General features: G+C 38.3%; 1 protein-coding gene across 1 annotated transcript; it reads left to right on the forward strand.

The window, feature by feature from the left end:
- The first annotated feature begins 3,513 nt into the window (after positions 1–3,513).
- Positions 3,514–32,405, forward strand: CUNH12orf50 (chromosome unknown C12orf50 homolog). Its single transcript, XM_040234469.1, has 13 exons — positions 3,514–3,567; positions 5,548–5,667; positions 6,014–6,134; positions 18,265–18,423; positions 19,608–19,685; positions 19,767–19,880; positions 22,056–22,166; positions 23,273–23,391; positions 24,925–25,033; positions 26,392–26,496; positions 26,745–26,948; positions 28,424–28,516; positions 32,123–32,405. The coding sequence occupies exons 1-13, from the start codon at positions 3,514–3,516 to the stop codon at positions 32,146–32,148; spliced, it is 1,413 nt and encodes a 470-aa protein (XP_040090403.1). The 3' UTR covers positions 32,149–32,405.
- Positions 32,406–72,089: the final 39,684 nt, after the last annotated feature.

Here is a 72,089-nt window from a genome sequence, read left to right on the forward strand (position 1 = left end):
TTTGCGTGTTCTCTTTAATATGTTCCTGGGGAAAGCACTGTAGAAGCTTAGAAATATCCGGAGACATCTCAGAACGAAATGAAAAGTAATTTCCCAGAAAAAATGTTAGAAAACGCTACAATTAAAATACCTGGGGCCAAAAAAAGAAAGAAAATTACATCAGTTCAGTTTAGTTCACTCGGCTCAGTCGTGTCTGACCCTGCGACCCCATGGACTGCAGCACCTCAGGCCTCCCTGTCCATCAGGGACAGGGACAGGGACTCCCAGAGTTTACTCAAATTCATTGTAAGGCATAACATGGTCGAAATTGGTTCTGGTGGTCTCCCCCCCCCCCCCCCCCAGAGTGAGTGCAACGTTTAGCATTAGACCAGTTCCAAACCACAGGAAAACCCAGCCAGATTTCAGTCTCAATTTTTTCATAGGAATCTCACTTACCTTAGTTAACTATGAGCTCCAACAGAGTCCGAATGGCTTGAGTACTTGTCAGCAATCAACTGCAGAGCTGAAAACAGCTCTGACTTACTCCTCAAAAGAATTTCGGAGGGTAAGTAATAACAATCAACGGCTGAAAAAATAAATAAATTTTTACTAATAGTAGCCTTTCTCACTGAAGCAAGTAGTCCGGAATAGGGACTTTTGATTACTGCCATCTTTTAGGTGCTTTGACAAAGCCCGAGTCTCATTTCTATAATTGTTTTATCTGCAGGCATCAGAGTGCCCAGCATTTTCCTGATTTAGCCCTCAGAAAATTAAACTACTGTATTTCACTTGGAAGTATCTATATATAAGGGAATTCCCAAAGAATAAAATATCCCTCAAAAAAAGTCACTGTTTTTTGATTGCTGGATTCAGAGGGGAGGGAGGGAAGAAGAGATCTGCCATACAAAATTATTCACTTTTTCTTTTACTATCTTTGACTTTCTCATAGGAAAATAAAAATAAAAAAGGGCCTTGGGGTTGGGGGAGGGCGGCCGGGGGTGCAGTGGCTGAAAACACCTAATGAGAGATCCTGAGACCAGAAAGGCCTTAACATTGCATAGTCAAAAAACAGTGACTTTTTGTTCCTCCACAGGAGTCCTAAACTAAGAGCTTGTTTCATGGGACTCAAGGAGAACACAATGAAATAACTTAAAACTTGCAACTGTCATTTCCCAAACTGCCAGAGAATCTTTTAGGTTCAACCTTCTATCGTTTCTGAAGATCACCTTCCAAAATATTCCACTTGCTGTTTGAAAGTAGCAGCAAAGCTAAACCATGTTTTAAGAAGCACTCTATTTCTAATGCTTTGATTTCATCAGTGCCTGGAGTAAAGCCTCCAGCAGAAACAAGGTAGTCCAACACTAAGGGGAGCCACTGGCCCAGTTCACACTCACAGTCTGGACTCCTACTCTGACAATGAGCAACCTGCCCCTTTGATTCTCATAAGTCTGAAGAGCCAGCAAGGACTGACTACCAGCCCCAGTACTTAAAAGTGGTGTTACAGGATTCCACAATCTGGAAGAAAGACTTATTTCTCTAATGTATTAGTGTTCTGACATGAACCAAAAATGAAATATACAGTGCAGAGTATACCTTGGCCAACACACTCAAAAAACAAAATTTGCAGGCCTACCCTGAGTTGTGCAGGCAAACTTCTCATAACTCTGCTTTACTCATTACAGAGAGAAAAGTCATCCTGGGTATGGTCATAGCTTTCCCTGAAAAACTAGAAGGAATTTCACAACAGGAAAGAAATGAAGAGAATAAGGAAAAGGTGGGGGAGAGGATAGAAAGAAAGAAAGGAAAGGAAAAGAGAGTTGGAAAAAAAGAAGACGAAATTAGGGCTCCAGGCATGCTAAAGACTACCAAAATTCACAGATCTAGTCACAATGACCAAAAAAAAAAAAAAAAATCCCCTTGTGGGTTTGTGGTTTTGCTGTTTCTAATGGAACATAGTTGTTCAAAACTAATTTGAAGAGATAAAACATTTTTTCAGCCTTTCTCCTATGTAGAACATGGATTCTCACAATGGCTTTAATCGTGATGTTAATGTAATCATGCAATAATGGTGTTTGGTAACAGTATTTGATAATAGTGCAATGCATCTAGCTGTAAGTTCCTATGTGGAGAGGAAATTTATCTGGAGGCAAAGACCACTTAAAGCTATTTCTTAGGGGTGTTTCTCCCAGTAAGCTATGTGCTTGAGATGGGTGCATTGTTATTCTAGAATTAGAAGGTAGGGCAAAACAAAAGTTGAGATATTAGATTTTTCTATATATCATTGCTAATATTTTCAAGGATTTAAGTTAAGTCTTTATTTTCTACTTCATTTACTTTCAGTGCTGCATGGCTCTTCTTATTTTTGACTTTATTATTTTCCCTTATTTACAATTATAATTCTTTTATAAATTTTAGCATACTTTCTAGATTTTTATTCTAAAGCACTGTACTCAAGTTCATATCAACTTAGTCTGTTTCACTTAACCAAAGTGAATATATGTCTTGATCTTGTAAATTTCCGATTAAAAGTACAAAGGTATTTAAAAATACATGTTGATCTATTGTAATTTCTCATCTCTATGGCATCTCCCAAATTACCTACTATGAATTTTTTTATTAATTTCTTCTAGGTTCTAGTTTTTAGTAAAGATACTAAGATGGAAGAAAGATCTGAATAACTGCTGATTGAAATGTCTCATTCTGGGAATCGGAGTACTTCACTTTGCTTTCAACAAATTCTAAAAATTTGCAAGCATCTGGAAACTTACTGCTATAGGAAGAAGCTATTTCCCTTTTAATGATGGATGAAGAATGAATGGACTCTAGCTACAAGATGAATAAGTAGTCCAACTTATTTTCAGGTACTATTAAATATCCCAATCTGAATGCTTTTTTCCCCAAATCAGTGGATAGTGGTGAGTACATAATTTTGTTTTCATCTTAAAGTAAATATAGCATATTTACTTATATAAAAATTTTAGTTTTGTTTTCAAATCATACATAGAAATGAGTCTAGAAAATAATTAACTTGTAAAATATTTAATACTTCTTAATTATGAAAGTATGAGCTAGTTTATATTCCATATTTAATCAGAACATTGAAGGATAAAATATACTGTTTTATTTGTATTAGCTTTTTCCGGTCAATAACTAAATTGAATAACAGAAATACTGTACAGTATTCTCTAAGGTAAACTAGCCTACAGTTAGATGTGAGGTCATTTATGATGAGCAAATAATGAATTAGGTAACAATGAGGAAAATTCTGGAAGTTTGAGTTTGTGTGCTTACTAGCAACCACTTTCAACATTTCTGCAAAGCTAGAGAAGGTATCTTCTAATTTAAATTTCTTTAAGAATTATCTATTGTGTAATATACTGTCAACAGGAGGTCAGTTTTAAAGGAATACTACTGATAGCCTGAAAGACTGTGGAAAAGAAATTCTTTTTCCCCTTACACACTGATAGTTCTTATATTTGCATTCCTGCAATTCTTATATTAAAAAACATTGGATTAGCAGCAAGAGAGTTGAAAATGGCAGAAGTTGGGAATGACTGCTATTTCTTTTTTAATTCCACATGCATAAAGGTAAATATTGTACAACTTATGGTACGTATTCCACATGCTTAAGCTTTTTAGTAGAATGAAGGAAAATATGGCAACAGTTTATTTGCATTGCTGAGTCAAAATTTACTATTTTCCCACAAAATATTGTACGTTAAAATATGAAGTAAAACCTTATCATGTATTTTTGATATGTTGAGTTTCTCTGAGGAAATCTGGTAATATTTAAAATTATCTGAAACTGTCCTTCTATATGCCAGTTACAAGCCTATCGCTTTTTAATCCTCATGTGGCACTTTTGCCTATATTATGGCTCCTTGAAACATCAAATTACTAATATTAAAGCATATGGTATTTTGGTTAATGTGATTCCAGTCATATATATTCAAATAGTTAGATTCAGGTTCACTATCAAACTCAGTTTAATAAATCTAATTGATTCCTTATTTTGGAATTTATTAATGAAATTATTGAATTTTCCTCTGTCAAAGTAATAGTAAATAATTAATATCCTGGAAAGGGCAAAAAATAATACAAATTGGCCAAATAAGAATTCAAGTTTATAAAGTTAAAATGGGAAAAAATGTCTAATTGATTTGGATTAGTGGATCTCAATGAAGCCAAATAAATGTAGAAATTCAATGTTTGGAGCTTCATGTTCATGTCAGAATGAACCCAGTGAAAGACATGCTGTATATGGTTTGAAGCATTTCATCTCTGCTAGGACAACTGAATAGAGTCAGCCTCTTAGACTGTAGGAATTAGATCCACTTCCATTACCTATTACCTTAAGATTAAACCCTGGGATAATGATAAATAATAGAATTATGTTCTGTGTGGGCAGAGAGTTTTGTCTGTTTCACTGCTATATCCTCAAATTCTAAGTTATCAATAAATAATTAAATGAAAAAAATAATAATAGCAATCACATTACCTTATCTCCCATAATTTTTACAACAGTATGTGAGAAGTCCATTTTACTCCATTTTTACAGATGAGGAAACTGAGGCACAGAGAGTGAGTAATGGATTGATTTTGTGACTATGGGCAAAATAGAGTCAGGCATTCAAATATTGGTTTATTTGGTTTCTGCCTGCTATCCAGGTCTATGAGATCTACAGACCCACCTTAAAAAGGAGAGAGAGTAAAGACAGACAGTAAGAAGGTGGGGGAAAAAAATAAGGAACAACCCTGAAGCCTGTCAAAAAAGGGATGAGCTTAATAGGATATGTTTACTTTTATTCTATGTCACCCACCCCTCTGCTGAGAAAGACAATTACCTGCAATTTTCCCAGCTGTTGATCTATGTGTAAAAGATATAAGATAAAAAATAGCAGCCCATTCAAATAACCCACATCTGCTTTTGTTGAGATATAATGATGTAAATGTATAAATATATACGTGTGTATAACTTAGTGTTAAATATTTAAAATTCCACAATAAAAAAGTGTAAACTCCGTTCACTTTCCCTCTATAAGCACACTGAACAGTATGTCCCTAATCTGAGTAAGAAAATAATTATCTAATAAAACTTATGATTAATAGAGATAATCTCCACAATTAGAATATGGATGATGATTCTTAAAAATAATTCTGGCTTTCATAAGGAAAATTAGATCCCTCTGTCATTAGATTGTGATCAAGAGTGTCACTGACCTTTTATATATTTATCCTTGTGAAGTTGCTCAGTCGTGTCTGACTCTTTGCAACCCCATGGACTGTAGCCTACCAGGTTCCACCATCCATGGGATTTTACAGGCAAGAATATGAGAATTTTATCAGTGACTTATGGAATATACTATTTAATCATTAGATTATTTTATCAGTCTCACTAAAATTAGATACTTTGCTAAAATTTAGACTTGATGGTCTTGGATTTGTAGTGTTTATAGTGTTTTTTTATTTTAATTTGATCTCATACTTTATTTAATTGATAAGTAATCTATTTTTAAACACTGACATTCATATATTGAGTTTTCTACACTGTTTACTTTTTTCTTTTAGGGTTCCCAGTGCCGATTCCGACACTGTGAAGAGGCCCTTGGCAGTGATACAGTGTGCTCGTTATGGAGAGAGGGAAAATGTTTAGATCCACTTTGCAGATTTAGACACATGGAAATGCAGGTAGAATTATTCAACATTATCATGTTTGTTATAAGCATCTCCTTCTGATAATATTGAACTCTGTAGTCTTACAACACAATAGAAAAGAAATTATTCTTTCCTCCAATGACTTAATTTTAGGCATTTTACACTTTGCTCAACTTAAATGCTTTAAAAAAAATGGGCAAATGTGTTTGAAGAGTACCCATTGCATCTTTAAATAACAGAGCTTAGAAATGAAGCCTAGAAACACACACAATCGTCAATCAGCAATTACAGTAGTTGTTGTCATGTTGTATTGCAGCACATTGTATTTACTGTGATTATGGCATCTCATCATTACATTTGCCTCACCTCCCTTATCTAGCAAAACTGCAGTATTTCATGCTTCTGGGAAACTCAGCCTCTTGGTTGTGTGAAGATCAGTTGTATCTTTTATCACAGCAAACCTCGAAATATCAATGGATTATTTTTGCCACCAAGTAGCAGTGAGTATATTCTTTGAATAACATGGTTATACCATATTATAATCTGATTTTGTAATAGCAGCATAGAATGACATGTTAAATAAAGTATGGCAAGGTGAGTAATACAGTGTAATCACCAGTAGATGATTTAGGATGGTTATATCAAGAATTATGAGAATGAGCCATCAAGTAGCTAACCAAATGGAATGGCCAGAGTTAAATTTTCTCTGACTGTGTTTCTAAAGTAGATTTTAGTCATGTGAAAAGTGAGATGACTGCTGCCCTCACTGGATAGAGGGGAGCTGTCTCAGCAACCCATCACACAACTGGAGCAAAGCTAGGAGGTTCTGGCCTCACCACTGCTCCCTGTAAATGTGCAGAAACCTCTCATACATGGGAAGAGCAAGGGCATGCTCTGGTTTGCACGCTTCTGCTTCTAGAAGAGCAGCTGTGGTTCTTCCTAAGACTTCATTTGTGGGGAAGATGCAATCCCATTGTTGCTAAATAAGTGGCTCCCTTCAAACCAACTAAATGCTTCTGAGACTACTGTGCGGTGAACCTTAAACTAAGTTATGGGAAAGGGGTACTGAAGACACCATGTCCTATAACAGTAAACGGCAAGAACTTGGAAAAGTGGGGAGAGTCAGGTTTCACTGATGCTATAGCCGCTTCACTCTCCTGCTATGGCCACCGTATTTCTTATAATGGAATTATTCTAGAAATGAGTTTACAGAATATCAGTCTTTTGTATTTGAAAATTTGGCTTCAGATAATCCTAGGCAAATGAATGATTAAAAACCATGTCTCTTTGTTATAGTCTTCTTAAAAATTGCTGCTCTCAGAGCATTCATCATACATATAATACCTGGATCAATGTTTTTCTTCACTAAACTGTAAACATCACAAAGATGGGGCTCATAGCTAGTTTCCCTACCAATGCTTACTTAGCACAATGTCGGGAGCCCAGTTGCTCAGTAAAATTGGATGCTTGGATAGATGGATAGGACACATGGGTAGAAGGTAGGAGAAGGTGATGACAGAGGATGAGATGGTTGGATGGTATCAGTGACTTAATGGACATGAGCTTGAGGAAGCTCCAGGAGTTGGTGATGGACAGGGAAGCCTGGTGTGCTGCAGTCCATGGGGTCACAAAGAGTTGGACATGACTGAGTAAACTGACCTGATAGATGTATAGATGACTACTGAAGGTAACCTACTGGGATGAAAGTTATTACACCTACTAAGTGGTTAACTTGGTCCCATTGGTTAACATCTAGCGTGATTTTATTTCATTAAGAACATTGTATTAAATTCTCTATATATAGTGTGCTAGCCTACTTCCTAGTGGTCTATGGGTAACGTTGCTGTCTTTCAAACTAATTATTTCAGTACTAGAAGAAAGACTGCATCTCTGAGGGCAAAGGAAAGGTAGAATGTCTCTGTAACAAATAGTGGGCACCCCACTGTAAGACATGTCCTCAGCTAAGTTCTCTAGGGATACATTTTATTATTCTCATATATTAGGCATAGAATCTTGGGGTCAAAAATAGATTCTGGCTCTTCTGGAAGTCTCAATTTCTTCAACACATGTCAAAACTGCTCCTGACTCTTGGAATAAGCTTTCCCCTCTCTTGATAGGGTCAAACCAGATCCATGCACTGGTTTTGGAAGGACCAGATCTTTCTCCTAGCCGTTCTATTCCCATCATGAGAGGAGATAAGCTCTGCTTTCTCTTTGCCACTTCCCTATCATTTTCTCAGATATATTTCTTTACTACATCCATTGTTTGTCTGACTCCTCCCTATAGAATGAAAATTCTGTAAGAACAGGAATCTTTGTTTACTGATAAATCCCAACCACCAAACATAGAAACAGAGTATTACCTTTCACATAGTGGCCAATTCTATTCCAGGAAGTCCTGAAAAGTATTTATTCAGGTTAAGTAAGGTAACTATTTTTTCTCTGCCCAGGCACATTTTTGTGCTTTAAGAAAAAGGATTCAATTTCCAGGCTGTAGGAAACTACTACCTTGGAGAAGGAAATGGCAGTATTCTTGCCTGGAGAATCCCATGGACAGAGGCCTGGCAAGCTACAGTCCATGGGGTTGCAAGGGTCAGACATGACTTAGTGACTATACCACCACCACCACAGAAAACTACTGAGCTCATTTGAATTATGTATTGAATTACTGCATCATCTATTCATTCTAAGAATATTTCAGTACCTCGGAAGTTATAATGTGATCTTTTGTAGACTTAATATTTCCTAAAATATTTCCAGGAACATCTACCTACCAAGGTTTATATTAACCAAAACCAGGAAAATAAATCATCTCACCTTAGATAAAAATTAAGTTATGAAGTTATAAGTTTATTAAAATCTACCTTTATGTTTCAGTGGGTACATGTGATTAACAAATTCAGGGTAGGATTATGACAGAGTTTTTTTTGGTAGCAAAATACATGGCATTGTGTAATTCATGTGTAAGTTTGTGTCCAGTTAAAATAAGATAAAATCTAGGTATTTAAATGCATAAACTATGTCCATCAGAGAAGACAATGGCACCCCATTCCAGTACTCTTGCCTGGAAAATCCCATGGATGGAGGAGCCTGGTGGGCTGCAGTCCATGGGGTCACGAAGAGTCGGACACGACTGAGTGACTTCACTTTCACTCTTCACTTTCATGAATTGGAGAAGGAAATGGCAACCCACTCCAGTGTTCTTGCCTGGAGAATCCCAGGGATGGGGGAGCCTGGTGGGCTGCTGTCTATGGGGCTGCACAGAGTTGGACACGACTGAAGCGACTTAGCAGCAGCAGCAGCAGCATGTGGTCCATATTAAGTAGGTGAGTTGCAGCCGCAGCAATGCTATCTAAGTTAGCAGCTGTGCTCTTCCAGAATGAAGTGTTTGCTGAAAGCAATTTCCCATTAGTTAATTTGCCATTGTCTGTTATCTTTAAGGACTAAGTTCAATTATCAGGAGTCTGACATTTTTTTGTCTGGACGTGTAAAACTGCCAGGTAGTCTTTTTGCAATTTAAACTTTAATCTGCTAACAAATTGAAAGAAAGGTCTTGGACTCTCTTGCAAAAGATTTCATTTAAATGTTGCTAAACCAGACATTTTCAAAGGTGGCCTAATCCCTCTGGTTATCATCTCTAGGTTTAGAAGCAAATAGCTATTAACACCAAATGATAGTGCTAAGAAAAACATAGCTCAATTAATATTTGCTCTACTTATAAAAATTTGCTAGGCATTTCTGAGTACATTTTGCATTTTCTTTGTGAGCTTGGTGGGTTCTTGTTCTTTCTCCCATGGTACACAGTAGATGTTAGTGTACCCAAACAAAGTGTTCCTCTTAAGAAACTCCTTAAATTTTGCTAAGGGACAATTTATTCAAAACAGAGTAGCTCAAACATTGAAGCAAATGCTCATCTCCTTGATTATTTGCCATGTTATTCTAAAATGAATACCTGAAAGGATAATTTGATTTTTGTTTATTCTGAGTCACTGTCTTGGAGATGCCTTGGACAACTGACTATTTGATCACATTAAATGAAGCTTGGGTCAGCTCACTTTACAAGGTCTTGCCTAAATGAATATGTGTACATGACCTTTTCATTATGTCTTAAAAAACCATGGTCTCATGTTTTTTTAAATAATTTAACAAACACCTTGACTTGAATATTTGAGTCAGTAAAACACAGACTAGTTTTGTGTGTGTGTGTGAACAAGACACACAGTGAGACAACTGTTAATAGTTATAAGAGGAATAGCTGTTCACATCAGTTCTTTCTTCTTTGGGGAAAGGGGAAAGGGGTTGGACAAGTGTCTTAAACCAAATGATGGTTACCCCTGTAACAATTTGGGCTTGGATGGGAGACTCCTCCTCCTAACTGGACACTGTCTGCTCTCATCGATGAGCATGGTACTTCTGGAGGTAAGGGTAGGTACTCCCTGCGGGCTCAGCTGGTAAAGAACCCGTCTGCCAGTGCAGGAGACACAGGAGACTGGGTCTGATCCCTGGGTCGGGAAGGTCCCCTGGAGGAGGAAACGGCAGCCCACTCCAGTATTCGTGCCTGGGAAATCCCATGGGCAGAGGAGCCTGGCAGGCTACAGTCCATGAGATCACAAAGTGTCAGACACGACTGAGCACACGCGTGCTTCATACTCAAGTATTAGTTCCCAGGCCTAACATTTGTTAGTCATGTCTGAGATGTCCACAGACTTTCTCTTTAAGACTTTATAAACTAAAAATGTAATTGATTTTTTTTAATGACGTAGGATTATGAGAAATGAGAAAATCTCATATCCACATTTTTCAAATAATATAAGAGTTTTCTGTGTGGCACCCCTATGCTGAGTACTCTGCATGCCTAATTTTATTTAATCCTCACAAAAATCTGAAAAATAGTATTCTTATTGTACAGATGAGGAATATGAAGTCCAGACAGGTAATATCTTAGGTGACATAATATATCTCATAACTAGAGGTACCTGACTTCAAACACAATTCTGACTCTAAAACTGCCTAACAACCCCAGCCTTGGCATTTCAAGTATAACCAGTCCTTTTGGTAATTTGAGTGGACCCACCCATGAGACCACCTAATCTGGCTTCCTCCTTCTAAGCAGCAAATGCTCTTCCACCCTACCCCACAGCCTTTCTTTCAGAGCTATTAAGATTGTTTACATATAATAAAAGATGCCCTTTCCCCTTTAATTTACATTAAACAGTAGAATACTTCTAACATTTCTGATTTATGTGTATTTCCATTAAATAAGTTTTCTTCTTTCTTTCTCTTTTTCTGTTTACTTCTGGCCACACATAGGTGGGGCTTGTTCCCTTTAACCATCTGAATCCAGGAAGACCCAGAATCATATTTCTCAAACCTGGCTCCCCTTTAGAATTATCTGGGGAGCTTGAAACAACAGCAGTAACTAAAAAAAAAAAAGAACAACCCAACCCATCCCCCCCAAACCATTCCTATCACAACTTAGTTCAGTTCAGTCGCTCAGTCCTGTCCAACTCTTTGCGACCCCATGAACTGCAGCAGGCCAGGCCTCCCTGTCCATCACCAACTCCCAGAGTCTACCCAAACTCGTGTCCATTGAGTCAGTGAGGCCATCCAACCATCTCATCCTCTGTCGTCCCCTTCTCCTCCTGCCTTCAATCTTTCCCAGCATCAGAGTCTTTTCAAATGAGTCAGCTCTTCACATCAGGTGGCCAAAATATTGGAGTTTCAGCTTCAACATCAGTCCTTCCAATGAACACCCAGGACTGATCCCATTTAGGATGGACTGGTTGGATCTCCTTGCAATCCAAGGGACTTTCAAGAGTCTTCTCTAACATCACAGTTCAAAAGCGTCAATTCTTCTGTGCTCAGCTTTCTTTATAGTCCAACTCGCACATCCATACATGACCACTGGAAAAGCCAGAGCCTTGACTAGACGGACCTTTGTTGACAAAGTAATGTCTCTGCTTTTTAATATGCTGTCTAGGTTGGTCAAAACTTTCAGTCCAAGGAGTAAGCCTCTTTTAATTTCATGCCTGCAGTCACCATCTGCAGTGATTTTGGAGCCCAAAAAAATAAAGTCTGACACTGTTACCACTGTTTCTCCATCTATTTGCCATGAAGTGACAGGACTGGATGCCATGATCTTAGTTTTCTGAATGTTGAGCTTTAAGCCAACTTTTTCACTCTCCTGTTTCACTTTCATCAAGAGGCTCTTTAGTTGTTCTTCACTTTCTGCCATAAGGGTGGTGTCATCTGCATATCTGAGGTGATTGATATTTCTCCTGGCAATCTTGATTCCAGCTTGTGCTTCATCCAGCCCAGCGTTTCTCATGATGCATTCTGCATATAAGTTAAATAAGCAGGGTGATGATATACAGCCTTGATGTACTCCTTTTCCTATTTCCTATCACCATTTAAGCCAACAGTTAAATTCATGAGTGTTAGAGCTGAGCCTTCAATGTGCTTTTCTAGCTTCAGCTTTTTATTTCAAAAATGTTCAACTGACAAAAATGTTGCAGAATAGTTCAGTGAACACCCAATCAGGTACTCTTCACTGGGATTCACCAATTTATCAATTTATTTTCTCTTCTCCATTGTACTTACATATACACAAATGTACAAACATATATTTCTGTCCTTGTTTTTGAACCATTTGAATGTTAGTTGCAAATATCATGACACTTTATCTCTAAATGCATTGACATAGATCTCCTATGTTTAACAACACTCTCAGATATAACCATGGGCTTCTGAAGTGGTGCTAGTCCCACCTACCAATGCAGAGAATCAGGTTCGATCCCCCTGGAGTAGGAAATGGCAAGCTGCTCCATTATTTTTGCTGGAAAATCCCATGGACAAAGGAGTCTGATGGGTGATAGTCCATGGGGCCACAAAGAGTTGGATGCAGCTAAGCACACATATACCTAACCATACTATACACAACCATCACATATAGAAAATTTATTTACATATCCCACTATTATTGAATAATAACTTAGTCTTTATCATCTATTTATGTTATTTTTAGTCTTTGGTAAGTACAGACCTTGCTCTTGTGAACATTAAATCAAAACAGACCACAAAGACCTAAATATGAGCTAAATTTATAAAATTCTTATAAGAAACTATAGACTACTCAAAAATTCTTAGTTATGACACCAAAAGAAAAATAAGCAGTAAAAAAATTAATTGGATTTCATCAAATTAGAAACTTTTGTGTTTCAAAGAATATCATCAATAAAGTAAAAATGCAACCCACAGAATGAGAGAAAATATTTGCATCTTTTATATAAGCATTTTATATCCAGAATATATGAAGAATTCTTGCAGCTCAGTAATATAAAGACAATTCCATTACAAAATGGGGAAAGAATCTGAATATACATTTCTCAAAGATATAAACATGGCTAAAAGATATATAACTCTGAATGCAGAGTTCCAAAGAATAGCGAGGAGAGATAAGAAAGCCTTCATCAGTGATCAATGCAAAGAAATAAAGAAAACAATAGATTTGGAAAGACTAGAGATCTCTTCAAGAAAATTAGAGACACCAAGTGAACATTTCATGCAAAGTTGGGCACAATAAAGGACATAAATGGTATGGATTTAACAGAAGCAGAAGATATTAAGAAGAGGTGGTAAAAATACACAGAAGAACTATATGAAAAAGATCTTAAACCCAGATAACCACAATAGTGTGATCACTCACCAAGAGCCAGACATCCTGGAATGCAAAGTCAAGTGGGCCTTAGGAAGCATCACTACAAACAAAGCTAGTGGAGGTGGTTGAATTCCAGTTGAGCTATTTCAAATCCTAAAAGATGATTCTGTGAAAGTGCTGCACTCAATATGCCAGCAAATTTGGAAAACTCAGCAGTGGCCACAGGACAGGAAAAGGTCAATTTTCATTCCAATCACAAAGGCAATGCCAAAGGATGTTCATACTACTGCACAATTGCACTCATCTCACATGCTAGCAAAGTAATATTCAAAATTTCCAAGTCAGGCTTCAACAGTATGTGAACCAAGAACTTCCAGATGTTCAAATGGTATTTAGAAAAGACAGAGGAACCAGAGATCAAATTGCCAACATCTGTTGAATCATAGAAAAAGCATGACAATTCCAGAAAAACACCTACTTCTACTTCATTGACTACACTAAAGCCTATGACTGTGTGGATCACAACAAACTGGAAAATTCTTCAAGAAGTGGGAATGCCAGAACACCTTACCTGCCTTCTGAGAAATCTGTATGCAGGTCAAGAAGCAACAGTTAGAACTGGACATGGGACAACAGACTGGTTCCAAATTGGTAAAGGAGTACCTCAAAGCTGTATATTGTCACCTTGCTTATTTAACTTATATGCAGAGTATATCATGCAAAATGCCAGGCTAGATGAAGCACAAGCTGGGATCAAGATTGCCAGGAGAAATTATCAATAACTTAAGATATGCCAATGACATCACCCTTATGTCAGAAAGGGAAGAATAAATAAAGAGCTTCTTGATGAAAGTGAAAGAGGAGAGTGAAAAAGCTGGCTTAAAGCTCAACATTCAAAAAACTTTAAGATCATGACATCTAGTCCCATCACTTCATGGCAAATAGATGGGGAAACAGTGACAGTTTTATTTTCTTTGACTGCAAAATCACTGCAGATGTTGACTGCAGCCATGAAATTAAGACACTTGCTCATTTGAAGAAATGCTGTGACCAACCTAGACAGCATACTAAAAAGCAGAGACATTACTTTATCGACAAAGATCAGTCTAGTCAAAGCTATGGTTTTTCCAGTAGTCATGTATGGATATAAGAGTTGGACCATAAAGAAAGCTGAGCGGTGAACTGATGCTTTTGAATGTGGTGTTGGAAAAGACTCTTGAGAGTCCCTTGGACAACAAGGAGATCAAACCAGACAATCCTAAAATAAATCAGTCCAGAATGTTCATTGGAAGGACCAATGCTGATGCTGAAACTCCAATACTTTGGCCACCTGATGTGAAGAAGTGATTCACTGGAAAAGACCCTGATGCTGGGAAAGTTTGAAGGCAGGAGGACAAGGGGACAACAGAAGATGAGATGGTTGGATGACATCACCAACTCGATGGACATGAGTTTGAGTAAGCTCTCAGAGTTGGTGATGGACTGGGAAGCCTGGCATGCTACAGTCCATTGGGTCACAAAGAGTCAGACACAACTGAGCAACTGAACTGAATAAGCTCATGCAAAGATGCTTATTGTAATTAACCATTAGATCAATGTAAGTCAAAACCATGAGGTATCACTCCTATCCATTCAGATGGTTTAATCAAATAGATAATAAGATTTGACAAGAATATGGAGAAATTGGAATCTTCACACATTTCAGATAGGAAGGTGAAAGTGAAGTCGCTCAGTCGTATCCGACTGTTTGCAACCCCATGGACTGTAGCCTACCAGGTTCCTCCATCCATGGGATTTTCGAGGCAAGAGTACTGGGTGGATTGCCATTTCCTTCTCCAAGATAGGAATGTAGAAGATGCAGTTTTGGAAAACAGTTTGGCAGTTCCTCAAAAGAGTAAACATAGAATCACTGTGTGTGCATATGCAGGTTGCTTCAGTCATTACAGCTCTTCCTGACGCTAAGTATTGTAGCCCACCACGTTCCTCTGTCCATGAGATTCTCCAGGCAAGAATACTGGAGTGGGTTTCCGTGCCCTCCTCCAGGGGATCTTCCCAACCCAGGGATCGAACCCATGTCTCTTATGTCACCTGAATTGGCAGGTGGGTTCTTTACTGCTAGAGCCACCTAGGAACCCCCCAGAATCACCATATGTCCTACTTACTCACTTCTAAGTATATATCCAAGAAATGTGAAAACATATGTCCTCATGAAACTTGTACAACAATAAATATTCATACTAACATTATTTAAAACAACTAAAAAAGTGGAAATAAACCAAGTGTCCATCATTTGATGAATGGAAAAATTGTGGTATATGCACACAGTGAAATATGTTTGACTATTAAAAAACACTGTGATAGGACTTCCCTGGTGGTCCAGTGGCTAAGACTCAGTGCTCTCAATCCAGGGGACCCAGGTTTAATCCATGGTCAGGGAACTAGATCCCATATGCTGCAACTAAAGATCCCTCATGCTGCAACAAAGAGCCAGTGTGGCCAAACAAATAAACATTTTAAAAGCACAACACTATGGTAAGTTGAAGAAGTCATGTACAAAAGACTACATGCTGTATAATTTCATTTATATGAAATATCCAGAATAGGCAAATCCATAGAAACAGAAAGTATACTAGTGCTTATATGGCTGGTGACATCGGGCAGACATGAACAGTAACTGCTAATAGGTATGGGTTTCTTTTTTGAGGGGATCAAATATCCTAAAATTGATCATGGCGATATTTGCACACCTCTATGAATATACTAAAAAAAATGTTTAAATGTGTGAATTGTATAGTATGTGAATCTCAAGAAAGCTTTTAAAAAATGGGACTAACATTTACTGTTTTGAGTGTCCAGTGAAGCTTTTCTTTGCAGCTACTGACAAGTCTTGGAAATAGGTATTTAGAATAGCTGAAAAGTTCTGTTTAAAGCCATCTTTTTCCTTCAGAATTTCTTACTAGTGCTCTCTTTTCATTGATGCCAGGAGACTTTTTTTCAAGGATGACATATTCTTTAACAAGAGTCTAGAAGTGGAGGCAAAAATTTTCAATAAAAATTCTTAACTGTTGACCTACTCTATCATGCATATGAATTCAGACCATTCCAATGTAAACCCCAGTAGCACTTTTACTAATACCATGTGTATTTGTTTCCTGTTACTGCTGTAACAAATTACCCCTAACCAAGTGGCTTCAACAACTCAATTTTATTAGCTTATAGTTTAGGAATTCGATGAAATCTCTCTGAATTAAAATTAAGGTGTCTCCAGGGCTGCATTCCTTCTGGAGATTCTGAGGGAGAACCTGTTTACTTACCTTTTCCAGTTTCCAGAGGTGTTCATTATTTCTTGGTTCATGTCCCCCTTCCTCCAAATTCAGAATTAGCAATGGGTAGTCAAGTCCTTCTGACACTGCATTACTCTGACCTAGCTTCCACTGTCACACCTGTTCCTCTGCAACTCTCCTCTGCTTCCAAAGGACCACCTGAATAATCAAGGATAATTTGCTAATATTGAGGTCAGCTGATTAGCTGTCTTAATTCCTCCTTCCTGTATAACCTAGTGTATACACAGGTTTCAGCAATTAAAACTTGGACATCTTTGGGAGGCCATTATTCTGCTTATTACAACATGATTTTCTAGGAATGTGTATAAATCAAGGTAATGGAAAAAGCCTTATGGGTTCTTGGTAGTTTGATTAATCAGTAAAAGAGGATTTCTGTTTTGGGCAGTGTGCTATATAGAAAATTTTAGCATGAGTAAAGGGTTGTTGTTCAGTTGCTAAGTCGTGTCCAACTCTTTGTGACCCCATGCACCCCATGCCAGGCTTTCCTGTCCACCTTTATTTAGTAAAATAGAGAAAAGGCTATTATGGACTGAGGCCTGTTCTCAGGAAATTTTAGGTGAAATAGATGTGGAAATTAAGAATTTGGAATACAGTTGGTTGTTTTCAGGGCTTCCCTGGTGGCTCAGATGGTAAGAATCTGCCTGCAGTGTGGGAGACCTGGGTCCGATCCCTGGGTCAAGAAGATCCCCTGGAGAAGGGAAAGGCTACCCACTCCAGTATCCTTGCCTGGAATATTCCCTGGACAGAGGAGCCTGGCAGGCTTTCAAATTATTGTGATGGCAAACCCGCTGAAAGGCTTCCTGTGACCCCGGACCCCAGATAGATGATCCTTGATTTGGGCGTGGTTTCCAGACTTGACTGATTTTGCAATTATCTGAGACATTTGAAAAATAGCATCAGATTTCCAGGCTTTAATCTCGACCTTCAGAATCAGAAGTTTGGAAAACAGAGACAGAAAAGATGATTTGAATAATTTCTTCAGTTGATTCTGATATTTAGCCACATTTGATAACTATTGGCTTGAAAAATTAAGGGACTCGAATAAGTAATGATTGAAGATACATGTATTCACTAGCTTTTTCTATCATTTGCTGGTTAGTTTTGAAGGTTACAGAACATTTAAATATGACCTAGAGCTTTGTTCAATCTGACCAATGTGGAGCCAATAGAGAAATCTGAAGGTATTATTCTCACTTCCAAGTCATCAACCCCCAACCACAGAAAACTGGAACCTCTGGATTTTTTTCCTCTCTTAAACGTGTATACTCTGACATTATAAGTTATGTCTTGTATGAGTTTACCTTTGTTAAACTGTCATAAGGTGATTAAGTTATGCTTATCCCATAGATGTAATGGAAGAATACAGTAATGCTTGTGATCACTTTGTGTTTATACCAAAGTATGATATATACCAAATTGGGGTTATAATTACTATCTAAAGTCTATGAATTAGCACATTTTCCAAATCTTACCAGCAAAATGCTGATTTTTATAAGTTAGTTTAATAACCTTTCTAGAAATGAGACATCTTTTAGCAAAATATGCAGTTAATCAAGAGGACAATAGTTAATCATTGAACATGTGCCAAAAGGTGTATCTTGAAGACTAAAATGTTGCCTTTTCTCTATAGATATCACACTACAGAAAGAAACTCAGGAAGGAATTCCACCCCCAACCCAAAGTCAGGAACCTCTAAAACCTCAGGAGAATATATCACGACCCATTCACAATCCCTTAGTTTTAAAAACTAACTTTGAGGAAGAGGAGGAGGAAGAAGGTGAACAAAATGGTGAGTAAACCTTTTCTCATATTTATAGCGCACATTCAAAAACCTCATGATATTTTCTGCATACTTGTTTAACTTTTAGAAGTTTATAACTAATATATAAGGCAGATTTTGGTGAGAAAATAGCTTTAATTTTATTAAATATATTAAATTCATTATGTTCTAATTTGTTCAACGTCTACACATATGTTTATGATTGTTTGGATTGAAAGTTTTTTGTTGTATGATGGCTAGGAGACAGATCTCATGTTTAAATATGCACAGTTGCTTGTAGGTATACTAATAGCATGTTTTATTTGTGTATAACTTAACGCTGATAATATGATTTATATAATCATATAAATTTATATATAACAACATTGTCTATTTATATGTAACAACATTGACATACATAAGTGTCAATCTATCTGTCACATTTAATCCTGGAAGCTCTAGAGATCAATAGAGTAGTTTGTAATGTGTAAAGCATTATCATCTGCATTATCCCAGTAATCCTTGCCAGCATAAAGAAGACTAGAATCCAGGTCTTACATTGTAGTCCATCTTATTCCTCCCATATCACCACAGCCCTGCAGTGCCAATAAGTATATACAAACAAGATAAACATCCAGAAAAACAAACTCTAAGTCTGTCTCTGCCTTGGAATTTGTCCTTGTATGGAGACTCAGAATGTGGGCACATTGAAAAGGCTGAAATGTTTCATTTTTTTCTGTAGCCATCTTACTACAGAAAGATAGTTAATAGGGAATTCCACCTCTTATCTAGAGTCAGAAACCCCTGAAACCTCAGGAAGATATATTACAACCCACTCATCATCCTTTAATTTTAAAACTAACTTTGAGGAAGAATAGGAAAAAGGAGATGTGGCACTTTCTGCTGTTTAGCTCTATGTCTCCCACGCCAACATCCTCCTTCTCCAGACAAACGTAATCTCAAATGTGAACCTATATGTCCAGCCTCTCATCTCAAGACACATAATGTATAGTCATTTTTCTCTTGACTGATTCTTTCTAAAACAAAATATAGCAATAAGAAACATTTGTTAGTACACAAATTATTGACTTTAAATGTTTTTAAAACAGTAATCCATTTATGAGGACAATGTGTGGGATTTTTCATTCTGGTTTGTAAATTTTCAGATTATTTGGCTTTGGGACAATTTAATTTTAAAAAAATATATCCTATAGATGCTTCTAGTTTATGGACAAAGACTCCTGAAGAAATTGAAGAAAAAAGAGCAATAAAGGAGATGTGTTATAAATCTGGTAAGAAATCAAACATTTGTATATTTTCTCATATTTGATGTGAGAAGTACACTAACCATTCATTTTCTTGTGGGAGATTAGGTGAATACTACAGAGTTCATACTCCTTCAGCTATTTCATCATCTAAAAGCCTAGCCTCTATAGTGGAAAAAGAGATAGAAAAGTCTTTGGAAAGTGGCAGTGAATTGCAAGAAGGTAAGGAATCAAAAAGAAGCTTTTCAAGGTGGTGAATACTTGGTGTGATAGGCTGTGAATTATTAAGTATGTACTGGAGTCAAATGATAAATAATACATCAGAATTGAGAGTGAGACGGAAATGATTTTATTGCATAACCTAAATATAATATGAAAAGCTGCTTTAATGTAATCCTATTTTCCCAGAGGAACCACAGAATGAATAGACTACATAAACCATGGTGACACTACATACCCCATGCAGTAATTCTGTAAATACCTCGGTTTTACTACTTCATTTGTCTATGAAAATAAATCTCCCTATAAAACAAGTGTATATATTTTTTTTATAAGTAGAATGGACAACTTAGCCCTAGAAGGACAAAAGGGAGATCACGGAATAATGTTAGTGGCAGGACAAGCGTATATTTGTTCATTGAATGAGTGCTTCCTGTGTACCAGCCAATTTCAAGGGCAACACAGGTGAATAAATATAAGACTGTGCCTTTTATGGATCTTATGTTCTGGTGAATCTGACTTTTCTGTTGGTGAATGTTTTGCTCTTGAAGGCAAGATAAAAAGAACATTATTTTCTGGATATAAAATGAACTCAGAGAAAAATCCATGGATGCCATGGGTTTAAGTAGTTTTCTTGGCTCTGAGATGAGCTTAAAAAAAACCTTATAGCAGTAAGCAAAATCAGAATTCTTTCCTCCTCTTAGATGCCAAAAAGATAGTTGGAAAAGATTCCCAGGATCAAGATGAATATAAGATAAAGAGTAGAATGTCTGTCTTGCAAGTATGTGTGGCAAACCATTTAAACATATATGGCAGTAGGTGGCAGCAACATACTGTCAAACGGTAGAACAGTCAAAAAACCCAAGCTGATAGGTGGGAGCCAGCTAGTGAAGGACAGATTGTCCGAATTACACAGACAAGGGCTTCCCAGGTGGTGCCAGTGGTAAGAACCTGCCTGCCAACGCAGGGTACACAAGAGACATGAGCTTGATCCCTGGGTAGTGAAGATCCCCTGGAGAAGGAAATGACACAGACAAGAAAAACAAAACAAGGACAAACATGTTAGCAATGAGTATTAAACATGTCAGATATAAAGACAGTTATATGCATTTTCACTTTATATTATGGTTTTAAAAAGCTTTCTATTTTTAAATAATTCCAGTTAATTCATGAACCCTCTTTACCCAGATTTCCCCAAATGTTAGCACTTTACACATTTGATTTTTTCATTCCCTTTCTCTCTCTCTCTCAATATACACATTGTTATTTTTTTCAAATTGTTTGAGAGTAAGTTGCAGGCTTGCATAACTCTCACACAAATGTGGTATAAATACCAATATCAGAAGATTACTAGTGATATAATATTATTTACAAACCTAAAAAAAAGTTTCACCAATTGTGCCATCAATGTTCTTTATATTAAAATGAAGTCTCCCTGATTTAGAATCCAGTTCAGAGTCACAAGTTATATCAGAGCACCATAGCTCCTTTATTCTCCTTTTAATATTTTATTTTAGGAGAAAATTATCTAAAAATGTATAAAGAAAATGGAGAGACTTTAATTATCAGTATAATTAGCATTTTTCAATCAGTGAAGTGAGTGAAGTGAAGTTGCTCAGTCGTGCCCGACTCTTTGCAACCCCATGGACAGTAGCCTGCACCAAGCTCCTCCGTCCATGGGATTTTCAAGGCAAGAGTACTGGAGTGGGTTGCCATTTCCTTCTCCAGGCAATCTTCCCAACCCAGGGAACGAACCCAGGTCTTTCGCATTGTAGACAGACGCTTTACTGTCTGAGCCACCAGGGAGTAGATCCTAACACATTTTACTCAGTTTATTCATGGTGAGTAGATAAAAACAAAAGAAATATTATAAAATTCATTATATGTCAAGCACAACTAAATTAAATATATATATACACTATAGCATTAGATTGCTCACATTTTTTAACTGCCACTTGTTACATTATCCACACAAGAAAATAAACTTCCCTTCTGCTTTCCTGATAATTATAAATTGGCTTAAAATGTATATTATTATAAATTTATTGCTCATCAAATCACTAGACAAACAATACTTCCATTAACTTTTAGATTCTTTACTATCATCATAGATTCTATCAGAAACTTAGATAAGCACCTAATGGTTTCTTGAATGATTTTTTTTTTTTTAATTTCTAGGGGATGGTCTGACAGTTACAACAAAATTCAGCCGATTTGAAAGACAAGGTGAAATAAAAGCATCATTGGACAAGAAACCAAGGACTGACATTGCTGCTTTTGAAAATGGAGGTTAGTTCATGTATTACTGATTGATTCTGAGTATATCACCATATAATACATAAATTCTGAGTTTTTTCTCTCATAAGCAACTTGTTTCATCAATGTCTCTTTGACATTTTATCACTGACTTTGGATAAGCTCCTTGAGGCCAGGAATTGTGTATAATCAGTTGCTCTCTGCAATAGAATTCCTGGCACATGCAGTACACTTTGTAAATATTTGTGGAACAAACGGCTTTATGTTTAAACAGTTGAACGATTACATGTATAGAGACATTGTTTATAAAATGCACAGGTGACCGGAAGCTAATATGCTGGGACAGTGAGTCGAATATAGCAAGGTAAAGGCAAACCTGGGATAAACATAACCTCTTGCAGTTAAGTCCAAGACATAACTGGTAAGTTTTCTTCAAGTTGGGAAAGACAATATGATACAGATTGTGAGGGAAAAATGAATGCTTTTGTTGGCCACAAAGTTTCAAAATGGTTAAGTAACTTGTGTCAGCTACCAGATAGCTAATGTAAACTTACATTGCATTATTAGGAGTACTATAGAAAAATAATTAAATGCAATAAGTCATTTAAAATATTCAGTAGACTATCTGACATATATAGAAAGATGCTGTATAAATGTCATCTATTATTGTACTAGTTCCACTGATCTCGATACAGGGTAATCCATACTTGAGAATTATTTTTAAACAAGGTTACTTGAAAACAAGTATTCTATGTTAAGAAACAGAAACTTGTATGGTGAAGATCTGAAATTAAGTATTTAAGTACATTTTAAAGCACCTGTGGATATTTATCCTGGAAAATAGATCTTTAGGGAACATGAAAACTGCTTTCATATACCTGAGGATATTATATGGAATGCAATTATATTTATTGAGTATCTCTAAAGTGTGGTAAAGATTGTTAGATCAAAAATTGTGTTGACTGTGAATTTTCTTACAATTACCTGTAAATGTACATACTGAATATTTATATACAGATGGCAATAGTATCACTGAGAAGTATTTAAACAGTGTTTTAGAGGAGGAGCATGCTGTATTGAAAGATAACTTTGTACAATTGCCTGCCATTGTTGCCACTGACAGTAAGTTATTGTCCTAGGAGGTGATTGCTACGTTCCACAGAGAATCATATTTCTTGGAGTAGATGAAAATGAAGCTTTAACTGAAGAGAAAGAAAGCACCATATCACAATGTTCAAATGCTAAAGGTAATGAGCCAGTCTATATTTTGATCCATTTGTGATTTGTATAGATAAGTTCAAAACGTAAAATTTGATTATATTATATAGTTGTAGAAACCAATACAAGAGGCAAGGTATTAAATAAAAATACACACCCAAATATACTGGATAGGAGTCAAGGTCCCTCAGTATCCAGTCCTGGCTCTATCACTAATTATTTGCCTGTGGAGCTTTATCTTTCTTACCTTCAGTTTCCTTATGGGAGAAACTGGCCTGTTGGACTACACAATTGCTGAGAGTCTTGCTAGCTCTAAAATTATTGGTTCTCTTCAATGGTTATATCCAGCCCTCTTTAATTTTTTTTTTCTCCAGCTTCTAATATTCAGTATGGTCGAATTTTCTTAGAAAGCTTTTGTGAAGATATATATACTGAGAAGAGCACTAATCTCATGCTGACTTCCCACTTTAGGATTATTACTAACTGTATCCTGAGAATAATCCAGAGATATGTTAATATTGTACATTCTCTATAGGTTTATGCTGCCTCTACCTTGCTAAGAATCCCCCAGCTGGGACCTTGGCTGGGCAGCTCTCTAAGCCACAGACAGGATAGCTGTCCTGTCATTAGAGGACTTCACGTATTCTCCATATAAGTGTTAACCAATTTTATCTACTGTCTTCTCCATCATTAAATAAATATTCTCAAAGACAGGGAAAGACACATGTGATCAAACTCTTCCTATGGAAAATGATATGTAAATCTCTTCTTCTCTCTTTTGTTCAGTCCATCAAAAAACACACCTCTAACTGCACAAATAACGGTAGCCATCATTCTCATGTGGCTGTTTACACTGAAGTTAATCAAAATTAAATACAATCTTAAAATTCAGTTTTTCAGTTGCACTAGCCATAATGCATGTGCTCAGTATTCACATGTGACCAGTGGCTATCGTTTCAGATGGCACAGATTTAGAATGTTCCATCACTGTAGCAAACTCTGTTGGATTGTTCTGCTCCAAAGCTTAGAACAAGTGAAGTGCTTTATAGATCTTCATCCTTGGTTTAAATTGGCATACTTGGAACTTCCCGGATGGCCCAGTGGCTAAGACTCTGTGCTCCCAATGCAGGGGCCTTGGGTTCAGTCCCTATATGCTGCATCAAAGATCCCATGTGCTGCTACTAAGACCAGGCTAGCCAAATAAATAAATGAAATCAGTAATTTTTTAAATTGGCACCTTTGATATAAAATTGATAGCCCCTTTTTAAAAAATTTTTTTGTATGGAGGTATTAAAAATATTGCCACAAATACATATTTACCTATTGAAGCTAATGACTGTATTTCAAATTTTTAATGTTTTGATACTGACAGATTTGGAGGACTCAATTTGATAACTAGGGAATTTCAGTGGTGGGTTCTAAAAATTAATATGCATATATATTTTTTAAAGAGCATAAATGAGCATGTAGTGCCCATCATATAATGCTTGCAAAGTGACATACCAACAGAAATACTTTTTAAAAAATTAATACTGACATTTTATTTTCTTAATTTGCTTTAAAAGATAACAAGGACAGCCCTCATCCAAAGCGTTCCCTAACTACCCGACTAGTACCTACAACGCATGTATTAAATGCTACTGAGAATATCAGTATGAAGTGCAGAGAGGACCTCTCTTCAAGTGAGACATTAGCTCTATCACTTTTTGGCCTTAGATATATTTGTCTTATCGTGGATTTGTTTTGCTTATTTGAAACAGAATTTTTAAAAAGAAAGAAAAAAGGATGGTTTGAAAATTATTCAGGAGTAAGAATTAAAGACACAATACTCTTCTACTAACTCTGACAATGAATTGTGATGTGGGTCCTAGTAAATTAAATACTTTCCCATTGGTTTAATTTAGATATTAAAATTGATAATATAATACTACGTTCTTAGAAGATTCATTAGTATGACATGTTAAATTTAACCTGTGGTGGGATTCATTGACAGATTTTTTCAATTATCTTTCAGATTATTTTTCTTGATTTCGCTTCTCCTTGCCATTTAGTACTCTAAGCCTCTTCTCTTGATACAATCAAGGCTCATGAATCTTCTTTCCCTCCCTCCTTCCTTCCTATTTCATTTATTGAACCCCTGTAATATTCTTCAACTCCAGGGGGCAACGAAGAGAACCATGATGGTTTACCTCAGAGGAGATTAGTTCAGTGACACTTGTGAAAAATATAGTTTCCAAATTCTAGGAAGGGGAGCATGCGAGTAAGGAATGGAGCACGATGTTTGTAGAGGAGGCAGTGAATCAGGGCTTTGCTGAAGGCTTCCTGCTTAGGCTGAAGATGGGAGCTAGGGCAAAGAGAGATTTATCAGCCCACTATAGAGAGCTAATGTAGTCTACATAGTGATTTTGATGTTCATTTTTACTCTGGAGAAATGTACCTTAGAATTTTTTGGAAAATTGAGCCTGCATATAAAATTTTCCATGTTAAAACAAGCAAACAAGAAGTGAATAATTTAGTAATATTAGCACTAACAAATTTTGATTATTGAGTCTTGTTTCACCAAACTATCCATGACCCCAACTTAGAACAATAAGGTAATATTCACTAAAAGTATTTTACACTAATCCAACTTCTTAAGAAGTAGTAGTTTTGGCTTAAAAAGTAAAGAAAGATTTATGTTCACAATGACAATTCTAAAACTACTAAAAATAACATAACCAGGTATATAATTATATTTGTATTGTAATTTTATGTTCTTTTAAAAGGATCCACATATTTCTTTGGATGAAAAGCTTTTTCCTCCAAAGGAATGTTACTTATTGAAAGTTTTCTCATCAGTGAATTTGATGAGAAAAATCAAGAGGGAATTTTTTTGGTACTTAAAAATAAATCACCCTTTGTTCTAGAAAGTAAAATATTAGGGTGGTACATTTTTCCCCCCTTGCTTGACGTGTGAATGCACAGATATGTAATTGGTACCTACAGTAATTTTCAGATGAAAGCATCTCCTTTAAAAACTGTAAAAACTTGTATCTTTAAGTGAATGATGTCCATCCAGTAATGAAGCCTCATTTTAAAGGTGTGAAAAAAAGAAAATGGATATATGATGAACCAAAGAACTTTCCTGGCCCAGGGATGCGGAGAGGTAACGTTCTCTATATTTGGTATTCCTGAATTATAATTTGAAAATAGATTAAATAATATTTTCTAGCCAACAAACAAGTCACTATCATGCACCATGTTATTTGAGATGTCATTTCCTATAAACCTAGTTCTTTTAGCTTACATTATCTTCCATCGTGCTATTAAACATTTAAAGTACAATGCATTAATTACAGGTGTGAAACCAGCTTGCATTATCCCTTGTTCCCTTTCCCCTTTCCTTTATTATAGCAGTGCAGCCTTCAAATCCCAAAAATAAAATGAGTTACCATCGGAATAATAAAAACAAAAATTCTGAGAATGCATCCTATATCCATGTTCAGAGAGGTGCTGTCAGAACTGTCTCATTGAATGCACCTCCCCATGGCAGGCCTACACACGGGTCCTACAATAAAGCTGATGTTAACAAGGGACCCAAATTCAACCTCTGTTCAGGTGAGATTCTACACTTACATGGGCTCTTGATTCATGTCTGTGATTTGCATCCCTGTGGGATGTCCTGATGGTCCAACTAATCTTAGCTGCTCCCCACCCCTTCTCTTTCCAGGCCATCACCATCATAACATCTTAGAAAACTAGTGAGACGATTTTTGTCCATGTGCAGGAGTACACATGATTTAAAGGATATTGGAGAGGACGTGTTAGGTGCAGATGGCTTGTCACTGACCTCCTCTAGAGTTTTGTCTCAGAGCACTGCACTTTGTTCCCCCTGGATGGCTTTATTTCACTCTTGAGGATTGTTTTTGAATGGTTGACATTTTCTTATTCCACCAACTGCATTGTTCTATTATCACTTTCTGGCTAGTGCTTTGGTTTTCCTTTAGGCTTTCATGATTACTTTCTGAAAAGGTTAGTTTGGGGGTTAACTGCAGTATTTTTGACAACTGCTCATCTCTCCCACCCATGTCCAGATTGCTTTTAAATCATTCCATCATGTAATAGGCCAAGTCATAGTGTATGTGTCAGGAAGTACAAGGCCTTGAGGGAGGAGGGAACCAGATTTCTTCTTTAATCCCTTGTCTCAGATGAATTTAGTTCTTTTAAAGCTGGGTTTTGGTTTTCTCAGTTTAACAAAAGGTCACTCAACTCCCTGTAATTTTGTTTGTATGTGCCTGTTTTTGCCTCTAGTCAGTGGAGTTCTGATTGTTGTATACTTCTTGAAGCACAAGTGAAAAACTCTGTCTCTCTCTTTGGTCCTCCTTTTACAATTTACATAGAAGCTAGCTTTTAAATTATTTTTTCTTCTGTTTGTTTTAGAATAGAATCATGTATGAATTTATATACATGATTATTTATATTTACTACTGTTGTTGTTGTTTAGTCGCTAAGTCATGTCCAACTCTTTTTGCGACCCCATGGACTGTAGCCTGCCAAGGTCCTCTGTCCATGGGATTTCCCAGGCAAGAATAAAGCCTTTTACTTCTATTATCATTTTTTTTTATTATTTTACTGTGAGTGGACATTTTTGTGAAGAATACAGTGACTATCAGACAGTTAGATGCGATTGTTTAGATTTGTATTTAAGGGGCCTCAGACCTTCCTTTCCTTCTTTCCTTCTCTCCTTCCTTTCTTTAGTCCTGCAAATATTAGCAGAATTATATGTAAAATCACAGTAAAGCCAGACAATGAAATATTTTGATCACATACGTATATCATACTTTAGCTTAGCCTCATGAGAGCAATTCTTATTTGAGGAACTGAACAGCCAGTTAAGAGATGTGTAACCATGGTCATTGATAACTTAAATGGTCTTAATAAGCTCACTTGTATCCCTGATTCCTTACCCTTGAAATGGTAAAATGAATTACTTAGAGACTAGCTTCACCTCTGAGAATAATAACTTTGAAATACGCCTGGAATATGATTTTAACATTATAAAATATTTAATTCCTGTTTCCTTATTATCTCAGATAAATATATGTCAACGTCATATAATGGTTCAGTGTGGCGAAAAAGAATTCCTTTTTCAAAAACATATTCAAAAAATGAAAAGATATATACAGGTAAATATTTACTAGTGGTTTTAATGTATCATATAACTCTAAAATGAATGACAAGTTTTAAGCTCAAGGAACATATTTTAGAAAATTTTCATGATATATATGAATATAATAACTTGGAGTTTAGAAGAGATCTCATCTACTAGCAATTTTTTTTTGCCTTTTATTTATGTATTTAATTGGAGGATAATTGCTTTACAATGCTGTGTTGGTTTAATTTTACCTTTTTTTAAATTGGGTTTTTCTTTGCTTATTTTTATTTTATCAGAAACCTTTTGATATATTTCTCTCCTTAGCCAGAAGCATAGTAGTTTCAGCAATTATATAATGTTAAGATGCATTCTTTGAATTACAAAGCAATATATAAGACCATATTTTGACACAAAATATTAAAGCCCTGCTATATCCTGGCTAGTGAGTACATAATGGCTAATGCAGGCTGACAGGGCAGCCTAAGTTGTAGTTTCCAGCCTGGGAGGTTCAAAGTGACTCTGGTCTCTATTTTGTGCTTTTTGCCCTGGGAGGGTATAGGGATTCTGGGTACCTCCTGAGGGTAAAGGTTTATAGTGTCTCCAACCTCAGGTTCCAGATGTGGTCCTTTTACTAAAACGCTTGGTGTCTTATCCCAGCTTATTCTGAGGCTGGCTCAGTAGGTTTGGAAGATCACACAGGATAAGCTGGTTTCAGTTACTTCTTAGAAACGTGAAACTTTCAGAAAAACTGCTAGGTAGAGAGTTCCTGCCTAAATCAGTAGCCTAGAACTTTCAGAATCATCTGAAATTCATAAAATATTATACAAGAGATTCCCAGAAAAATCAGAATATATCCAGACTAGAAACTGTATACTTCCCAAAATAAATACTTCTAAAGCAGTATTTCCCTATAAACTCTTCACTGCAACTGTGATGCAGTATGAAGACCTGTATATATATTTATAGGTCTTCCCTAGAGGCTCAGACAGTAAAAAAGAATCTGCCTGTGATGCAGGAGACCCGGGTTCTATCCCTGGGTTGGGAAGATCCCCTGAAGAAGGGAATGGCTACCCACTCCAGTATTCTTGCATGGAAAATTCCATGGATGGAGGAGGCTGGCAGGCTGCAGTCCGTGGGGTCACAAAGAGTTGGACATGACTGAGCAACTAACACTTTCATATATATTTATACTGGAGTCAATCACTTTTCTTTTTTTCCCATCTCTTCATCATATGTTACTATAACAGAATGCTACTGCAGTGCTATATGTTTATATTTCATCTTAAGTTCATGTAGGCTGCACTTAATTTTGTGAGCAAAGAAGTGAAAAGTCAGTGAAAATCCTAAATAAAACTACCAATTGTTGAGCCGTGTCTTTTTCTCCCATGATTTCCTTGTGGGTGGGATGTTTCCACCCCTGTCCCACGGACAGCTCCTATATTCCAACAGCCTTCACATACATAGTTAAACATGAATCACCAAAGGTTTTGGAGGGAAGAGGAGTCACTTCAGAATATGAAACACGTACCATCCCTGTATGTGACAGGGGAATGCAAGCTAACAAAACTGCTTTAATTTTTTCAATTTTGGAGAGCATAGAGGAAGGTATGTGAAACAGACAGCAAGAGAACAGAAACTTTGTGGAGCCAACTTACTCTGTACTAGTCTCTCCTCATCTTCCACCACCTCCAGCTCCACCAGGGTCCAGTGGTAGAAAAGTCAATGACAGAATTTCCCTTGAATTATCAGAGCACAGAGAGGACCTGCAGTGTACTTCTCAGATGCAACCTAGGGGGAAAAACTTTGGACAGAATTTCTCAATGCCCTCTGGTGATGTGGTTGCAGGGAGGGTAAATCTGTCTAATGCTAGAGGGTTGGAGACAGAGCCTCTTGAGATTGCCAAGCTCCAAGGTTGCTTGGGAGAGCATTACATATTCCTGTGAGTTTCAAGTGAGAGTGAGTTTCTGGGAGAGAGGACTCGTGGATGTACACAGAGTCTCCTGGCTGGGACTGAAGGGATAGCATCAGAAAGATGCCTTTGCGGTTGGGTTCTCTTCCAGGGGAGGACTCAGATGGAATCACACAGATTTCCAGGGAGTTGATTAGAAACCAGGCCATCACTCACTGATCAAACCCTTGTTACTTGAAGGATGGTCTGAGGGCCACCAGCAATAACATCACTTGGGAGCGTGTTAGAAATATGGAATATCTATCTCAGACTTACTGAATCAGTATGGCTGCACTTTAATGAGATTCCCCAGGTGATTAGGATACACATTACAGTTTGAGAAACCTTAGACTATGTTATCTGGGCACTGTTCCCCAGCATAGGACCCAGACCTTGTTGAAACCCAAGATTGTTGAGATGACATTCTTTTCCTAATGGTCACACAGCAGCAGCCATTGTCCCAAGTCCCAACCCTGCATGCATGTGTGCTAAGCCACTTCAGTCATGTCTCTTTGTGACCCCGTGGACTGTAACCCATCAGGCTCCTCTGTCCATGGGATTCTCCAGGCAAGAATACTGGAGTGGATTGCCATGCCCTCCTCTCGGGGGTCTTCCCAACCCAGGGATCGAACCCAAATCTCTTATGTTTCCTGCACTGACTGGGTAGATTCTTTACCATTAGCACAACCTGGGAAGCCCAGTCCCAACCCTAGAAATTAGGATAAACAGCAGGAAGGTAAGGAAGGGAAAAACAAAAACAAAACCAACCCTGGGAAAGAACTTCAAATTTGAATGTGATTGAAAGATACATGTGAAATAACTATGGAACCACTGAATTTGGACTAAGTTTATAGGCACAGGACTAGATAAATTTTCGACATCAGGCTGAATGAGAATTTAGAGTCAAGAAATCAAAAAGGCTTCTAACAAAATAAAATTAGTTTTCTTAGTTGCCTAAGGTTTGGCTGGGTAATGTGTAACCCCTAAACACTTCCCCTTTCCAGTTGTTGTTTTCCCTGGAATAGGGAGAGAAAGGTTAGCTTGTGTTTTCTTGCCTGCACTTCTTGCTAGGGCACAGTGGAGAGATCGCAGCATTTCCCAGTGGACAGATGGACTGTGGAGAGAGGAGGCAGAAAATATAAGCTGCCAGTAGTCTGTTCCCCTGAGGAATATCTGAGCGCCAAGGCCAGAGAAGTGTGAATGGGTGAGAGGAGCCCTTTGGGAAAATGTTTGTGGATGCTCTGAGGATAATGCAAGAGGAGAGGAAAATGTGTCTGTGAGAATCGAGGAAAGGAGCTGAAGGCAATTAGAGATGTATTGTCAGCCTTCCCTTGAGGCCACATGTCCTTTCCGATAGGGATATAGCTGGTTGACTGGAGGTGCCTGTCTGCACAGAAGGGAACATTCATTCTCTTCATTCTGGGTGCCCCATGGTGCAGCCTTCTGTATAGTAGTATTTCTATTCCTTTCCATCCTCCCCTTCATCTAAATTCAAGTCATAGCAAGCTTTGGAAAGAAGTGGAATTAATTTGAATGGTGTTCTGAAAATTTATGAATTAAAACAAGCTTAGTTTTTGTTTTGTCCTAAGATATATGGGACATAATTAACAAAAGAAATGCAAAATGTTTGTACCCTGAAGAATGCTGAAAAAGAAAGTAACTGAAATATGTTTTGTGTTTTATTATTAGAGCCAAGAAGAAATGGGAGCAAGTAAACCTGGAGGTTGAGAGAAGAGAAAAATGAGAAAAGAGAAAAGTGCCAGGAATCATCTGATTTACAATCAAAAATGAAAATTCAAAGAATGAGATACTCAAGTACTCCATACTATATACTGGATAGCCAAAGATGATAAAATGCAAATTCTGAAAATAAGATGCAGGAAGTACATTGTGCTCTTTCAAAACTGATAAAAATGCAAATTACAAACAGCTGCATGTGTATTTGTATAGGTCTGGAATTCATTCGATGCATTGCCACAAACATTTAATAAAATTTAAAAGTTTGACAATTAAGATCACTCTTTAATTGTAAACTAAGTTAGATTGCACAGATTGAGGAGTAAAATTGTGCCTTTGATCTCTGTTTTGCAATATTCTTTAAGGAAGAAACCTCATTTTCTTTCTTTACCTAGATTTTAACTGGGCCCTCTGTGATAGTTACAGATAAAATGTAAACAAATTCAGTGAAGTCCCAGGGTTACAGTGTGGTGATGAGTATGAGAGGAATTCTAATAGATATACACTTTGATGTGTTATAGAAAGAGACAAAGTCTGGTTTATCATTCAGGGCCGTTGCTGAACCATGTCTTTTAATTGGCAACTACAAAATCTACCTGCTGGAATGTGCTACGTTCAGAACTGAAAAACATATTTTCCTATCATGAAAACAAAAATTATATGATCATACTGGAGAAAAGGACTCATAAAAGAAAAAAAGTGAATTAATACAGGGTATCTCAAAAGTCTGAGTGAGCTTTTAAGGTTTCAGAAACTCCAGAAGTATAAATGCTTATGAATGTAAGAGAGAGACATCACTTGAAAACTTATTTCCATTTTGTTTGTGCTCGTTTATAATTGTGAATCTTGAATAAAAAAATTTTCTTATTTAAAAAATTTAATCTGCAGAGTGACTGAAACAAAAACTTGAAATTAAAAACTTATTCTTCAAACTTAAAATCAAGTATGAAAGCAATATAAATAATTAACCTTTCAAATGATATGTTGGCAAATTTGTAACATTTGTACTCCCATGTTTATGAAAGTTCAGAACTTCACTAAGACTTTGGAACCCCCTGTATTTGTATTGGCTTGTGTCTTATGGTTACTGGTAGCCTCTTGTTCAACATTTATTGGAGAAGAGAGGCAATCAGGACTCTTAGAAATATTTTATTTTTAAAACATTTTCTAAAATCACTGCAGATGGTGACTGCAGCCATAAAATTAAAAGGCGCTTATTTCTTGGAAGGAATGTTATGACCAACCTAGACAGCATATTAAAAAGCAAAGACATTACTTTGCCAACAAAGGTCCGTCTAGTCAAGGCTATGGTTTTTCCAGTGGTCATGTACGGATGTGAGAGTTGGACTATAAAAAAGCTGAAGAATTGATGCTTTTGAACTGTGGTGTTGAAGAAGACTCTTGAGAGTCCCTTGGATTGCAAGGAGATCCAACCAGTCCATCTTAAAGGAGATCAGTCCTGGGTGTTCATTGGAAGGACTGATGTTGAAGCTAAAACCACAATACTTTGTCCACCTGATGTGAAGAGCTGACTCACTTGAAAAGACCCTGATGCTGGGAAACATTGAGGGCAGGAGGAAAAGAGGATGACAGAGGATGAGATGGTTGGATGGCATCACCGACTCAATGGACATGGGTTTGAGTGGACTCCGGGAGTTGGTGATGGACAGGTAGGCCTGGTGTGCTGCGGTTCATGGAGTCGCAAAGAGTCGGACATGACTGAGCGACTGAACTGAACTGATGCTGTGATTCCAACTTGTGGAGTAATAAGTCCTAGTTTCTTTTAATGGAGCTATGTCTCCACATTTTCAAAAACTTGAGGATGTAGTCATTTTTTTTTTTTTTTACACATAGATATAAAAACTGGGCCAGCAAAATATCCTGGTAAGATAGACTTGAGAGGGAGATAAGAAAAGAGCTGAGTTGAAAAGCTGTCTATTAATTGATGGAGGAAGAAATGCTTATAGACTCTTAAGTGTACAAGTAGTGCTTTTAAGCTTAAATTCCATTGTGCCCCTGGTTGGGCAGTTGCTTTTTTGGCACATAAAAGAGCTTTGATGAATTTTACTGGTGTTCAATGATTCTATTCATTTCAAAATGCAATAATAATAAAAATAATTAAAATAGCTTTTATTGGAAATGTAGTATATTAGTTTGCTGAGGTCACTAAACACAGGCGGTGGTGGCGGGCCGGCGCACTAAGCGTGGCTGAGAGCTACCCCACATCCGAAGTCAGGGACAGTGGCCCAGAGTGCCAGGCTGCAACGGCGCAGGAACGGCCAGGAGGAGCCACCCGGCATCCGAGGTCAGGGCGGCAGCTGGGAGGAGCTACCCAGCCTCCGAGGCCAGTGGCGGCAGGGAGGAGACACCCCACGTCCGACGTCAGGGGTGGCCAGGAGAAGCCTCCTCGCACCCGAGGCCAGGGGCGGTGACCCTGAGGAGCCACCCCGAGCCCGAGGCCAGGGGCGGCGGCTGGGAGGAGCCACCCAAGGAGCAGTGGCTGCGCAGGCACAGGAGGGCCTAGACGAGCTATCCCACGTTGAAGGTCAGGAACAGCGTCGGTAAGGAGATACCCCTCATCCCAGGTAAGGAGCAGCGGCTGTGCTTTGCTGGAGCAGCCTTGAAGAGATACCCCATGCCCAAGGTAAGAGAAACCCAAGTAAGATGGTAGGTGTTGCAAGAGGGCATCAGAGGGCAGACACACTGAAACCATACTCACAGAAAACTAGTCAATCTAATCACACTAGGATCACAGCCTTGTCTAACTCAATGAAACCAAGCCATGCCTGTGGGGCAACCCAAGACGGGTGGGTCATGATGGAGAGGTCTGACAGAATGTGGTCCACTGGAGAAGGGAATGGCAAGCCACTTCAGTATTCTTACCTTGAGAAACCCATAAACAGTATGAAAAGGCAAAATGATAGGATACTGAAAGAGGAACTCCCCAGGTCAGTAGGTGCCCAGTATGCTACTGGAGATCAGTGGAGAAATAACTCCAGAAAGAATGAAGGGATGGAGCCAAAGCAAAAACAATACCCAGTTGTGGATGTGACTGGTGATAGAAGCAAGGTCCAATGCTGTAAAGAGCAGTATTGCATAGGAACCTGGAATGTAAGGTCGATGAATCAAGGCAAATTGGAAGTGGTCAAACAAGAGATGGCAAGAGTGAATGTCAACATTCTAGAAATCAGCGAACTAAAATGGACTGGAATGGGTGAATTTAACTCAGATGACCATTGTATCTACTACTGTGGGCAGGAATCCCTCAGAAGAAATGGAGTAGCCGTCATGGTCAACAAAAGAGTCCAAAATGCAGTACTTGGATGCAATCTCAAAAACGACAGAATGATCTCTGTTCATCTCCAAGGCAAACCATTCAATATCACAGTTATCCAAGTCTATGCCCCAACCAGTAACGCTGAAGAAACTGAAGTTGAACGGTTTTATGAAGACCTACAAGACCTTGTAGAACTAACACCCAAAAAAGATGTCCTTTTCATTATAGGGGACTGGAATGCAAAAGTAGGAAGTCAAGAAACACCTGGAGTAACAGGCAAATTTGGCCTTGGAATGCAGAATGAAGCAGGGCAAAGACTAATAGAGTTTTGCCAAGAAAATGCACTGGTCATAGCAAACACCCTCTTCCAACAACACAAGAGAAGGCTCTACACATGGACATCACCAGATGGTCAACACCGAAATCAGATTGATTATATTCTTTGCAGGCAAAGATGGAGAAGCTCTATACAGTCAACAAAAATGAGACCAGGAGCTGACTGTGGCTCAGATCATGAACTCCTTATGACCAAATTCAGACTTAAATTGAAGAAAGTAGGGAAAACCGCTAGACCATTCAGGTATGACCTAAATCAAATCCCTTCTGATTATACAGTGGAAGTGAGAAATAGATTTAAGGGCCTAGATCTGATAGGTAGAGTGCCTGATGAACTATGGAATGAGGTTCGTGACATTGTACATGAGACAGGGATAAAGACCATCCCCATGGAAAAGAAATGCAAAAAAGCAAAATGGCTGTCTGGGGAGGCCTTACAAATAGCTGTGAAGAGAAGAGAGGTGAAAAGCAAAGGAGAAAAGAAAAGATATAAGCATCTGAATGCAGAGTTCCAAAGAATAGCAAGAAGAGAGAAGACAGCCTTCTTCAGTGATCAATGCAAGGAAATAGAGGAAAACAACAGAATGGGAAAGACTAGAGATCTCTTCAAGAAAATTAGAGACACCAAGGGAAGATTTCATGCAAAGATGGGCTCGATAAAGGACAGAAATGGTATGGACCTAACAGAAGCAGAAGATATTAAGAAGAGGTGGCAAGAATACACGGAAGAACTGTACAAAAAAGATCTTCACGACCCAGATAATCATGAAGATGTGATCCCTAATCTAGAGCCAGACATCTTGGAATGTGAAGTCGTGGGCCTTAGAAAGCATCACTACGAACAAAGCTAGTGGAGGTGATGGAATTCCAGTTGAGCTGATTCAAATCCTGAAAGATGATGCTGTGAAAGTGCTGCACTCAATATGCCAGCAAATTTGGAAAACTCAGCAGTGGCCACAGGACTGGAAAAGGTCAGTTTTCATTCCGATCCAAAGAAAGGCAATGCCAAAGAATGCTCAAACTCCTGCACAATTGTACTCATCTCACACGCTAGTAAAGTAATACTCAAAATTCTCCAAGCCAGGCTTCAGCAATACGTGAACCATGGACTCCCTGATGTTCAAGCTGGTTTTAGAAAAGGCAGAGGAACCAGAGATCCAATTGCCAACATCTGCTGGATCATGGAAAAAGCAAGAGAGTTCCAGAAAAACATCTATTTCTGCTTTATTGACTATGCCAAAGCCTTTGACTGTGTGGTTCACAATCAACTGTGGAAAATTCTGAGAGAGATGGGAATACCAGACCACCTGACCTGCCTCTTGAGAAATCTGTATGCAGGTCAGGAAGCAACAGTTAGAACTGGGCATGGAACAACCGACTGGTTCCAAATAGGAAAAGGAGTACGTCAAGGCTGTATATTGTCACCCTGCTTATTTAACTTATATGCAGAGTGCGGGGGGTGCTCCACAGAAAGAGAGAGGCAGTGGAACTTCCCTCAGCAGAGCCGAGGGGTCCCGAGGAGTGGTGAGCCTGCTGTCCGCCAACCCAGCCCCTTGGTGAGCGAGAGACAATCAGACGTGACAGGGGTTCCGTCTAAGCAGTTCTGCTTTATTGTTGTAAGCTCTTGGTTTATAAAGGCAAGCGGGGGGCGGGGGGTTTGCGAGGGACTTTCCATAGTTGCACCAATCACATTAAAGGTCAAATCGTCAATTGCCATCATTATAACAGGAGTCTATGGTGATCACGCGCTGTCTACGTGCACGGAAATCAAGAGAGCCAATCAAAAGTTTTGACAAACAACTTAGGCCGTGCCCTCATCTCTTCTGCCAGGTGCCATCTGAGCTCTAAACTGCTAAAGCTAGCCCTTCTTTTTAAGGTTTCCCATTTAGGGCCCCACAGCAGAGCACATCATGAGAAAAGCTGGACTGGAAGAAACATAAGCTGGAATCAAGATTGCCAGGAGAAATATCAATAACCTCAGATATGCAGATGACACCACCCTTATGGCAGAAAGTGAAGAGGAACTCAAAAGCCTCTTGATGAAAGTGAAAGAAAAGAATGAAAAAGTTGGCTTAAAGCTCAACATTCAGAAAACGAAGATCATGGCATCTGGTCCCATCACTTCATGGGAAATAGATGGGAAACGGTGGAAACAGTGTCAGACTTTATTTTGGGGGGCTTCAACATCACTGCAGTTGGTGACTGCAGCCATGAAATTAAAAGACGCTTACTCCTTGGAAGAAAAGTTATGACCAACCTAGATAGCATATTCAAAACCAGAGACATTACTTTGCCGACTAAGGTCCATCTAGTCAGGGCTATGGTTTTTCCTGTAGTCATGTATGGATGTGAGAGTTGGACTGTGAAGAAGGCTGAGTGCCGAAGAATTGATGCTTTTGAACTGTGGTGTTGGAAAAGACTCTTGAGAGTCCCTTGGACTGCAAGGAGATCCAACCAGCCCATTCTGAAGGAGATCAGCCCTGGGATTTCTTTGGAAGGAATGATGCTAAAGCTGAAGCTCCAGTACTTTGGCCACCTCATGCGAAGAGTTGACTCATTGGAAAAGAGTCTGATGCTGGGAGGGATTGGGGGCAGGAGGAGAAGGGGACAACAGAGGATGAGATGGCTGGATGGCAACACCGACTCAATGGACGTGAGTCTGAATGAACTCCGGGAGATGGTGATGGACAGGGAGGCCTGGTGTGCTGCGATTCATGGGGTCGCAAAGATTCGGACACGACCGAGTGACTGAACTGAACTGAACTGAACTGGTACATCCTCACGTACCACACACTGTACTTTAGGAGCCTGCTGGGACTTGAGTCTAGTTATAGATGGAGTAGCAAAGAGGTGTCGTGAGGGTGGATCCTGAGAGAATCAGCATATTTGGCATGGAAACTATCTCAAGGTTAATTTCAGATGGGGGTGGAAAGGCTGCTTCTACTGTGGGGTAGAGAGACTGCTTCTACCGGCAAAGAAGATATCAAAATTTATGGGCTCCATGTTCCTAGCTTCATCAGAGTCTTCCTACATATTCCAATTTCAATTTTCAGGATTATGTTCCTTCCCAATCAATGCCATCATTGTAACAGTAAATAACCTCTGAGCCTGGGAACTCAAGTTGCACTGTATTAATTCAATCATAACAATTCAGTCACTTTAGGATGAAATTTTGGGTCTGTTTTCCAGCACTCTCAACACTGTGCCTGTGAGCAATAGAACATTCATTCAGGGCAAACATAGAACTTTTCTGGTCATTTATTGATGTATGAGCTAGGAATTTACATTTACGTAAATTAAAAATGGACCACCTGACCTGCCTCTTGAGAAACCTATATGCAGGTCAGGAAGCAACAGTTAGAACTGAACATGGAACAACAGACTGGTTCCAAATAGAGAAAGGAGTACGTCAAGGCTGTATATTGTCACCCTGCTTATTTAACTCATATGCAGACTACATCATGAGAAACACTGGGCTGGAAGAGGCACAAGCTGGAATCAAGATTGCCTGAAGAAATATCAATAACCTCAGATATGCAGATGACACCACCCTTATGGCAGAAAGTGAAGAGGAACTCAAAAGCCTCTTGATGAAAGTGAAAGAGGAGAATGAAAAAGTTGGCTTAAAGCTCAACATTCAGAAAATGAAGATCATGGCATCTGGTCCCATCACGTCATGGGAAATAGATGGGGAAACAGTGGAAACAGTGTCAGACTTTATTTTGAGGGGCTCCAAAATCACTGCAGATGGTGACTGCAGCCATGAAATCAAAAGACACTTACTCCTTGGAAGGAAAGTTATGACCAACCTAGACAGCATATTGAAAAGCAGAGACATTACTTTGCCAACTAAGGTCCGTCTTGTCAAGACTATGGTTTTTCCCTAGGTCATGTATGGATGTAAGAGTTGGACTGTGAAGAAAGCTGAGCACGGACGAATTGATGCTTTTGAACTGTGGTGTTGGAAAAGACTCTTGAGAGTTCCTTGGACTGCAAGGAGATCCAACCAGTCCATTCTGAAGGAGATCAGCCCTGGGATTTCTTTGGAAGGAATGATGCTAAAGCTGAAACTCCAGTTCTTTGGCCACCTCATGCAAAAAGCTGACTCATTGGAAAAGAGTCTGATGCTGGGAGGGATTGGGGGCAGGAGGAGAAGGGGACGACAGAGGATGAGATGGCTGGATGGTATCACTGACTCGATGGACATGAGTTTGAGTGAACTCTGGGAGTTGGTGATCGACAGGGAGGCCTGGCATGCTGCAATTCATGGGGTCGCAAAGAGTCAGACACGACTGACTGACTGGACAGTAATCAAGCACATATATATCAAATCTTAGTAAAAGATTACTGCTGATCACAAAGAACAAGTATCTCACAATGATTTTAGAGCTTTCCTATGTATGGGAAGATGCACAAATCTGGGATTATTGAAGTTCTTCCTGAGATGTTTAACTATCCAATTCGTCTGTTTATTCCAAAGCTCAGCATGTCTCATCCTGTTTTCTCCATCCTGAATTCCTCTCAGGGCATGCTGTGTCAGTGCACAAATGCAGTGGGTTGTGATTTAACCCTTAATATGACTACTCCGTGTTCCTAGGGGGCAGGAGGAGAAGGGGACGACAGAGGATGAGATGGCTGGATGGCAACACCGGCTCGATGGACCGGTGTTTGAGTGAACTTCGGGAGTTGGTGATTGACAGGGAGGTCTGGCATGCTACAATTCATGGCGTCACAAAGAGTCAGACACGACTGAGCGACTGAACTGAGCTGAAATATCCAAATTCCTGAGCTCATTTTTTTTTTCTTTTGTTCAGGGACATTAGGAGCAATCAGCCAATCTCATATTTGTTAGGTTGACAAAAATGTTTGAAAGTATCATATACATAGTCACATGGACCCTTGCCCTACCTAGGTATTTGATAATGACTATCCAGTGGTGATATTTTTGCATATTCTATTGCCACATCACACCAGGAGCTAGCAGTGCTTTACTTACTGCTAGAAACAGAATAATCAGTGTCTTCAAAACTAATCAGATTAGAGATCCAAGGGCAGAAAACCAAGGAACAATTCAGAAAATTCATCCTTATGTTCCCATACAGCCACTCTTAGAACCAAAATTTTGATTAGTATTTTCTAGAGAAACATAACCAACAGGGGGTGTGTGTGTATATAGAAAAGAGAAAGAGATTAGTTTAAATAGTTGATTCATGAATGGGCAAAACTTTTGTGCATAAATCTATAAAACATTAATGAAAGTTATTAATAACACCTAAGAAAATAAATAACATTCTAGACCAGGATCATGGATAAACAAACACAATATATTAAAAAATGTCAATTGTCTACAAATTTGATCTAGTCATGATATCATTTGAACCAAAATTCTAACAGGTTTTTTCATGAAACTTGTCAAGCTTATTCTGAAATTAATATGAAATTCCAAAGCCTTAAGAATAACTAAGATACTACCAACTGAGAAAAGTAAAGTTTGGGGCTTTACCTGTCATATATTTAGATTTTCTCTAAAGCTTTCTAATATTATAAAACTATATTTTATACCTGAAGCAGCATAGTGTTGACATTATTATGATATTTGAGGCAAAATTAAAGAGAATAGAGAACCTAGAAAACCAACCTACATATCTATGTCAATCTGATATATGGCAAAAACGGTCCTGTAGATCAGTTGAAGAAGAAGAGGTTATTAAATAAATGTTTTGGGAAATTGAGTATCCCTAAAGAAAAAAAAAGACAATGGATCCCTAATCTTACACAGAAAATAAATTTCAAATGACTCAAATACAATGTCACAGGCAAAATTTAAACTCTGCAAAAAATACTTGTTGAATGAATACATGAATCTTAGAATATTTAGAATGTACCACTAAATGAAAAGTTTGTTAAGCTTCTATTTACTGCTATGCTTGCCAATATTTGGGTAAAGGAAAGAAGGCAGGAAGAGGAACAGGCAAGCATGTTCAACTCTTAAAGCAGCAAGAACACGCTAGGTATACTTTCCAAATAAACAAGGGCACATTTAGAAAAACTAGGCATCAGTACTCTTGCATTTATCACCTAAGAGGCTGTGTTTTACTTCTCTTCTTATTTAAAACTCTTCATTTCTTTGATGTCGATAACTTCTTACCATATGACTATTATACATTTTAATCTAAATTCTCTTAGATTTACTTGAGGGATCCAAATAGCTTGTTTTTCATTCTAATCTTAGTATATATCTATTCTATCTTTAAAGACAGTTTTCTATAGACAGGCTTTCTTTCAAAAATACTTTCTGGACCCTTTTACTAGAGACTGCCATTTGGCCTGGAAATCAATTTTTTTAACTTATAATTATTTTGTCACAAACTGGAGACTAAACTGCCTGAAAAATAAAAACCACAACTTCTACTTTCCTCCTGAAAAACTCAGAAGAACAATTTGTACCTTTTGAAAGCTAATCAAAACCGATCATCCACAATAAGGCTGGGAGAATTTTCATTTCAATTCAGTCTGCTTTGGGTTTGCTTTGGAAGGCAGTGTTTGTGGAGATAATTGCTCCTATTGCCAACTTGATATTTATGTTCTTCCCCCCAGGGAAAGACTGCAATAGAACAAATTAAGGGTGATTATCAAGGAGAGTAGGTAATTGCCAAGGAGTTCAATAAATTCACATGGGCTTTGGAACCAGAGGACATTTTCAGGCTCCTGGCTTTGCCTTTTGCTAGTTGTTTTACCTGGGAGAAAATATTTAGTCTCTTTGTGCATAAATTCCCTCACTTGTAGTAATAACACCTTTCTGATAGGGTTGTTTTGGGCATTAGAGATCATACATGAAATGCCACGAGTTCTGTCTGGGATAGAGGAGATTTTCAGGGCTTCCCAGATGGTGTTAGTGGTGAAGAACCCACCTGCTAAAGCAGGAGACATAAGATGCAGGTTCGATCCTTGAGTCAGGAAGATCCCCTGGAAGAGGGCATGGCAATCCACTCCAGTATTCTTGCCTGGAGAATCTCACAGACAAAGGAGCCTGGTGGGTTACAGTGCATAGAATCACGAAGAGGTGAACACAACTGAAGCAGCTTATCATGCAGGCAGAGGAGGCTTTCAACAAAGGATACTCATTTATTATTATTGGAAGTTATCTGACAGGTTATCACTACTTGTTGATCAATGTAATACAAATAATGTGACCATACTCTCAGGACTTAACCTGATGTCTTCTTTGCCTGATATTGAGCATCGACCATTTCTGAAAGAGATGGGAATACCAGACCACCTGACCTGCCTCTTGAGAAACCTATATGCAGGTCAGGAAGCAACAGTTAGAACTGGACATGGAACAACAGACTGGTTCCAAATAGGAAAAGGAGTACATCAAGGCTGTATATTGTCACCCTGCTTATTTAATTTCTATGCAGAGCACATCATGAGAAACGCTGGGCTGGAAGAAGCACAACCTGGAATCAAGATTGCCGGAAGAAATATCAATAACCTCAGATATGCAGATGACACCACCCTTATGGCAGAAAGTGAAGAGGAGCTAAAAAGCCTCTTGATGAAAGTGAAAGAGGAGAGTCAAAAAGTTGGCTTAAAGCTCAACATTCAGAAAATGAAGATCATGGCATCTGGTCCCATCACTTCATGGGAAATAGATGAGGAAACAGTGGAAACCATGTCAGACTTTATTTTGGGGGCTCCAAAATCACTGCAGATGGTGACTGCAGCCATGAAATGAAAAGACACTCCTCAGAAGGAAAGTTATGACCAACCTAGATAGCATATTCAAAAGCAGAGACATTACTTTGCCAACAAAGGTCCATCTAGTCAAGGCTATGGTTTTTCCTGGGGTCATGTATGGATGTGAGAGTTGAACTGTGAAGAAAGCTGAGCACTGAAGAATTGATGCTTTTGAACTGTGGTGTTGGAGAAGACTCTTGAGAGTCCCTTGGACTGCAAGGACATCCAACCAGTCCATTCTGAAGATCAGCCCTGGGATTTCTTTGGAAGGAATGATGCTAAAGCTGAAACTCCAGTACTTTGGCCACCTCATGCGAAGAGTTAACTCATTGGAAAAGACTCTGATGCTGGGAAGGATTGGGGGCAGGAGGAGAAGGGGATGACAGAGGATGAGATGGCTGGATGGCATCACCGACTTGATGGACGTGCGTCTGAGTGAACTCCGGGAGATGGTGATGGACAGGAAGACCTGGCATGCTGCAATTCATGGGGTCGCAAAGAGTCGGACACGACTGAGCTACTGAACTGAACTGAACAATGACCAAATATAATAAAATCTGTATATTTCTACTGGAGAATAGGCAGAAATACGGTTTGAAGTTATTTTTGAGAACAGATTGATAATTCTCAGACTCACTAGCTCCTTTCCTGACGTCTCCTGGTGACTAAAAGATGAACAAATATTTCCCATTTTTATATTTTTGATTCAGAAAAAAATTAATGTCCAATTTTAATATATATATATATATACACATATATATAAAACAAAATAAGAAGGAAACAAGTTTGATACATTATACCATTAAAAATTAAGTCATAAGTTGTAGGAGAATTTTAAAAGATTCTTTTTTATTTTCCTTTTAAAACTATGATTTAATAATTTATACCCTCCAGGCATGCAGTGCTAGAAAGTTTCTAGCCTAGGGCACTGTAACTGCATGTGCTGTGCTGTGCTAAGTTGCTTCAGACTTTGTGCAACCCTGTGGACTGTAGCCTGCCAGGCTCCTTGTCCATAGGTTTGTCTGGGCAAGAATACTGGAGTAGATTGCCACAACCTCCTCCAAGGGATCTTCCTGACCCAGGGATCAAATCCATGTCCCTTAAGTCTCCTGCATTTGCAGGCAGGTTTTTTTTTACCAGTAGGGCTACCAGAGTCAATTAAGTGATTTTCTTGAGATTTTCCACATGCCTCCTCCTGACATACAAAATCTTCTTTTTTCCCTCCATATGGGTTATATTTGAAAGATATGAAATTGCTTTCATCATACTACATGAATTCTTATTCAAAATAAAATTATTTTATTAAAAAGGTTATTTAAAATTTTAGAGAGAACATTTGTTAGTTGGTTGATTTTATGGTTTATCTACATTATGCTTCTTGCATGGGCCTGAATAATCAAGAATGGGTATTTATTATTGGGAAAAAATATTTCTATTGATGTAAGTATATATACTTTTGAATCATCTTCAGACTAGCATTGTGCTGTATAATTTGTAAATTTCACTCTCTGAAACAATATTTTAACATGCTATTATAGCAATATCAGAGAAGGCAATGGCACCCACTCCAGTACTCTTGCCTGGAAAATCCCATGGACGAAGGAGCCTGGTAGGCTGCAGTCCATGTGGTTGCTAAGAGTCAGACACAACTGAACGACTTCACTTTCACTTTTCACTTTCATGCATTGGAGAAGGAAATGGCAATCCACTCCAGTGTTCTTGCCTGGAGAATCCTAGGGACAGGGGAGCCTGGTGGGCTGCTGCCTGTGGGCTCTCACAGAGTCGGACATGACTGAAGCGACTTAGCAGCAGTAGCAGCATTATAGTAATATATGTTAATATATTAATGTGGTATACTAAGGGTTATTTATTTCCAGAAGTGCATAAAATTCAGATCCCACACTTGGTCAGCTTTTGTCCAGTGGTGTGGTGATAAATGTTTGACAGTTGATCCTTAGCAATAACAGCTGCAGCTGGTCTGTTTCTGTGGTGTAAAAGCTCTCACCATGGTTGATTTCAAGCTACCAAATCGAAGTCATCGAATACAGAATTAGGAAGAAATCCACACGACTGACTGTCCTGAGAACTGATGTTGAAGCTGAAACTCCAATACTTTGGCCACCTCATGCGAAGAGTTGACTCATTGGAAAAGACTCTGATGCTGGGAAAGATTGAAGGTGGGAGGAGAAGGGGATGACAGAGGATGAGATGGTTGGATGTCAATACCGACTCAATGGACATGAGTTTGAGTAAACTCTGGGAGTTGGTGATGGACAGGGAGGCCTGGCGTGCTGCAGTCCATGAGGTTGCCAAGAGTCAGACATGACTGAGTAACTGAACTGAACAGACTTTTCTGAGCTGGAAAGAACTCACTTCAGCACATCTCTGCATGTTCTCTTTGTTATAATAAAATAATTTAAAATAATAAAATTTAATCCAGTTCTGAACCAGTTCCAATTCAAGAGGTTTGTGATATCCCATTAACTACATATATTGTATGTCATATGTTTGCTCGTTTATTTCCAGTTTTTATCCTTAAGAATAAAATCATCATGAAGGTAAGGACTGTTTAGTTTATTATTGCTTTCTCTGAGCCTCCAATGATGGCTCACACATAGTAGGCAATAAATAAGAACTTGCTGAATCAACGGAAGTAGACGCAATCTCTGTCTTAAACAAGATTACAGTCTATCAGAAAATGAAATAAAATAATTATTTAAGGAGAAAAACAGATTAGAACATGTTATAATTAAGACAGTATTTTTCTAAAGTTGAATATTAAATTATAATAAAATCCATAATATTATAATTAATAATAAATGTTACCTCTAGCATAGCTATATTTTACTGAAGCTTTATGTGTTGGTTGTGACTGAAAATAAAAAAAGTAATGACACCAACAGTAATAGCAAAATTTTATAGATTGCTTACTTCATAGTAGGCATATGGTAAGTGAATTACATGCATTATCAAATTTAATTCTCATAATAGTCTTTCAAATATGCACTAATTTTACCTTTGCACCTTATAAAATGAGAATGCTGTGATTCCAAATTTTTTAGTAACTTGTTCAAGTCAACAGCCAAGAAGTGTAGCACTCCATTTTGTACCTAAGTCTTTCTGATTCTAGGATGTATATTCTCAACCTCTATATTCAGTTTTGTAAACACTAACTTTCTTCTTGGTTGTTACAAATTGGTCCTGGAGAGCTCATGGTTTCATTTAGATGACTTGCAAAGTGCAAAAAACCTTTAGGAAAAGGGATGTCAGTGGCCTAGAGGCAGGAAGAACCCTGTTGAAATTTTAGTCAAGCTGAAGAGAATTTTCAGGTCTTTTTGGTTAGTGCCTTTGTTTGTGAAATAGCCAAGAAACCAACTGGATGGACTGGAAAAGAAAGAGGGAGTGTTGTGAATGATGGGGTTAGAGAGATGGGTTGTGGAGACAGGTCAGATGGGGGTTTGCGGTTATCTCCAGACCTTAGTCTTTTCTCTGAGAGCCCAGGAGGCCATCTGGAGGTTTTGGGCAGTGGAATGCCACAACCTGCCTTCCATTCCTAAAGGAGCACGGTGGCTGCTAAAGCTAACAGACTCCATGTAGGATGAGAGCCGCAGGTTCCGAGAGACCAGTTATAATACCAGTGAGGGAGCATGTGGCTCGGGACAGGGAGGTGGTGGAGAGGGTGAAAAGTGCTGGATTGTGATGTGTTCAACAGCAGAACTCACTGGGTTTATCATGGACTTGTAAGGTGAGAGAAAGAAAGGAGGTAAGGTTAATGCCAAGATTTTTGGTGTGAATAAATTGGAAGGCTAGAGGCTGAAGAAGTTTGGTTTTAAGTTATGTTCAGTTTGAGATGCTTCAAAGGGAATGTCTATGATGACAATTGAAAATGTTCACATCTCTTCTAATAATTCCTATTTTAAAAATTTCCCAAGCCTTAATTCTCAGATTCAGTACTTATAAAGGCGATTATTTACTTATTAGTGAACTTAGAATTTTTATGTTTCCACTAATAGATTTCCTTGGTAGCTCAGATGGTAAAGAATCCACTTGCAGTTCAGAAGAACCAGGTTCAATCCCTGGGTCAGGAAGATCTCCCGGAGGAGGGCCTGGCAACCCACTCCAGTATTCTTGCCTGGAGAATCCTACAGTCTGAGGACCCTGGAGGAATACAGTCCATGGGGTTGCGAAGAGTCTGAGATGACCGAAGCAACTAACACAGACACAAACACATACACACACACTTCCCACTAATAGAAGAGCCAAACCTGAGTTTTAAAAATACTAAACAAAAATCAAGCTGAAGAAAACACTGGTGTTCTGTACACTAGAGGTCAGCAGTATCACACTAACAGAAAATGAATGGAGGAAGAAATCCCAATAAGACAGTTTGGGAACATTTATTTCTAACTCACTGATACTAGCAGTAGGAGTCTTCAGAAATGAAAACAAACAAAGCATAACCTTTTCATCGAAGACATCTTGGATAAAGAAAAAAATAGTTTATTTCAGGTTATAGGGATCCAGAGAAGCTATAATGTAGCTGGAGGGCTTCTATAGTATCTGAAAATAAAAGCATAAAAACAGATGGAGTGGAGGACACTCTGGGCATATTTTTCTCTGGATGCCCTTGCTGAAACCATGCTAGCAGCAATGAATTGCATTAGGATAGGGAAGACAGAAGCTCAGCTTGTCCCAGTTCGGATTTGGCATTCCTCTCAAGGGCCAGGCTGCAGACTTTAGTATATATGCCTCCTAAGAAAGGTGACACGGCTGCCCGAGGCCCTACTTAAATCAGCTGTAGCTATTGGGCCCAGCAGGTTATGAGTGTTTGAGTCAGGGATGGTAATATTCCTTCCACTGGGGAATAGAGGAAGATGTAAGAAATAAAACACAAAAAGAAATAGTGCACAAAAGAAAAGCGCAGAGTCACAGGAAGACTAATAAAACTTTAGTGTTTGCTGAAAAGGATGAGAAAAAACATTTATTTATTTTAGAAAGGAACACACAGCCTTGTATAAAATAGGTGGTATATCTATTTGTGTTAGAAAATAGAGTAGGTGCTGATATGGGTAAGCAAACTGTCAGAAGATAATATACTAGATTTAAATTTGAGAGAGGGTAATTATTTATTGGAGAAATTCAGTTATTTTGATAAAAAAATTGAAAAGATGTATGTGTGTGTGTATGTGTCTGTGTAGAAACACAGAGACAGAGACACAGACAGAGAGAGTATCTGTTTTTTTTTTTTACTTCGGCATTTATTTATTTATTTATTTATTTTGCCAGTAATGTTCTTTATTTTTTTTTTTAGCATATATTTTTTTTTAATTTTTAATTTTTACTTTACAATTCTGTATTCTCCAGGGATTGTCTTACCTTCTGTGAAACTGCTGTTGGCCAGTGTTCCTGTCGACTCACCAGTAAAGAATCCGCCTGCAGTGCAGGAGCCGCAGGTTCGATCCCTGGGTCAGGAAGATACCCTGGAGAAGGTTGTAACAACCCACTCCAGTATTCTTGCCTGAGAAATCCATGGACAGAGGAGCCTGGTGGGCTACAGTCCATGGGGTTGCAAAGAGTCAGGCATGACTGAAGCAACCTAGCAAGCAAGCACAAACTGCTATCAAAATCTAAAAAGACATTCAATCAGGATATATTTCTTGACAACAATATTTAACAATATGATGCTCACAGAAAAGCTTTGTTATGTGTCAAAATTCCTGCCTCATTTTTTCTGTGGAATAGGGAAATATATAAATGGTTTATACCTTTCTTATAGGATAAAGGGCAAATGCATTATAATTTACTGCCCCCAAGCCCTGAAGGGACAAATGGACTAAAAAACTGTTAATGCCAATCAGGCACACATGAGCATAAAGTTATGTAACTATAATTCATTATTTGCACTCACTTGAAGTTCTTGTTTTATCCTTGCTTCATTCATCCGTGAGATGAAATACATACCTTTGTGCCTTTCAATCACGCTCCCCTTAGGACTTTGACTAGGGCTTTAGGTACTGATACATTTTGTTTCTCCTTCTTTCTTGGATCATTAAGGCCAGGCTTCCTTCCTCCATCCCATCCTTCCTCAATTCCTACTTCCCTTCCTCCCTTCTTGCTATGCCCCTTGTTCTCTCTGTTCCTGGCGCCTTTCCTTGTTTCTTGCTGCGCTCACTCTCTCCCACACTTCCTCCTGTCTTCTTGTATCCAATGAGTATGTGTTAAGCTCATTATACAGCAGACACCATGCTGTATGGCATGATTAGAGAGGTGAAGAGGACATATAATTCCTGCTCCCGAGAAACTCAGGTTCAGTTAGACAGATATCAGCATAAACAACTTAAGTGCTGCTCGATAAATATGATGTCAAAGGAATTAGCCTTTTTTTCTGTTGTAAAGCAAAGGAAAGTAGAACATCTATCATTATTCTTGTTTTACACATATGATGAAAGGATCAGAGAACTCAAATGGCACACATCAAAATTCACCATCATCAAATAGTGAGTAGGATGCATGGAGTATTTATGTTGCTGTTTCCAGAGTCACCGTGCTGCTACCTCAGGCTCATCTTTCCTGACATTTTTTTTTCATGTTTCTATAGAATACTTGCATTACTTTTTTTCTTAGTGACTCTTATTTTACTTCTAGTTCCTAGTTCCTTTCTGTCACCTTCATCGATAGCTTTCTTTCTCAACTACCTCTGTAGCTAATATTGAATAATCTTTTTGCAATAGGGAACTTCATGACTGTCTTTCTCCTGCCTATATTCCAACTGTTAATACAATAAAGAACAGTGTTACCGTTAACAGTGTTAATTCAGTGTTACAGATTAGTTTACTAGTTTGTATCCCATTAAAAGCTAGGGAGATCCCAACTTTTGAAGGATGAGGTTTATAATAATTTTTTATTTAATAAATTTTATTTTTAGGGTAGTTTTAGATTCAGTACAAATTTGACAGAAGGTACAGAGTTCCCATATATTCCCTGCCCACTCCTACCCACCCACACATATCTCACTCTAGCCTGGTTCATTTGTTGTAGCAGACAGACCTATAGTGAAACATTGCTATCTCCCAAAGTTTACATTAGGATTCAGTCTTGGCATTGTACATCCTGAGTTTTGACAAACATATAATGATGTCTATCCACTACTGCAATGTTATATGGAATCGTTTCACTGCTCTAAAAAAACTGCTGTGCTCTGCCTGTTCATCCCTTCCTTCAAAACTTTGATCCTTTTACTGTCCCTACAGTTTTCTGATGTTTCAGAGTGTCATATAGTTGGAATCGTACAGTATGTAGTCTTTTCAGGTTGGTTTCTTTTATTTAGTAATATGCATTTAAAGTTCCTCCGTGTCTTTTCATGGATGGATAGAGTTCATTTCCTTTTTTGTGTTGAATAATATTCCATTGTCTGGATGTACCACAGTTTATTTATCTGCTCACCAACTAAAGGACATTTTGGTTGCTTCCAAGTTTTGTTAAGTTCTTTCCTTTCTTAGCACACTAATATTATATAAATATATAAAATGAGATCTTTAGTGGTTGCCCTAGAGTTTGCAATATACATTTGCAATGAATCTAAATTTACTTTCAAATAATACTATACTACTTTATGGATAGTACAAGTACTTCATAAAAACAAAATAATCCTAATTCCTTCTTTCTGTCCCATTTATCATTGCTGTCATTCATTTTACTTATGGATAAGCTTACATAAACACACACATATATACATCAGCATACACAATATATTTGTTGCTATTATAAAAAAAACTGATTTTAAATTAAGAATGAGTAAAATGAACATTTTTATTTTACTTTCATTTAATCATTCTCCTCTGCTCTTCCTTTCTTTATGTAGACCTAAGTTTCTGACCTAAATTACTTTCCCTCTCTCTGAAGAATTTCTTTTAACATTTAAAAGGCAGGCCTATGTGTGTGTGTGTAAGTGAAGGTCGTTCCATCATGTCCAGCTCTTTGTGATCCTATGGATTGTACTCTGTCAGGCTCTTCTGTCTATGGAATTCTCCAGGCAAACATACTGGAATGGATAGCCATTCCCTTTTCCAGGGAATCTTCCTGACCCAGGGACTGAACCCAGATCTCCTGCATTGCAGGCAGATTCTTTACCATCTGAATCACCACGGGACCCATAAGGGAGGTCTACTGGTAACAAATTCTCTCAATTTTTCTTTGTCTGAGAAAGACATTTGAGAATCTTCATTTGTGAAGGATAATTTTGGGGGGATACAGAATTCTACATTGGTGATTTTCTTTTTTCTCAACACTTTAAACATTCCACCCATTCTCTTCTTCCTTGAATGGTTTCAGAGGAGAGTTCAGTTCAGTTCATTTTTGCTTTTTTTTTTTTTTTTGTCCATGCCACACAGCACTTGGAATTCTAGCTTCCTGACCAGGGATCAAACTGATGCCCCTTGCAGTGAAAGTGCAGAGTCTTAACCACTGGACCACCTGGAAAGTTTCAGTTCAGTTCAGTTCAGTCACTCAGTCGTGTCCAACTCTTTACGACCCCATGAATCGCAGCACGCCAGGCCTCCCTGTCCATCACCATCTCCCAGAGTTCACTCAGACTCACGTCCATTGAGACAGTGATGCCATCCAGCCATCTCATCCTCGGTCGTTCCCTTCTCCTCCTGCCCACAATCCCTCCCAGCATCAGAGTCTTTTCCAATGAGTCAACTCTTCGCATGAGGTGGCCAAAGTACTGGAGTTTCAGCTTTAGCATCATTCCTTCCAAAGAAATCCCAGGGCTGATATTCAGAATGCACTGGTTGGATCTCCTTGCAGTCCAAGGGACTCTCAAGAGTCTTCTCCAACACCACAGTTCAAAAGCATCAATTCTTTGGCACTCAGCCTTCTTCACAGTCCAACTCTCACATCCATACATGACCCCAGGAAAAACCATAGCCTTGACTAGACGGACCTTAGTCAGCAAAGTAATGTCTCTGCTTTTGAATATGCTATCTAGGTTGGTCATAACTTTTCTTCCAAGGAGTAAGCGTCTTTTAATTTCATGGCTTCAGTCACCATCTGCAGTGATGTTGAAGCCCCCCAAAATAAAGTCTGACACTGTTTCTACTGTTTCCCCATCTATTTCCCATGAGGTGATGGGACCAGATGCCATGATCTTTGTTTTCTGAATGTTGAGCTTTAAGCCAACTTTTTCACCCTCCTCTTTCACTTTCATCAAGAAGCTCTTTAGCTCATCTTCAGTTTCTGCCATAAGGGTGGTGTCATCTGCATATGTGAGGTTATTGATATTTCTCCCGACAATCTTGATTCCAGCCTGTGTTTCTTCCAGTGCAGCGTTTCTCATGATGTACTCTGCATATAAGTTAAATAAGCAGGGTGACAACATACAGCCTTCATGTACTCCTTTTCCTACTTGAAACCAGTCTGTTGTTCCATGTCCAGTTCTAACTGTTGCTTCCTGACCTGCATACAGATTTCTCAAGAGGCAGGTCAGGTGGTCTGGTATTCCCATCTCTTTCAGAATTTTCCACAGTTTATTGTGATCCACACAGTCAAAGGCTTTGGCAAAGTCAGCTATAATTCTCATCTTTGCTCCTCTATAGGTAAGATGTTTTTCTCCTCTGATCTCTTTTAAGATTTTTCTTTATTTTTAATTTTTTAAAGTTTGAATATGACATGAGTAGGAATATAATTTTTTTTTTTTTCATTTACCCTGATTGATGTTTTCTGAGCTTCCTGGATCAATGGTTTGGCATCTGACATTAATTGGGGGAAAATTCTTAGTTACTACTTCAAAGACTGCTTCCCTTCCTTTTTTCCTCCCTCCCTCCTTTCTTTCCTTTCCTCCCTTTCCAGTATTCTAATATACACATTTTACACATTTTTAGTTGTCCTACATTTCTAGGATATTCAGTTCTGTTTTTTTTTCACTCTTTTTTCCATTTTCTTTTCAGTTTTGGAAGTTTCCATTGTCATATCCTTAAATGCGGGGACTCTTTTATTCTTTTACAGAGGCATAATTGACATAGAATTCTATATTAATTTTAGGTGTGTGTGTGTGTGTGCGCCCTCTGTTGCTCAGTCATGTCTGATTCTTTGTGACCCCATGGACTGTAGCTGCCAGACTCCTCTGTCCATGGAATTTTTCAGGCAAGAATACTAAAGTGCCATTTATTCCTCCAGGGGATCTTCCTGACCCAAGGATCGAACCTGTGTCTCCTGGGTTACCTGCATTGACAGGAAGATTCTTTACCACTGAGCCACCTAGGAAGCCCATAATTTTGGGTGTTCAACATGACTTGCATTACAAAATGGTCATCCAGTTAAAATCCAGTTAAGTCCAGATAACATCTATCACCATACAGATTTACAAGTGTTTTTTTCTGGTGATGAACTTTCAAGACCCACTCCCCTTTCAACATCCAAGCTACTTTCAAATAATCAATACAGTATTATTAACTATAGTCATCATGCTGTAATCCTCTCAATACATTTATTTTGTAAATAGAAATTACAAAATGATCTCCTTTACCCCTCCTCAGGCATCCACAAATTTGTTTTCTATAACCAGAAGCTCATTTTTTTAAAGAAAGACCTCACATATAAATGAGATCGTGCAACATTTATCTTTTTCTGTCATGGAGAGATTCTTTTTTCAGCCATTTCAAGTCTACTAATGAGTCCATCAAGAGCTTTATTTCTGTTACAGTATTTTTGATCTCCAGCATTTCTTTTTGATTCTTTCTTACAATGTCCATATCTCTGCTTACATTATCCATCTGTTTCTTGAATGTTGTCTACTTTTTCCATTAAAGCCTTTAGCACACGCATCATAGTTTTAAAATCCCTGGTCTGATAATTCCTGTTATAGCTGACTCTAGTTTTCAAGCTTGTTCAGCCTTTTCAAAGTACATTTTCTGCCTCTTAGTGTACCTTGTAAATTTTGTTGAAAAATGGATATGACAGACAGCATAAGAGGAGCTGCAGGAAAAAAAACCTTTTTAATATAGAGTAAGGTATGGGGGAAGGGTAAGCCTTCTGGGGTCCCTTGATTAGGTCTCAGTCTTTTTGTGAGCCTGTGTCCTTGGACTAGGAGTTTCAGTTTTTTGGACTAGATGAGTTTTAGTCTCATCTCCACTTGGATGAGATGGAGTTTCTAAAGGGAGTTTGAGTTGACTATTTCCCTCTCTCCAGATTGGTTAGGCTCTGATAAAACCCCAGCATGTTAGGTTGTAGTAAAGGCTTTGTGAACCTATTTCCAGGGCAGGAATAGAGATGCAGACATAGAGAACAGACATGTGGGCACAGGGGAGAAGGAGAGGGTGGGAGGAATAGGAAGATCAGGACTGACGTATATACGTTACCATATGTAACACATGTAACTGATGGGAGCCTGCTATGAAGCACAGGAAACAGAACTTGGTGCTCTGTGATGACCTGGGGCGGGGGGGGGGGGGGGGGGGTGGGGGGGGGTTGTGGGAAGGAGCCCCAAGAGGGATATATATATATGTCCCTCTGATTCACTTCTTTGTAAGACAGAAAGTAACACAATATTGTGAAGCAATTATACTCCAATAATAATAGTAAAAACAAAACAGAATACTCGGGTGTATTTGGTTGCTTTTCCTCTTCCCAGCCAGTAACATTTTCTCTAATATTCACTGTGAGGACTTAGTAGGACTCCTGGAGGTAAAACTCCCACTGGAGGCTTTAACTCTCTGAGTTGTCCACACCAAGCCTTCAGCAATTCATCATTTGCAGTTCAGTTTTTCCCATCCCAGCACTGATTTCTAAGGGTTGTTCTGCTGAGTTTCATTCTGGTACGTCATGATTCTCTATATCTGTTTGTTTCTCTTTCCGATTTTGGGGGCAGTGGTTTGCCTTATGACTTCACTTTTCTGCCAGATCTAAGAAGAGTTGTTAATAATTTTCCTTTGTTCAGTTCTTCTTGACAGGAGTGAGTGGTGACTTCTAATCCCCGTATGTGCCAGGCTGGAAACCTGGAACCAGTTTATACCGATTATAACAATGATGGAGAAGGGAAACCATGTTAATGGTAGTGGGACAGTAATAAGAAGATATTTTACACAAGATTAAAATTTGTGGTTATGATGGACCAGATTTCCCATCATAGTGAGTCAGCTATAGGATAATTGCTTTAAAATGTTTACATAATTTAGTTATCATCTGAAAATACTTAATCTTTATAAATTCTAATTTCAAGTGATTTTACATACTGCTGTTTTAATTTGTTCCCAAAGTGGAACAAAAGTCCAGAAAGTTATTATATTGACTAATTTGTGGTCAGATTATTTTAGGAAATTTCACATATTATAGACTCCCCTTATAGCTGAAAAACTCACTTTAGTCCATTAAAGGTTCAGGTAGAATAGTTAGCTCAGGAGCAACCTATGGCTTGAAATCACTTCTTAATGTGAAAGCTGCTTATATAATTTGACCATTATTTCTTTCTCTAATGTATTATTACAGTAGAAAACAGGGTATTCATTCAGTAAGATTAAAAGGGAAATAAGAACAAAGAACAGAATGGGTAAAATGTGAGTCCAGAATAAGCCAGGCTAACTTTTGGACTTCCCTGGCTGTGCACATTTCCAGTTATGTGCCCTTGGCTAAATGATCCCACTTTTCTAAGCCTTTGTCTCTACACCCCTTCATTACCTGTGTGTGGAGAATATTGGGGTGCTTATCTCAATGGACAGCTATATATAGACTGTTCAGCACTGTCTGGTATATGGAAAGTTTTCAATAATGTTTTTGTCCCTATTTATTTACCAGATATCACCGGGCTCCAAATAAATACATGCCAAGCTTTATGCTAGACACTGGAGATTAAATGCCAAGCCAAAAAAACCCACAAACACAGGCCCCTCTTCTTATGAAGCTTAATGATGAGGAGATGTGAAAGACATAAACCAAATAACCACATAAATGAATCATATTTTTGTGGTTGTCCTGAAGGGAGCTACATGGAACTATAACATATAACAGGAATTTGACCTCCTCTGGATCCCAAGGGGCCCTTGGAACATCCTGCTTGTGGACTTTTAAAAAACATTTTGGATTTTTGTCTTGTGACATCTCTTCTTTCACCAACATGGGAAAATGGTCACTGGGTTCCTAGAGTGAGGTACTGTAGGTTCTGATCATTCCATCTGAAGAGATATAATTTGTAAATGTCATAACAATGGGAGAACATAGGAATGAGCACTGATTTTAAACAGTATAATATCTCTGTTCGGAATTTGTGCCTGCTACTTGCTAGTTTTTAATTGTTCCACAGAGAATAGAAACAATGTCACTGTCTCTTAGTGGCTTGAGTACAAAAAGAGAGGTTGTTCTTCGGTCTTATCACCACTAACCACCCAGTTTGTAAAGACCGAGCTGGAGGTCGGTGAGACAGGGAACACATTCTCTCTTTTGTTGCAGCTGCTGGGTTGTGTCAGCAGAATATGACCATTTCTTTGTTGCTGTATCTCTCTTTGTCTAAGATGGCAGGGGACGGAGGGCAGCTTACACTTCTCAGCTATTTAAACAAATATTGGAACTACAATAATCAAGATGCATTCTACATAGATTAAAAGTGGATACAATGTCAGGTTAAAGTAGAATAAAAATACATGGGATTGCCTCCAAATTTTCTGCACTGTGAAGTTTTTTAAGATAATGATCTGTTTTATTCATTTTTATAACCCTAATAACTATCAAAATGCCTGGCTCACATCAGATTTTCAATCAGTTTTTGTAGTACTGGAATCTTCTTAGCACTCTCGGTGTATCCATGTGGATTTTCTCTCATATGAACAGGTACAAGCCAGCCAACAGTCTCCTGTGGTCATTCACAAAGAAAGTGAAGCAACAATGGTTTAATATAAGCTCTTAAATCACTTTCTTAGCTGGAAGTTTTGTTCACTTTTTCCCTAATGGCCTGAATATAAGTGAGCATTTTGAGTTTCTGAAAATACTAACTTATCTGCCTTTTATTTATTTATTTAGATTTTCATTTTTTTTAATAAAATTTTTATTTTTACTTTATTTTACTTTACAATACTGTATTGGTTTTGCCATACATTGACATGAATCCACCACGGGTGTACATGAGTTCCCAATTATGAACCCTCCTCCCCCCTCCCTCCCCATAACACCTTTCTGGGTCATCCCCGTGCACCAGCCCCAAGCATCCTGTATCCTGTATCGAACATAGACTGGCGATTCGTTTCTTACATGATAGTATACATGTTTCAATGCCATTCTCCCAAATCATCTCACTCTCTCCCTCTCCCTCAGAGTCTAAAAGTCCGCTCTACACATCTGTGTCTCTTTTGCTGTCTCGCCTTTTAAAATCTAATGGTACAATCAATGAAATTTCTTATATTTGTATAGAGCATTACATTATAAAAAGGTTCCTAATGTGACTTCTTTAATTTCTAGAAACAACTGAAGTAGGGATATTATTTTTCTTTCAGACACCAGCAAACCAGGGTTTAGATATGCAAGTTGCCTCATGATTGCTCTACTATAAAAGTTCTAGCATTCATATACAATGATTTATATATTATTTTATATAACCTACATATGAAGACAGTTCTATCAATAAAATAAAAACTTTTTTTGTATTGGAAATTATAAAAATATATAAGGAAGGGAATTAAAGTTATCTGTAATCTCACAGTTTCAAGATGACTACTAACATCTAGATATGCTTCCTTCTGGTATGTTTTCTATGTATATGTATACAACTTTTAAGCTAAAGATCATATAACATACTTAGTTTTGCATTTAGTCTTTTTATTTCTGTATCAGCTCAGTTTGGAATCTTTGACTAAACCTACCTGGGAAAATTAAGTTTTATTACTATGGGGCCTAGAATAATAATACCTTGATTATTTCACAAAAGAGGTAAGTCAGGAAGACTTTGCATTTCAGAGTTAATTTTTATTGCTCTAGTGTAGCTTACTGTGTGTTAGACATTATTGTATTGTTCCAAGTAGTTTATGTGCATTAATTAATTTAATCCTACATCAACCCTAGCGAATCCTGTGGACAGAGGAGCCTGGCGGGCTACAGTCTGGGTTGCAAAGAGTCGGACACGGCGAACTGACTAAGCACATGCATGCTCATTGAACTGTAAGGTAAATAATGTTATCATTACTATTTGGACAGGAAAACAGACACAGATTAGTTAAGTATTTTACCAAAGTTCACACAGCTAGGAAATAAAAGGGCTGCAAATTCAATCTGAACTGTTTGGATCCAGAGTTCATGTTCTTCACTACTATACTCAACTGCCTCTCAGAGTCCTAATTCTCCTCTAAGTTAGTATTCTGAGGAAGCAAATACTGAATGCCTTAAAAACAGCATTACAAACCTTGGGACCTTAAATGAGAGTCACTTGTGGCCAAACTGGAGAGAGTGGAGTTGCTGGTACATCAGCTTTCTTCAAATGATCAGGGTTAAGGAGCTTAGCAAGAAAGACCTGGATAGACCAGGGGAGAGACCTCACAGCAGCATGGGCCAGCAGGGCTGGGGTAAAACCTGCACACACACCTGTTAGGTTGGGAGAGTCAACGGCAGTGATGGCGCCTGCAGACTAATAGACAGTAGGTCTCTCCCCAGCCAGGGAAAAGGTGGCTGGCCTACCCTTCTTTTGTACTGCATGAGCCCTTATGTCTCCTGGATGATGGGGAAGGCATATGAGATGATGGGAAGAGGAGGTGTTCCAAGACTGTGATAAGAAACCTTTTGCCAATATGTTAGATGGAGGCTCAAGTCAATTCCAATATAATTTAAGTTATAAATAAATACAGAGGGCACAAAAAGATCTACCACACTTATATAACCATTGCTCTATCCTTGAATATTTACTGATATAAATAATGCTGTAATAAAAATGTTTGAAATTTCACATTTTAGAGCAAGAATTTTATAAAATAATAAGTCCTCACAATACTGAGCAAAGAAACCTCATACAACAAATTATAAACTGACTCTCTTTATATGACATTCAAGAATAGGTAGCATTAATTTACACTGATAAAGTAAGAATGGGGGTCATTTCTGTGGATAATTAATTCAGAAGGGAGATAAGAGAAACTTCTGAGGATGTTGAAATGTTCTATATCATGATCTATATGATTCTACAGGGATATATATATATATATAATGTATATACATTATATATATATATACTCATATATACATATGCATATTTTAAGTAAATATGTCAAGCTGTACACCTAAGATTAAATGTCCTTAACTGTTAGAATATTATACCTTAAAAAAGTAAAAGGATGAATAATTAATAGAGATCAAATATTTAGGATTTCTTTGTTTTCTTCCTACTGAAAGGAGTTTCTATTTTATTTTTCCATCTCATGGCTCAATAGTCTAGAAGATCACAAACTTTGACCCATGGGCAAAATCCAGCCCACGGCCTCCAGTATTTGTAGATAACAATTTGTTAGAACATAGTAATGTATATTTGTTTATGTACTGTAAACACTGCTTTCATGCTACAGTAGCAGACCTGATCATTATTATAGAGACTCTATGGCCCATGAAGCCTAAGCTATTCAGCATCTGGCCTTTCACAGGAAAAGTTTGTTGCTTCTTGATCTAGATGACTTTTTGGTTCCCTTCTAATACCAAGATTTTGACTCTATGATTCTTGAGTTCAGCACATTTTCCTCTGGAAAAATCTATAGAACTAATGCCAATACCCCTTAAGATTTATTATTCGTAAGGAGAAAGTAAGAGAACTGCAGCCCATTTTGTCTTGATCTTTAATTTCCACCTTATATGTTTCTATTAAAAAAAAAAGGAACAGAAGTGTTTTGAGTATAAACAATTCCAAAACACATGAGTTTGACTGAAACTTAGGCCATGAATCATATTAAAAGTGTTTATCTTTGTACAGGAAGGATGATGAACTCTGCAACAGAAGATATTGAACTGGAATGTTATTCCTAGCAGTTTCTAAGATATGAAGACAAAAAAAGAGAAAAATTGGGAGAAAAAGCATCCTGAGAAGTCTTCCAGCTCCACCTCTGCAATGTTTCAAGTGTGCAAGTTGGTTAATGCTTAATACTTCTTACCTTGGGGCTGTGGATACCTGCTGTTCAAGGCATTAGGAAAGCGATCAGCTTGCTCTGGATGAAATTGCTGCAGAATAAACAGCATTATAAGCCTAGCACTACTGTGCTTTCAGTGTATTATTCACCTGTTCAGTTTCTCTTCACTCTTTGGAGGTTTCATAGGGTTTCACAGCATCTATTCTGAACCGATGATATTAATGATGCCAGTGGTCAGGCCCCAGAGATTGCTGTTTTAAGAAAGCTTTACTGGAGCAATCTTAATATAACTATCCTGAGTCTCTTTGGATTTTTAAAATTTTCTGTGGCTCTTTTTTCCCTTTGCCCTTGAGAAGCCCACAATTTGCTATTTTTTTGTTGCTACTTACAGTTTCTCCTCTACTGACACTTTGGATTAAGGTTGTTATTAAGTTACCATTTCATTCCTTTGGGATAACCCTATCTCCATACATTGTAGGTAGAACCTTGCCAGCAACCTGCTGTTCACAAATTGGGAACTACAGCAGAAGCCAAACAATTCCTTTGTTGCTGTCATTTCAGATACATTGAGCACTATCAATGTACTGAGTATACAAAACAGAAGGCGCCTACCCTCTACATGCTTACAATATTGGCCTTCAGAGATAGGAAAGCTCTTAGGGCAAACAGAGCAGTTAAAATGAGTGAGGGCAGTGATATTAACAAGCTCTAAAAATAAAGTATTGGAGAAGGAAATGGCAACCCACTCCAGTGTTCTTGCTTGGAGAATCCCAGGGACGGGGGAGCCTGGTGGGCTGCCGTCTATGGGGTCGCACAGAGTCGGACACTACTGAAGTGACTTAGCATAGCAAAAATAAAGTAAAACTTGTTGCGCTAAGAGCATTTGCAAAACTAATTCTTCAGCTTTAAAGTCATCTTCTCTATCTCTATTTATTTTGTTAGCACGCCTCACAAAAGTTTGAAGTTCTTTAGACAGAGTCTGATACTTTGTCATTCAGCCATCTTTCTCCTGGCCCTTGACAAGCCAGGATCCAGCATGACACATTTTCTGAAGAGAGGTGTGGCCATCTCTGATCCCACAGGATAGGCCCTGCAGGGCTGCAAGCCAGACTTCTGAGGAAGGGGTGCCAGTGAGATAGAGTTGGTTCTGCAATCACTGGGGAGACTGAAAACTAGATTCACTGCTGCTATGGAAAGGAACTACCTCTCTCGGGGTGAAAATGTGTTGCTGTCTTGGTGATCTCAGCAAACTAATGCAGAGAGAAATCCTGGAAGAAGCATATAGGGAACACACAGAAATAGCATGTTTCCTTTTCTTGAGAGTCTGGCTTCCCAGTCTTCCTCTGTCATTCTAAGGGAAGAAACTGCCACAGCCAGGATGAAGCAGCCTTGCTGATATGACACTTAAAGTCACCGTGGCAGTCAGAAAGCCCACCAGAAACCAACAGGAACAGGAAAGAGAAGAAAAAAAGATCTTTTTCCTCCTCCAATCTAGGAGACGTCTAGCTCCTTTTACTGCCAAAGTTTAACAGGTAGTAGCCTGTGAACAACAAAAGTGGTTTGCAGAGTCTCATCAAAAAGAGTAAGAGAAGGGAGGTTAGGAGCTGAGACATGGTGACTTAATATGTGGCATAATTCCTTTCCCCACAAAGCTGTGTTCTGTGTTCACTGATCGTATAGAAACACTGATGGGTACTAAGAAATACATTTCTCAGCTGTGCTGTGAACCATTAGCTAGACTGTCTGGGCGTGAAGAAGAGAAAGGGAAAGAAGAAGAAAGACTTTGAGGAGTGAGCTGGAGATAATGTCCCAGGAATGGATTTCACTCTCAACTGGAAACTATTATTGGTTAGCTAGACATGTTCTCAATATGTAGGGAATGGAAGAAAATGAGAAAAAGCAAGTCGAAAGAGAGGCAGTCATTTCACAGGCAAGCTGTCTCCACTTGGCAAACATCATGCTGCTTCTCTAAACTGTTTATCCTGTTCCTCACACCCTCTGCAACATCCTGGGCAGAACACAATACAGAAAACATCTAGAATAAGCTGAGTGTCTTTGAGGAAGAAGGGCATGGTGAGAATATGCGTGCAATTCTCCTCCGTGTATGGAAGCCTCAAAGTCATTTCTGTTTGTTTTACTAACTAAATGCTATGCGGTTGGGTGTGATCTGGTGTGTCGGTTGGTGTGGTCCACAAATGGCTCAACTTCCTCATTTCCCACAGGCTTTGTTTATAATGGCATAATTATGTGTGCAGAATTCAAGTTAAGAAGAAAGGAAAAAAAACGTCATAAGTAGAGCACCACAGCCTTAAACTTCAGTGAGTTAGGAGGTAACGGTTTACTGGTAAGTGTTCCTTGCTACAAATAATAAAGAAGAAATGCTGTGTGCTGTAAAATTCTCTTTTACTTTAAGCTTCAGTTTATTCAGATTGTTGTGTGTTTTATTTTTCACATCTTTGGAGTGAAAGATGGCCATACTGTATATCTTTAAGGACTTCAAAAACTTCAAGGAATATACAGCTGAATGGGTCTCGCTTCTGGCACTTATGAGTGATATATCTTGGATTAAAACATACAAATAGGTCCAAGGTTCAGTTTCTTTTCTAAAATGGGGACAAGGAATAGGCTGAGGGTGATTAAGTACTTCAACACCTTGACTTATCCATATATATCACCAAAATATTAGTTATTATTAGCTAGCATTATTATAATCTCATGTGGTAAACAGTCTACCTCCCAATGAAGGAGACACAGGAGATGTGGGTTTGATCCCTGGACCAGGAAGATTCCCTGGAGGAGGAAATTGCAACCCGCTCCAGTATTCTTGTCTGAAAAATCCCATGGACAGAGGGGCCTGGTGGGCTCACACTCCATGGGTTGCAAAGAGTTGGACACAACTGAGCATGCACATACGTGTATTATGTAGTTATAAAATTATTTGCCCCTATTAGTAGTATAATTACTACTGCAAAGAATTGTTATAGCAACTTTGTCATTTACCTATTTGTTATCTCATTTCTCTAAAGTCTAGTTTATACTTGTAGACTAAAAGCATTGCTTGCTTTCCTTGCCCATGTGTCTTGCCTGAAGGAGCAGCAAGCTGGAGAAAATAAAATTCTATTAAGACAAGCGAGCACAAGGCTATTCTGCAGCAGCTCTGTGGAATCCAGCACATCCGTGGGCAACATTCTGTTTGCAGCTTGAACTTACCTGCAGGGGTGCTCATTGTGGGCAGATTCAGTTTGCATGTCTGATATAACACCTTGGTGATCAAGAAGGCATTTAAAATTCAAATTGGTATCATCTATCATTGCCAATACCAACGAAATAACTATTTTATTCCTATATGCTAACAGTGATATGAGAAATCAGTTAAAAATAATACTTGATCGGTATAACATTGAAGAACACTTTGTAATTTGTTGTTAGATCAACACACAAGAATTTGAACTTTCAGCATGGTAGATAAATGAAAGATTCCTAATTTAGTCCTGTTAACTGCTTAGGATACTGCTAGAGCTTGTGGGATTTCAGTGAATGATTTGAACAGGCTTTTTCTCTCTCTGAATAACAACACACTTGGAACGTATATAGGAGAAGTAGAATTTGGAGACACATATGGCAAGGCTGCAAGGTGGAAATAATTTGGAAAAATTTCCTAAGGTTTTGGCTAGATTACTTAAACTAATTGGTAATCTCTTTCCTGAAATGTCAAATAACTCTGACACATAGAAATGATGTGCTTGGTTTTAACCACTTGCAAGTGAAGTTACAGGACTCTAGCATCTGCTCCTGTGCCAAGATTGTGACTAATGCCTGCTGTTAGTGTTCCTGGAAAAGGATGTCCTTCTTGGGCATCCTTTCTTGGCAATTAAAGAACGTCTTCAAACTCACTGTCCTTAGGGGGGCATTTCTGTCCCCAATCTATTTCTCTACTTAGAGCAAACACTTAATTTATAATTATTGCATGGTAGTGAAGATAACTACTCTATAACCCCAGCACTTGGATCAAATAAATTATCCCTCCAAAAGAGAAGGTTCAGATATTTGCTTTTATATTTAATGAATATAATGCAGGTTCATGAGTGGCTCAATTGTAATTGATGTAAACAATGCAATTTCTTATTAAAGTAATCTAATATAACTCAAATTTATTTGCTTCTTCCCAACCCCAATGAGGTTTTAAAAACTCATGTGTGGTGACCAGATCTAAAGATGCCTCCACTATTCAAGCCATGTTGGGGAAATCCACATGGCAAAGAACTGCTAGTAGCTTCTGAGAATAGAGGATGGCCCCTGGCAAAGGTCAGTAAAAACTGAAGATCTTAGTTTTACAACCACAAGGATCTTAAGATTGTCAAAAACCATGAAAGTGGGGGAGCAGATCCTTCCCTAGTCCCCAAATGAGAACACAGCCCTGGATGATACTTTGTAAACATATAAAACCTTCAGCCAGAGAAGCTGTCTTGCTGCTCCCATGTTTCACTGAACCCAGGGTAGATAAGGCATTGCCGGGGAAGCTTTCTTATTTAAGGAATAAAATAGATTTTTCCCAGAAAATTCTAGCACTCCTCTTCACTGAAGTGGATACTAGCCCTCTCCAGAAGAATCACCTATAGGAAGGACCATTTTCCTTTAACCATATTCTACCCTTGATTTGAGGTCAGTTGTAAAAAATGAACTTTTACTTCTCATTCAGTTCAGTTCAGTGGCTCAGTTGTGTCTGACTCTTTGTGAGGAGAATATTAGTGAACTATAGAATTCACTACGTTTTATTTTTCAATTATAAAATGAAGAAGATGGATTAAATAATTGGTAACATCCTTCCTATCGCAGGTTTTTGATCAGAGAGCAGAGGTTAGAAGTTCTTACCATTGTTCAACAAATTGGAATAACTGCAACACAAAACACCTATATTGGTGTGTAGTTGGTAGAACACCAAACTATTAGGAACAGTAATATTTGTGGGTTTTAGTGGCACATTATATAATAATAGTTACTGTAACTTTGAAGTAGTGTTAAGAGTAAACAGTAGCTTAAGATCTCTTTCAGATATTTACTAGTGTAAATGTTAAAAAAAATGTTAAAACTAGTGATTTGCTAATACTTTAGTGATGCAGAAACTTACAAATGTCACTTAGAAGCTAATGAAAATAAAGATATAATTATTTCTTCCACCTTAATCTATCAAGTTCCTTCTATTCATGAACCTCTTAGAATTTCATGGACCCCTAGATCAAGAACCTTTGTCATAGAACATTGTTTCAGGAAATTAATAAAATACATAATATGAATGACTGCAAGCTTGGGGACTCAGTTGTAGTTCTCTTATGTCATTTCCCACAATTTTCTCATAATCTGATTATGAAAGTATGTGGTTTATTTTCACAGCTTGATTGTGAGTGGCTTAAAAGTGATCATCCACATCTTTGATTTACTTCTAGCACTATTCTTAAAACTGACTTTTCAATAAAATAACTTTGGAAATTGAAAAAAAAAAATAGATATTCCCCACCTGTCTTAGACCCTCTGAATCACAGTGACTACACAGGAACCTGGAAATCTGTATTTCTAAAGGCTTCCAAGATTATTTTGAAAAGCAGTTAGCTTTCACCAAGTTGATGATTCACATTAAAGAACTACTGTCATTTAACACCTGGCATAATGCCTTTACACAAATTACATTCTCAGTAAATGGTTAGGGATTTGAATGAGAGAAACTAGAACATACAAAACGAGTTTACACTACAAAATACCACCAGAAAGCCCCTCACTCAAATATGACATAAAAGTATCCCCAAGAAAAAGGTTCTCTTCCTAGGGTTTTTTAATAACAAAATTATGTTTGAAGACATACTCCGTTGCTCTTACATAAGAGTTCTTAATACAAATTGCTCCTACATTTCAGTGCCAGGAAAATTTTAATTCCTCAGGTGAACAATTATGGTTCTATGTATGATAATATAAATGCCGGGTAGCTTTGACTTGACTATAGAATTTACTGGAGAGACCAGGAGTGGAACTATTGTTAGATCATTTATGGTAGTTGTATTGCAAATGTCACTGTGACAAATGACTTGGAGGAATCAGTCAACCATAATTATTTGTGCGAGTTGGACCATAAAGAAAGCTGAGCGCCAATGAATTGATGCTTTTGATGTGGTGTTGGAGAACTCTTGAGAGTCCCTTGGACTGCAAGAAGATCAACCCAGACAATCCTAAAGGAAATCAGCCCTGAATATTCATTGGAAGGACTGATGCTGAAGCTGAAGCGCCAATACTCTGGCCACCTGATGTGAAGAACTGAGTCACTGGAAAAGACCCTGATGCTGGGAAAGATTGAAGGCAGGAGGAGAAGGGGATGGCAGAGGATGAGATGGTTGGATGGCATCACTGACTCAATGGACGTGAGTTTGAGCATGCTCGGGAGTTAGTGATGGACAGGGAAGCCTGGCATTAGTCCATGGTGTCACAAAGAATCAGACATGACTGAGCAACTGAACTGAATTGATACTGAACCAAACCATGGCCTTTTGGATCCAAATTTAAGATATATTAAGCTCTAATACCACAGTGTTATCGCTGAAACATGAGAATACATTTCTTGAGAAGACAGCCAAAGAACCTATGAATTAACTATTTGCAGATTTGTTTAAATAGTAATCAATGTTCATTTATTATAAATTAACCATAGCTAAGATGTGTCCATGTACATATACTACTTGTGTCAGTTGACTAACAAGAGTGTTCTTAATTAATCACAAATCCTTTACAAATGGATTAGAAAACTCTTCTTACCATGGATGGCTAGAGCCAATGACAGAGTTTACCCTTCCCTTTTATTTTGCATATTTACTTCTGCCTGTTCTGGAATATGCTGCTTCTCTTTGAACTCTGGCACTCTCTAAATTCCTTTGCATTTTCTCAGTTTCTTATCTCAAGACCATGCCAGAACAATTGTATTCTTCCTACTGTTTTTCCTTACTGTATATACTGTACAACTTTGCTCTATGTACTGCCTTGTTTCTCTTTGAATCCCTTCTTTTTGCTCAAGCTCTCAAACTTATAATTTCATATTTCGCTACCTATCTTCCTCCCAAACTAACCTTAGACAAACTGCTCCTTTAATAAACTGCATTTACAGACTCACAACAAAGATATCAACCTAGCTGACACTTCCAACAGGAGTCTTCCTTGACACCTGAAGTACAGATTAGGGTTGCTTGATTACAAACAACAGTAACTAAGTTCAGCTACTAGAAGCACAACAGAATTTCTAGGATGACTATTAGGGCTCTTAGAACTGATAAGTAGGGGGAAAGTGTTGGACACTATAGAAACAGGAAGCTCAGCAACTATCTTATAACAGGAACCATTTGCTTTGGCTACTTCAGTAGGGATGGATGATGGATTCCAATAGTTTATTCTATATTTTTAATACTCAAGTAGTGAATGCTGGAAAAAAAGCAAATGATTACTGCCTTAAGCTAATACATTCATGCCCTGAATTAACTGGGCTGTGAAAACAAAGAACTTGTACATATTATTTCTGTAGAATGTCAGGCGTGTGAATTTACCATTCTATAAAATACTCCATGGAAAAGTAATTCTCCAAAAGGAAAGACAGGAGCTTTCTTGGTGTTGTTTATTCATTTAAGTCGTATGCGACTTTTTTGCAACCCCCTGGACCGTAGCCTGCCAGGCTTCTCTGTCCATAGAATTTCCCAGTCTAGAATACTGAAGTGGGTTACTATTTCTACCTCCAGGGAATCTTCCTGACCCAGGGGTGGAAACTGTATCTCTTTCATCTCCTGAACTGGTAGGTGGATTCTTTACCACTGAGCCACCTGAGAAGCTCACAGGAGCCTAGGAAAAGAGGATAAAGCAAGGGTCTTCAGAAATATAAATGTCCACTCTGTTGTGGCTTCTGACTATTCCCGGAGTACTCCATGCTTCCTTCGTCATGACACATGCCATGTTATTTTGCCTATTCTCCAAATACTTCTCTGGGTTCTAAATTCTGTGAGGGTAATGACCATGCTTGTCTTATTTATCATGGGTTGCGTTTTGTGCACCTAACAGAGTGTGGCTCATATTTTAAATAAATGTTGAATAAATTAAAATATTTTTGACAGATTTGACTATAGTCATTATGCTGCCTTTTTCTCACTATACTTCTGTTGCAACAGCAGAAAACCTCCCTTAAACACACTTAACCAATAATGAAAATTCATTCAGTCATATAACTGCAAAGACAAGAGGTAGAGTAGGTTTCAGGTATCACAAAAAAATCATTATATTTCTCTCAGTCCAGCCTTGGATATGGTCAGTTTCCTCAGTTATGGTTCCCTCACCATCTTGAAATGGTTGCCAATAGATACTGGAACTATGAATGTCTTTTTTTTTTTTTTTAATGTCTAACATACATTTGGATCCAGAATTCCTGGATCTGGGTTGAAGAGAACAGCTCCTTGATACACTGGTTTGGTCATATGTTTACTCTTGGACTAAATCCTTTGCCTCATAGCAGGAAATGAATTTCTTTTTCAGCCTGCTAGGGTTGGAGTCCATTTTCCTCACTCTCCTTCCACTTTTTTTATTCATTTGGGAAGTGGCAGGAAGAAAATATTTCTGGTGAGATGACTAATAAATGTTATCACCAGTCAAGTTTTATAGCCAGTAATGGCCACACACTGACTTCTTGGGTATGACCTCACCCCACAGACTGTACTGTCATTCTCTTTAGTCTGCTATTCTTGTCTCTCTGAATCCTAGAAAAGTATGTTAATCTTGCTTCTGTGGTTGAAGTGGAAAATGAACAACCCCACAAAGACTTCTGTGTGGTCAAGGAGAATTAAATTCTGAAACAACAGATCTTTCTTGTAATAGCTTCTTGTTTTTCATTCTTTCCTCCTTGCTGCGCCTGGCTGATGAAGATGGTAAGTACACTTTTGCTTCCATCAAAGGTTATCCAGAAACAGAAAAGTCTTAGTCTCAGTCCTTTGTCAAATCCTATATTCCCTTTTCTCAATCCCACAACTATAATTTGGTTCTGCTGACACAATTATGGAGAGTGATTTACTAAGGCAGGGAAAAGAGGAAGCTGAAATAGCTTTTGCCTAATCCTCAGAAACCTTTATGTATTCCTCTTCAAGCAAAAAAAAAAAAAAAAAAATTCCAGAGGGAAGTTTTATAGAGGCTGTTCCAACAGCTGCACTTATCACAACACATAAAGTGCACTGGTCATTCAAGGGTGGTAATGGAGTGAAGTATTTAACCAGTTCAACATCTTATTTTTCACTTGTTAGCAACTTGTTCTGTGTTATTACCATTTGCTTTCAAAACACTAAGCTAGGCACTTGTCCATCATTGGTAAAACACTTGTTCCTAGCTATTCTCTGAGAACATCTGGAAAAGCAGAGTGATTTCTTATCATAAAGAAATCATGTGTGAGAGAGAAACAATATTAGTATCAGTTCAGTTCAATCACTCAGTTGTGTCTGACTCTTTGCGACCCCATGAACTGCAGCATGCCAGGCCTCCCTGTCCATCACCAACTCCCGGAGTCCACCCAAACCCATGTCCACTGAGTCGGTGATGCCATCCAACCATCTCATCCTCTGCCATCCCCTTCTCCTCCTGCCCTCAATCTTTCCCAGCATCAGGGTCTTTTCAAATGAGTCAGCTCTCTGCATCAGGTGGCTAAAATATTGGACTTTCAGCTTCAGCATCAGTCCTTCCAATGAACACTCAGGACTGATCTCCTTTAGGATGGACTAGTTGGATCTCCTTGCAGTCCAAGGGACTCTCAAGAGTCTTCTCCAACACCACAGTTCAAAAGCATCAATTCTTCTGTGCTCAGCTTTCTTTATAGTCCAACTCTCACATCCATATGTGACCCCTGGAAAAACCATAGCCTTGACTAGATGGACCTTTTTTGGCAAAGTAATGTCTCTGCTTTTTAATATGCTGTCTAGGTTGGTCATGATTTTCCTCCAAGGAGTAAGTGTCTTTTAATTTCATGGCTGCAGTCACCGTCTGCAGTGATTTTGGAGCCCAGAAAAATAAAGTTAGCCACAGTTTCCACTGTTTTCCCATCTATCTGCCACAAAGTGATGGGACTGGATGCCATGATCTTTGTTTTCTGAATGTTGAGTTTTAAGCCAACTTTTTCACTCTCCCTCTTTCACTTTCATCAAGAGGATCTTTAGTTCTTCTCCACTTTCTGCCATAAGGGTGGTGTCATCTACACATCTGAGGTTATTGATATTTCTCCTGGCAATCTTGATTCCAGCTTGTGCTTCCTCCAGCTCAGTGTTTCTCATGATGTACTCTGCATAGATGTTAAATGAGCAGGGTGACAATATACAGCCTTGATGATTGCTTTTCCCATTTGGAACCAGTCTGTTGTTCCATGTTCAATTCTAACTGTTGCTTCCTGACCTGCACATAGGTTTCTCAAGAAGCAGGTAAATATCAGTAGTGTCCGACTCTGTGTGACTCCATAGATGGCAGCCCACCAGGCTCCCCCGTCCCTGGGATTCTCCAGGCAAGATCACTGGATTGGGTTGCTATTTCCTTCTCCAATGCAGGAAAGTGAAAAGTGAAAGTGCAGTCGCTCAGTCGTGTCTGACTCTTCATGACCCCATGCACTGCAGCCTTCCAGACTCCTCTGTCCATGGGATTGTCCATGCAAGAGTACTGGAGTGGGGTGCCATTGCCTTCTCCAAATATTAGTATAAATTACCCTAATTAAATATAAGGTACTTCAGTGCCTAAATCATGACCAAAGTAAGGCATTGTAAATACTATTAGTGCTTTAAGAGTGAAATGCCACCTCAAACAAGCCCACTAGTTCTAAGAATTCTCCAGTTGTGCTGAATGAACATTTTGAGGAATTATGTCCCTTATTTTCTGTCTGCAAGACACAGTGTAATATCCTGCCACAGCCTTAAAGATGCTTTTAACCAATGGACTATCATTAAAGCTCTTTTGCCCTGGAATTTATATTTTAACAAATTTGAACTCAGTTGCAAAAGTTAAAATGTGAACTTTATCCTGTTTACTCAGAATTCTATTTTAACATTTAAATAATTAAAGTTGAAAACCGTGTCAAACCTTTAAAATAGTCAATACAGTTCAGAATGTAGATCATGACAAGCAGAATGCTGGATTTTTGGTCTAAGAATTCATCCAAAATCAGTGACATTTTAGCCCCAAGAGGTGGATCTTCTAAATATAAACAAGTACTTTCTACTTGCAAACAATGTTCAATACCTGTTTTCAGGCTTTAATTTTCTTTTGCCTTCTTATTTTCTTTTTTGTTTTTCACCTAAAAATCAATGATCCCTAAGGATTTGTCGATGGATTTCTCTCTTTCCTTAGGCAAGGAGTCTTTAATCAGATATGCTCTTTTTCAATGGTTTCTCTACCCTTCATTGAGAGAGCAAGATTTCAGCAACAACTGTCAGCTAGCACAAATAGA

Source organism: Oryx dammah, unplaced genomic scaffold, assembly GCF_014754425.2.
Source record: "Oryx dammah isolate SB20612 unplaced genomic scaffold, SCBI_Odam_1.1 HiC_scaffold_29, whole genome shotgun sequence".
Classification (NCBI taxonomy): Eukaryota; Metazoa; Chordata; class Mammalia; order Artiodactyla; family Bovidae; genus Oryx; species Oryx dammah.

Excerpts from the sequence above, each read along its gene's own strand:
- CUNH12orf50 (XM_040234469.1), top strand. The coding sequence starts at position 3,514 with ATGGCAGAAGTTGGGAATGACTGCTATTTCTTTTTTAATTCCACATGC. Across the intron at positions 19,686-19,766 it reads GGAGATGTGTTATAAATCTG|GTGAATACTACAGAGTTCAT; the intron begins GTAAGAAATCAA and ends GTGGGAGATTAG. Across the intron at positions 28,517-32,122 it reads AAATGAAAAGATATATACAG|AGCCAAGAAGAAATGGGAGC; the intron begins GTAAATATTTAC and ends TTTTATTATTAG.